This window comes from Bufo gargarizans, chromosome 1 (genome assembly GCF_014858855.1).
Source record: "Bufo gargarizans isolate SCDJY-AF-19 chromosome 1, ASM1485885v1, whole genome shotgun sequence".
In the NCBI taxonomy this organism is placed as follows: Eukaryota; Metazoa; Chordata; class Amphibia; order Anura; family Bufonidae; genus Bufo; species Bufo gargarizans.
Genome location: NC_058080.1, coordinates 646,463,474 through 646,535,562, shown reverse-complemented (window position 1 = coordinate 646,535,562; position 72,089 = coordinate 646,463,474). Strand labels below are relative to the sequence as shown.

General features: G+C 43.1%; 1 protein-coding gene across 2 annotated transcripts; it reads right to left on the bottom strand.

Annotated features, from left to right (window-relative positions):
- Positions 1–18,508: 18,508 nt before the first annotated feature.
- TMEM161B (transmembrane protein 161B) lies at positions 18,509–60,224 on the bottom strand. Of its 2 annotated transcripts, none has more exons than XM_044276011.1 (13): positions 60,095–60,224; positions 55,668–55,741; positions 39,643–39,746; positions 37,083–37,169; positions 35,635–35,732; positions 32,898–33,054; positions 30,980–31,131; positions 29,143–29,203; positions 28,150–28,290; positions 26,437–26,550; positions 23,931–24,105; positions 20,144–20,240; positions 18,509–20,033 (listed from the first exon to the last, which is right to left on the bottom strand). In XM_044276011.1, the coding sequence occupies exons 2-13, from the start codon at positions 55,668–55,670 to the stop codon at positions 19,765–19,767; spliced, it is 1,458 nt and encodes a 485-aa protein (XP_044131946.1). In that variant the 5' UTR covers positions 55,671–55,741; positions 60,095–60,224; the 3' UTR covers positions 18,509–19,764. The 2 variants fall into 2 exon arrangements, with proteins under 2 accessions (XP_044131946.1, XP_044131945.1); XM_044276010.1 differs by having other exon boundaries at positions 59,978–60,113.
- Positions 60,225–72,089: the final 11,865 nt, after the last annotated feature.

Sequence of the window (72,089 nt, the reverse complement as noted above, 5' to 3'; positions counted from 1 at the left end):
TTCCCATTGTGTCACTAGCAATAAAGCTATATTAATTGCTTTTTAGCTTTACGTTTTCTGGACTTTAGTATATATTTTTGCATTTTAATGTTAATACACCAGGTGACGATAGTAAAGAAATATCTGTGTAGCATATATAGCATATCAATCTGTGCCTTCCCTTTTTCTGTAAGTTTGTATAGCTCAAAATCTGTTGGCAACAATATACAGTGCAGACCTTTTCTGCAATTGTGAAATAGATCAATATGTCAGTTGGAATGACAGCAGTCTACATGTAGTAGAAAATCAAGGAGGGCAAAGGGGACTATTACCCTTAAGGTGTCAGCACAGAATCTGATAGTTCAAGCCCTGCGTCACAAGAGCTGTCTTATCACCATGGTTTTCCTTCACAGTCTATGCTGAAGCATCTCTTTGACAACCTGCATAAAACACCGTATTGTATAACTGCAACAATATCACTCAGAACAGGCCAAAAAAACTGAGACAAAACTACAAAGATAAAAAAATATCACAATACTTTCATGATACTTTATAATAGGAGAAAGCCTAACTCAGAATTATTTCTGAAAATAATGTGTCCATGGACATTAATGGGTGTCTTTTGGCATATGTTCAGCCTTGATACATCTGAATCATGCAGCCCCAACAGAATTGTTTGCACATTTCAGTACAAATAAACCTGTTAACAGCAGTATATCTTCATTGACATGGTATAGCCAATACTAATGGCCAAACACATAATGCAAAAGACGCACGTCACAGTACAGGGTCTACCCGAGTGTCGTAACACCTTCACAGTCAAACGAAATAATGACACTGGTTAATACCCACCGTGCACTTAACCTCCTTTTATCTATAGCCAACATGGTTATGCTAAGATTTCTTAGTGTTGGGGGTTCTGTTAAGCACCTCCATCACAGATACCATACTAAATGGTGGATAATCTATTGTACCATATATTACTGTGCAAACTTTTAGGTAGGTGTGGATGAAATGCTGCAAAGTAAAAATGTTTTTTTAAAAACAGATGTGTTAATAGTTTATTTTACCAATTAACAAACAGCAAAGTGAATGAACAAAAGAGAAATCTAAATCCAACTAATATTTGGTGTGACAACCCCTTGCCTTCATAACAGCATCACTTCTTCTAGATACACTTTTACACAGTTTCTGGAGGAACTCAGCAGGGTGGTTGTTCCAAACATCTTTGAGAACCAACTACACATCTTCTGTGGATGTAGGCTTGTTCAAATCCTTCTTTCTCTTCATGTAATCCAAGAGTTGATGATATTGAGATCAGGGTTCTGTGGGGACTATATCATCACTTCCAGGACTTCTTGTTCTTCTGTATGCTGAAAATTGTTCTTAATGACATTGGCTGTGTTTGGTGTCATTGTTTTGCTACAAAATACATTTTTAAACTATTACTATTTCAATTTTTTTTTAAACGTTCCTTCTTTGCACCATTTTTTCCACACTTGCTTAAAACTTTTGCAGAATATGTGCATTACTATGTTGTCTGGGAAAACGATGGACATCATAAGGGAAATGCAATGGATCCCACTGGGTGTTGTTAGCATCTGTCATGTGACTGATTCAGTGCTACCATCATTTGTGTTTTGCTGCTCGTAGACAACAAGAAAAACTATGCAGATGTGAACCGAGTTGTAGTTGTACCCATGGTGGGCTTCTGAACACCAGCTTCACATACCTGATCAGCTATACCTTGATAAGATTTCATAACGACAAAAATCATGACTCTGGTAAGAGTTCTTTAATAGTTTGCTATAAGAAAACGCTTCTGATAGTGGGAGGGGGGTTTGTAATATTGAGCATTGGTGTGGGCTCACATACTGTATTTGATGGGCTTGGCATGTCATTAAGTCTATCTAGTGCGGGATCCAACATCATATTCAGGTCTCCCATGCAGATTACTTTAGCATGTGAGTAAGCGGCTGCAAAGGTGGCTGCTAGGTGTAGGATCTACATGGAACCAGGGGGAGGGTTATAGACGCCTAGTAAAACATACTGTACATTGTCAATAAGAGCATGTATAAATACATATCTGCCTTCTGTATCGGTGACCAGATCTTTTGCCTCACATCTTAGTTGTTTGTGTATTAGTAGAGATACCCCCCTTGAGCAAGAAGAATGGCAGGAGTGCGTGGACCATTGTACAAAAGACTTCTGTAGGGCCATATATGTAGTAGGTGTAAGATGTGTCTCTTGTAGACAAAGTATTTGTGGGTTGGAGTTTCTAATAAAGGCAAGCACCATTGACATTTTTTGTGGAGTGCCTAAACCCCTAACATTCCATGAAAGAATTTTCAACTCTGCCATGTAATCCGGGGCATGAATGTAGTATCAGGAGCTGAACATACTCCAGTGGCTGTAATGGAATATAGCAAATTTGTTTGTTTAACCTTAAAACAAATAAACATTAGAAAACTGGATATATAAACTGTACTCCTTAACCATATAATACTCGTGAAAGGTGTGGTATGTCTGGTGTACTACTTTTATACCAGACTCTGGGCCAGTGAAATCGGGATGCCTCCATTATTGGTGATGTTATGACAGAGGCATGCAGGCTGCAGCAACTATTGTGATGCCTCTATTTAAGTACATAGGTATGGTAAAGGTGGCCCTTAGTAAGTAGCTAAAACATGTAAGGCTAGCCACTCAGCAACTTCTGCGGGAGAGCTGAAGAAAACAACTTTATCTCTGTCTACCACTCTAAATTTCGCAGGATATGCCATGGAATAGGGTATGTTTGCCTCTCTCAGCCGCCGTTTTACATCCATGAAGGTGGCGCATTGTTTTTCCAGCTCCATGGAAAAACCTGGAAAGATGGAGACTCTGGTATTGTCGGATTTGATTTCTTGTGGTCTTCTGGCTAGAGCCAATAAATTTTCTCTATCTTTGCAATTAAGAAATCTTGCCAGCATGGGTCAAGGTGGAGCTCCAGGTGGTAGAGGTCTAGCTGGTACTCTTGTTTTGGATCTGGTCAAGGTACCAGGTAGGATGATGTACTGCTCCAAATTAGTAGAAAATTATCTTAACGTGCACAGAGAAATCAAACTCTGATGCTTACATTGGAGCCAAAGTAAAATCTCTAGTTTAATTGCAAGTGTTCACACAGAATATACCCTCCCAGTGGGAGGTGACTAAATGTGGTGCATTTTTATTGGTTACTGGGAAGCAATAGCAAGCATTCAATGGATTAATCTTACACTTCTTTTTCATCAGGCTGACTTACGAAATCATCTAACAGCGCAGCTCCGCAGCCCTCTCATTGACATGTACCTTGGGCTTTGGAATGCGCTCCTTCCCCCCTCCCATCTTCAAGATAGTGGGAAAGCTGTGTGCGCCTGGTGCTACATCCCGGAAGCAGGATTTTTCTACTAAGCAGTGTCTGAGCAGTGTAACGCAAGTCTATAAAACAAGAAAGTATCCATACTGTTTTAATAGTCCATAACAGTCCCCCCTTGGAAACTTGATTGTAGGCTATCCCTAAAGCTTAGCGAATCCACTGGGCATACCCTTCGTATCCTCTGGTGCAGTGGTGACAACTTTAATAGTTAAGCTCCTGGTTTCAGGGCTTATGGTAGTATCCTGGGATTCATCTTACCCTATCGCTGCACGGCATCATAGCTGGGAGGGGGAACCGTGTTGAATGGCGTTTGCTTTTGTTCTTCCTCATGGTTTATTGTTCCAGGGTCATCAGGACGGCCTTGACTCTTTTACAATGTGAGGCGTGGATCCAGGTGGGTCTCCCTTCGAGTTTTACGGAAGTTGAGGTAGTCAACAGCACTTGGTAGAATCCCACGTATCGTGGTTCGAGGGTGCTTCTGACGTGTTTCTTGACTACCACCCACTCTCCAGGTGTGGCTTCCTTCTAGGAAGTCTGGATCTGGCATGGAAGAGAGAACTTGTGCATGTATGTTAGACAATTGTTTGCTCAATGCTATCACATATTTTGCAACAGATTCATAATGCATTTGTAGCTGCTGCAGAAAATACTGTCCCATTCTTGGCCCTGTCTCAAATAGAATCTGGTATGGGGTCAGTTTGTATTGGGGCCTTGGTGTGTGCCTAACTGAAAAGAGTGTTATAGGCAAGCACTGAACCCAATTAAGCCCTGTCTCCCTGGTCATCTTCAGCATTTTTTATTTTAACACCCCGTTCAGTCTTTCAACTTTGCCGCTGCTTTGGGGTCGGTAAGGGGTGTAAAAACGCTAGGTGTAACCCTACCATCTTCCAGACCTCTTGGGTTAGACTTGCAGTGAATGCTGGGCCCTGATCACTCTCAATGACCTCAGGTACCCTGAACCTACAAACAGTTTCCTGCATTAGTTTCTTAGCAGTGGTGGTTGCTGTCTGGTTTCGGACGGGGTAGGCTTCTGGCCACCCAGAGAACAAGTCTATCACTACTAGCACATATTGAAACCCTTGGCACATTGGCATCTGGATGTGGTCGATTTGGATCCTTTGCAATGGGTACAGAGCTCTGGAAAGGCACTTGGTGGGCATGTGTTTAGTCCTGCCTGGGTTGCATTCGGCACAAATGAGGCAAGACTGGGTATGTCTTACCAGGACCGTGGTGATTCCTGGGGCCACCCATATTTTGTCAATTAGTTCTTTCATGGTGGTTTTGGATTGGTGGGTGGGCCCATGGACCACTGAGGCTAAGGGATGGAGGACTCTAGGTAGGCACACTCTCTTTCCTTGTGTCCAGAGTCCAGATTCTTCTTCGAGGGCTGACTCTTTCAACCAGGTTTCATTGTTTCTGCATTTGTTTCAGTAGGTCCAATGTGACTTCTTTTTGTTCCAGGTCTTCCTGTGCTACCATAATCTGGTCTGACTGGACTCTTTTCTCTTCCACTGCTGCTTTCTTGGCTGCTTGGTCAGCTAGAGCGTTTCATCTGGCCTCAGAGGAGTCAGCTTGAGTATGGGCCTTTACCTTGATCACTGCCACTTGGGTGGGCAGGAGTACTGATGCCATTAGAGCCGCTACTGCTGAAGCATTCTTGATTGGGGTTCCTGCGGCTGTAAAGTAATCCCGGGCTTTCCATATTACTCCAAAGTCATGAACCACTCCAAAGGCATATCTAGAGTCTGTGTAGATATTGGCGGTAAAGTATTTTGCCATGAGGCAGGCTTCAGCAAGGCTATGCCTGTATGGAACTTCCCTTTGTCATCGGCATACCTTGAGCTGTCCACAAAAAGAGTCCAATACGGGTTTGTCAGAGGAGTGTCTTGTACTTATGGTGGTGTCCCTACTTCAGCTTCCATCATTGTGATGCAATCATGATCTTGTTCCTTGTAAAGAGACTTGGTTGAGGCCCATAGTTAATCTTTCTGAAGATCCTCTTCAGCATGTAGTTCAATAAAATGTCCAGAATCTACAGTATACTCCCCCTTGGAAGAGGAAAGAGTGCAGCAGGGTTGAGTATGTGGCATCTCTGAATGCCACATACTCACTGGAGTCTGAGGTGGCACTCTGCAGTGAGGTGTTTAGGTTCAGTCTGCTGGAGGATGGCAGAAATGTCATGGGGAGCCAGAATAGTGAGGAGGTGACCAAGCACAATGTCAGATGTGACGTCCAGAAGAGAGCTGGCAGCATGGACAGCTCTGACACAGGAAGGGGCGGCACATGCTATGGGGTCAAGGCACTTAAAATAGTAACCATGGGGTCTATTGCGGCCACAATGAGTTTGAGTAAGGACTCCAGTCGCGTGGCCCTGACGTTCCATGATATACAGACGGAAAGGTATGTTGTAGTTGGGGATGCCAAGAGCAGGAGCAGATGCAATGGCGGCCTTTAATGACTGAAAGGCTTTTCCTGCCTCCATTGTCATCTGGAAAGGAGTAATAGCATTGCAGGGTATACAGTCATAAAGGGGCTGCATTAATACTGAAGCATCAGGGATCCAGGGTCTGCAGTAGGAGATGAGTCCCAGAAAGGTTTGCAGCTGATGAAGGGTGTCCGGGAGTTGGATGTCAGAAATTGCCTTTTTCCTGGCATCAGTGAGGCGATGAGTGAAAGCAAACAGGAATTGACAGTCCTCATGTAAGGGAACAGAAAAGAATGCATTGGCCAGATCAATGACGGTGAAAGTAGTGGTGGTGGGTGGGTTGCCAGCGAGGAGGGTGTGCGGGTCGGGGACAATAGGTGTCTCGAGGACAGTGGCTTCGTTGACAGCTCGGAGATCCTGAACCATGCGGTAAATAGGAGCTTGTCCCTTATCCCTCTTCTTCCGGACAGGGTAAAGGGGGGAGTTACAGGGAGAGGTAGTGATTTTGATTGCCCCTTTCTGCAGGAAGGCCTGCACTTGGATTGTAATAGCATCCTGTTGTGAGACAGAAAGCAGATATTGCACTTTGTATGGCAGGACCTTGGGGTCCTTCAGGGTCACAGTGACTGGTGGGACATTAAGGCGTCTGATAACCTCTGGGCCAAAGGACCCCAGGCTATCAGCGATGAGGTACAAAATGGTTTGCAGCAAATCCCCTTGCTCATATGAATCAGTGACCTGAAGAGTTGTTAATGCCATGAGGAGGCAAGTTTCTTCCGGGTATAGGGCTGTACCGAGGGTGACCGTCCCATCCTCTCTGAACTGTATGTTGGCTTGGATTTTCTGAAGAAGATCTGAGCCTAACAGATTGAAGGAGCATGTTTGGCCGACAACAAATTGCGACATGGCTCCTGCTGGAAGGTGGAGCCAAGGGGTTTTGGTCCAGGAGAATCCAGGGAAAGTGCACAACCCCTTCTAGTCCAGAACAGGGTAATTGAATGTCAGGGGGCCAGGACGGAGGTACAGCAGTTTCACATAAAATACTGCGGGCTGCACTAGTGTCTACAAGTAAAGAGAGTTCCTTCTCTGCCACCTCGGGGGTTGAAGATCAGACCCCTTAGGATAGGGGTGGGGATATGGTCCATTATTAGTGAAAAATACTCCCGTCTTGTTTTCCACAATACTCTGTTGGTCTGACCCTGTACATCTATACGTTTGATTTACCTGTGACAGTTTCCTGAAAAAGGGCATGGGATGGGTTTCAGGCTCTGGCAGCAGGTTCACTACGGTGAATAACTGCTGCGGGGTAAAAGACACATATTTTGGAGGTCCTTGTGGTCGGGTAAGAGCTAGGGCTTCCTTTGCAACTTCGAAATAGCCCCCTTCTAAAGCTTGCATATTTCTTTGTAATTCATTAATCTGTTCCTGGAGCAGAGTTGGTCTGGGCAGGCTTAAGGGTTGGGTGCCGGAGCCACTATAGTCTATTGGGGGTGGTCACTAAGGGGTCTGTATGTTTGAATCTACAGGATCAATAACACTGTCCGGATTCTCGTGTTCAGGTACTTCTGACTGTCCTCCTATCATGATTGAGGCAGGAGGTGGATTACTAGGGGCAATAAACATGATGTCTGGATTTCTCATGGGATATAACGGAGCCTTTGGTGAGACTACAGGGGCGACGGGAGGATCAGGGCTGAAGGAGTTTAACGGTCCAGCCATGGGAGTCAGCTGTGAATAAGATGGCGCCGTAGCACGGACTGGGAGGACATGCTTGGGGCTTACAGAGGTGTGACTATGTGGGCGTGGAGCACCACAGGCAAAACACTTCTCTCGGGAGGTGGGATTTTGCTGACCACATACATTACAGACCCACCCACTTATTTTCTTCTCTGCGCCATTATAGGGTGCCCCAGCCCAACAAGATTACAAGGTTTATAATAATATCTGCCAGTAGCTTCATCAAGATTTTGCTCTCCTCCTGCATGTTCAAATTCCTTGCTACAGTTCAGCCACACTCGGACTGTATCCACTAACTTCTCATCTTCTAATCTACCTTTATTTTCTGTCAGCAAAGTTTGCCATTTTGTACAGCACAAAGTACCACCTTTCCATATACCATATCCTCTCTCTAGCTTGCTCAGACTTTTCACAAATCATTTTCCTCTCCTATCCACCACGTACTGCTCAGGTGAGCAGTAACCCTTTGGGACACTTGCATTATGTCCCATTGTCTCTCGCACCTACTGGAGCCATCTAGAGACCTCTGTATAGAGTAATCACTGGACCCGATGATGCTTTGAGTCCCAGACAAGCACACTCTGGGCTGCTGTGGACCGCTTTCCCCCCTTCTGTGATCGAGTCAGACAATCGGGCTGCACTCCGATACAAGCAAATAGGAGAACTCTCTGTGTGAACAGAGTCTTCACAGTTTTTAAACACAGTACATCAAGACTTTAAAACACATAGGGTTCTTACTTCCATGCTCTCGAGGACGCCCCAAGCTGACACGCCCCCCCCTTCCTCAGACAGGAACAGATTGACTACACCAAAGGACACATGGAGGTAAGGTAACTCCTACCTCTTATCACGGGATGCAGTCCCGGTGTCCGTTAGTGAGGTCCTCCTCGTCTTGTCATCGAGGGTACTGGATCAGGGGGTCATGTCCTTAGAACCCCACGTTGGGTAGCCAACTGTTTTGGATCTGGTCAAGGTACCAGGCAGGTTGATGAAGCTCCAAATTAGTAGAAAATCATCTTAACGTGCACGGAGAAATCAAACGCTGATGCACTAATTGGAGTCAAAGTAAAATCCCTAGTTTAAAGGGGTTGTCCGGGTTCAGAGCTGAACTCGGACATACATCCATTTTCACCCAGGCAGCCCCCCTGACTTGAGCATCGGAGCAGTTCATGCTCTTTTGTTTACAATCACACACTGCCGAGCAGAAGCTTCTGACCGGCAGGGTGTTTGGTGACGTCACTGGCTCTGATGGGCGTGCTTTAGCGCTGTCCCAGCAGTTTTACTGGCTAGGGCAGCGCTAAAGCCCGCCCATCAGTGCCGGTGACATCACAGGGCTTCCTGGTAGCCCCATGGACGGTACATCACCAGATCTCCAAAAAAATGCCTTTGCCCTGCGCGATTTAGCGCAGGGAAAAGGAGAGCATCGGAGCATGAACTATTCCAATGCTCAAGTAAGGGGGGCTGCCTGGGTAAAATTTTAGGTATGTCTGGGTTCAGCTCTGAACCCAGACAACCCCTTTAATTGCAAGTGTTCACACAGAATATAGGTAATGAAAAGAGTATGGTGGCTCTCTGTCACCTGAGACTATGAACGGGTGCTACTAAGCCTAATGACTCACCCAGTCAAAAGGAGGTTATAATGAATATAGAGAGGCTGAGCACTCTCCCAATGGACCACACAGAGACTATTCAAAAATGATTATATTTATTACACCAATATATAGATATATACATAAAAGTAAAACTATTCAGATTAAAAGTCTAATTAAGTGGCAGTGGTATACAAAAGATTACTATATGCAACTTGGAAGAAAAAAGTATGTCCTGATTAGAGGAGAAGGAGATCGATAACACCTCAGTACTTTTATCTTCGACAATATGCAGGAAAATTTTCGACAATGTAAAAATAAGTTTTATGAAGAAGTTTTATTTTCGACAATGTTCGAGGTGTTATCGATCTCCTTCTCCTCTAATCAGGACATACTTTTTTCTTCCAAGTTGCATATAGTATGTCCTGATTAGAGGAGAAGGAGATCGATAACACCTCGAACATTGTCGAAAAGAAAACTTCTTCATAAAACTTCTTTTTACATTGTCGAAAATTTTCCTGCATATTGTCGAAGATAAAAGTACTGAGGTGTTATCGATCTCCTTCTCCTCTAATCAGGACATACTTTTTTCTTCCAAGTTGCATATAGTAATCTTTTGTATACCACCGCCACTTAATTAGACTTTTAATCTGAATAGTTTTACTTTTATGTATATTTTTAATAGAATATATTTTTATTGTGCATTTTGTTCATTATATATTTTTTATCTATATATTGGTGTAATAAATATAATCATTTTTGAATAGTCTCTGTGTGGTCCATTGGGAGAGTGCTCAGCCTCTCTATATTCACACAGAATATACCCTCGCAGTGGAGGTGACTAAACGTGGTGCATTTTTATTGGTTACTGGGAAGCAATAGCAAGCATTCAATGGGTTAATCTTACACTTTTTCATCAGGCTGTCTTAAGAAATCAATCACTGCCTGCATTAGATGGTTAAAAAAAAATAATAATAACACCTTTATTTATCTGTTATTAAAAAGCATCAACAAAGTCATCCCATGAAAGGGAACAAAACAGGCAAAGAAATGGAGGAATAGTTTGCAGAGTACGCTTAGTGAGTGCTTGTTCTGTCTAGGCAAGCTCAGTGATAGGGAACTATAACATCAATATTTGCTATTAGTTCATATTGTCACTGGACTTTTGTCCCTAAGGCTACTTTCACACTTGAGGCAGAGTGATCCGGCAAGCAGTTCCGGCAAAACGTATGCCAACTGAATGCATTTTAAGACTGATCAGGATCCTGATCCGTCTTACAAATGCATTGCAAGAATGGATCCGGCATTCACGATTTTTTAAAAATTTCTACCGGAAGGACTGATCCGGCATTCCAAATGCCGGATCTGGCACTAATACATTCCTGTGGAAAAAAATGCTGGGTCCGGCGTTCAGGCAAGTCTTCAGTTTTTTGGGCCGGAGATAAAACCGTAGCATGCTGCGGTTTTATCTTTGGCCTGATCAGTCAAAAAGACTGACCTGAAGACATCCTGAATGGAATGCTCTCCATTCAGAATGCATGGGGATAAAACTGATCAGTTCTTTTCCAGTATAGAGCCCCTAGGACGGGGTTCTGCTTTAGTATTAAGCTCGGATATGGAAACAGTGGCCGTCACATCTTCTATGCGTGATATACGTTCTTCAGTATGTTGAACTCTTTCACGCAAGTTATGCATGTCACGCAGGAGGCCGAGATCAATCTTAACTTCATCCAATTTCCCTGTAAGAGACATCTTGCAGGCCGTGATGGCCTCTAAGACTTGTGCTGTTACTTGTTTGAGGGTAGGTTCATCGCGAGCTTCCTCTGGAGATGTTGCAGGGACTGCAGTATCTGATACAGTGTTAGCCCTAGTATGCATATTCCGCTGCAGTAAAGGAGACCGTGGCACCTTGTCTGGTTGTCTTGCAAACTCTGTTTATCTGCAGCACTTTGTGCTTTTTGTGGCCCTGTTATTATATTGATTCAAAAGGTTGATATATCTAAAGCAGGGCTGTTGTGAACACTTATATAGTGCGATTATTATCTTACTTGTAGGATTATGGTGCCTGCCAGGGAAGTGTGCAGGATATCTGGAGGCTGCCCTGCCCTCCTATATTAAAAGTATCGTCCCGACAGATGGGGTAGAGGGCTTTTTATGGCACTGACCACTTTGTGGTGGAGCTGGATTCTCTGCTGTGCGGTTCAGGGTCCCCTGCTCCCTCCAGATGCCGCTAGGGAAGCTGGTAATATGGCCGACTGGCAGCCCCCTTGACGTGAACATAGCAATCGGTCTCACAAAGTCTGGCATGTTGAAATACAATACACCTGATCATGATTCTCCCCAATATTTACTGTCAGAGGAGAGTCGGTGACCTCACACAAATTAGATCGCTGGCTCAGTTTCATTAATGTGTACAAGTACTTTTCTGGAAGACGTAAAAGCAGGTGGAAATAGTGCAAATGTCTACAGGACAAGGATCGCTTCTAAGGTTTTTGTTAGCAATGTGAACATAAACACAACACTCCCGTTTGATCTATAATTAAGAGACTTATGGAGAAGATCCAGTATATGCTTAGAAATGCAGACGCACTATTTGCTGAGAATACTATATACTACATTATTGTAGTCCCAATATGACTTGGATACATTTCTTTTTCTCAGGTCCTCGTGTCAAAAAGACTTTGTTAAAGTGTATTCTGGTTTCGATGTGAGGAAAGGAAACAGATCAAAGAGAATTCCAGCAACCATTTTAAGCTGAACACAATAAAGACTTTTCTGACAGTATGGATGCCTAACAGGACAAGCCCACCACATAGCTAGCGTTAAGCAAATCTGTCTGCGACCCCTCTACAAAGGTATAATTGGAAAGGATTATTTGAGTTAGTCGCTCAGGTGTAATGTGGCGCTTTCAAGCTGTTATAGCTGCCAACTTCCACTGGTTTAGTTGCTTGGTTTTATGATATCTTTACCGATAAGAAAAGTTTTCACTTATTCACACCCACCAATCTAAAGCAGTGCAAACAGTATTGTCACAGAAAAGTTCTATAATACAATAACAGCACATACACACTGGATGCATAAGAGGCAGTTTAGTACATCTGCTAATATGTCAGTCTCCTTTTTAACCAGTTCAAGATTAGGCCATTTGCACCCCTTCCTGACTAGGCGACTATCCCGTTATTTTTTAGCACATGCTTCTTTGAAAGGCAAATTTTTTTCCTGTTCAGTTATGTCAATAATTTTTGCACCTTTTCACATTTTTTTTTTCATTTTTGTAAGTCAACCCCTAAGGCAAGGGCTACACTGGTCATGGGGAGGATCGCTGAGTAGCAATGATCCCTTAGAAATGAATTGGATCGCCGCGGCAGTCTCAAGAACTCCAACATGGCTGGATTTCTTGCAACTGCTGCGGCGATCCCATTAATTTCTATGAGATCACAGCTACTCCACTATCCTGGCTGCGACCCGTCGCCGTAATAGGACATAGGACAGCCTATTTTCATTTTTGCATTTAAAATTTTTCCTTCCCACATACCACACATGCCTATAACTTTATTTTCCTGTTCATGAGGGCTTATTTTCTGCGGGACAAAATGCATTTTTAATGGCACCATTTAATTTACATGTACCATGCCCTGTCTAGGAAAATAAATAGTTGTGGGATAAAATTGAAAAAGACCCAGATTTCTGCAAAGACTTTTGGGGTTTTGAAATTATGGCGTTCATTGTCTGCTAAAAATGACATGACGTCCTTATTCTGTGGCTCAATACGAATATGGAAATATCAAATTCGTAGTTTTTGTTTTATTACTTTTAAACAAATAAAAAACTTTGAAATAAATATAATTTTTTCTTTGCATAGCCATTTTAAGATAGTCATAACTTTGTTGTACTGTAGCTATGACTGTCTGCTATGAGGGCTCTCGATCAGGTGATTAATGGCTTCTACATCTAAGACTTAAATTTCCTTTTCATATGGTGTTCTCTTGCCTAAGTGTCTGGGTAATCCTTTACAAGGTCTTAAAGATAAATAGGGAGGAAGACGTGGATCCTATTTCTGATACTCAATTTGCATCAGGCATATAGAAAACCCAATCTACTTCAAACCGGATATAAGACCTGATGCCAAATGTTCTAGATGTGTACACTTAGAGGTCAATATTGTACATATGTTCTGGATCTTGCCCGGTTTTGGAAGAATTATGGTCTGCTGTGTTTACTTTTCTGGAAGGCGTCTATGTTCAGTTGTCAAGAGTACCTAGGGTAGGACTTTTAGGTCATGTGGCAGATATCCCTACACATGGCATATCTCACCTAGCCATTACTGAGATTTTCTATTTAACAAGGAAACTCATTGCCAAATATTCGTTACAACTAGGGATAAGCGAATCGACTTTGCTTCATCTGAAGTTGATTCGTATAAAACTTTGTTGTAATACTGTATGGAGCCGGAACGCCGTACAATATTAGAATGTATTGACTCTGTTGAGACAAAGTTATTACGTTGCAAAGTCGTGCGAGGCTTTGTGTAATAACTTTGGGAATTATTACAGTAAAAAACCTTGGTACCGAACTCTGGTCCGTTCCCAGTGGTACCGTGGAACCACTTGTCAAATGGACCGCCTTAGAAACTAAGCCAGGATTAGCTTCTACTGCGAACACAGTTGTCATTGTGCTGATGACAGATTACTAGGGTTCAGGAGACCTGTCGATTTGTTCAGTATTTTAGATGATGGTCCTGTAGAAATCATGGGGTTGATTGACTATGAATAATTTGGAATAATACTGACAATGGAACTTTTCTGATTCTGGAACCGGATTTTGGTCTCCTAAGAGAAGTATTTTTTTTAAACTTTTCCTGAAGCTTGGATTGTAAGTCAACTACTTGGAAGTGAGTTATCTGGAATTTCAGCAGAAAAAAAAGTTATATTCTGTTCTGTACCAGGATTCTATTATTTTAAGTACACGTTGGGTTCTGAGTGATTTCTCCCCATTTGTATCTGAAATGAGTCTTCCTCCCAGTCCAGGAATCACCATTTCCTGAGGTTATTGTTTGGGTTGAGCAAGTAGTTCCATCATTCTCTTCCTTTTTTTGTCTGCCATCTTCTCCAGGATGTGTCAAGAATCAGACCAAAAATATACATGTCAAAGAAGGAAATGGAACATAGCTTATTCTTGGAGACAATGTCCTGCATTCAAATCTTGAGCCAGAGGGCACACTGTGCACAATTAGAAAATCACCATTTATTGGTATTTATCTCATGGATTCAGCTGAAGTATCTGCGGAAATCCTGTGGCCATTTTGAGTAGCGACAAAAAGTCTAGGACACCTTCCCTAGGCGTTTTCCTCTTAAGGTTGTTTTTTTTTAGCTGGCTAAGCCACAGAAACATTAATCTGGTGACCAATGTGGCTACAAGATTCAAGTTTTTTTTATATTTTTTTCCAGAAGCGCATTTGTCTCTTGATCCTTAGGGTGTTTTAATTTTGGAGGAATTTTCAAAAGGGGCTCTTTTTGACAATTTTCAGCACAAGGACATCAATTTTTGGAACTTCATACCATGATTTGGCATCTTCTCAACGGAAAAGGAGACTCTATTTAAAATCCCTGGGAACAACGAGCCTTTCTCCTGCACCTTGCCATTCCTACATTATCAATTCTTAATGCTTAAATCTGATAGAGAGCATGCCCAGAAGAATTCAAGCAGTGTTGAAAGCCAAAGATGGATTTCCAAAATAATAACAAAATAATAAAACATTTCAATTTAGAATTTTAGGAGCAAAACAGTAACAATGCAATTGCATGACAAGAATCTGCATAAATAATCATATGCTAAATAATTGCAAGTCTAATTAATGAGATACCAATATGATTGTGTATAAAATTATTGTAGTCTCACATTTGAAGCTGTAGTGGATGGTGATATATGGAGCCTTAAAGTCAAAAGTTCAAAACATTGTTATGTTTTGTTCATCAGTGTATTTTCATTTTTTACATCAATCATTGCATAACCCCTTTAACGAATGCCCTTACTAAATCTCAGAAACTATGAATGCATAAGGAACTACCCCTTGAATACCAGGCTATTTTTTTGTTTCAGGGACCCACATACATTTTTAGTTTTTGTCTTCCTTTATTCAAGCAATCAGCTTTTCTAAATTTATGACAACATACAGTACTTGTATGAGACCTTTTTTTTTTTTTTTTTGGGGAGACTTGTTCTTTCAGTATTCTTTTTGGGGTACATATACATTAGTCATGATAAGGTTATAGTGATACCTAATATCTGTATATTGTTTCTGTAACCATTATATAAAAAAATACATTTTTTTGGCATTTTTACCCAGATATTTGTAATTTAATTTCTATAACATTTGTAAATTATTTGATTTCACATAATAAAGTTGTTTCTGAATATATAGTACATTAGTCTGTGAAGCTATAACTGCAGAGGCTGTTAGGGCATACCCAAGTACACACTAACAAAAGGCATTTGAATAGACAGCATACAGTGCTCTGTCAAACAGGGTCTGGGCAACATTTCATAATCAGCAGATGGGACGGGAATGTTTGGCATAACTAGGGAGTTATTTGCGTTATGAGGATACCAACAATGATCTTAACTGACTGCACAAGCCCTTTAGATTTCTAGTTTTTTTTCCCAAATCTTTAGCTAATAAATGCGTGAAAGGTGGGGCCCAGCCAAGTCATAGGTTTTAAAGGGGTTGTGCAGCCAATACATATTGATGACCTATCCTCAGGATAGGTCAGTGGTGGCAAAACTATGGCACGGGTGCCAGAGGCGGCACTCAGAGCCCTCTTTATGGGCATCTGCACCCTGGAAAAAGTCTATGATGTACCACTATGCCTTAGACTTTTCCTGCCATTCATCAGAGCAGGCGGCACACTGAATGTAGGCAGACTATTATAGCTAAATGATATAGTACATGGAAGATATACTATATTGGGCTGTAGTATTCAGGTTTTGGGTTGCAGTTTGGGCACTGTGTCTTTAAAAGGTTCGCCATCACCGAGATAGGTCATTAATATCTGATCTGTTTGTCCAGACACACAAGCAAGTTCAGTGAACGAAACTCGCGTGTGTCAGTTCGAGGTCCATTTCTGAGCTCCTCTCCTCTGACAGGATTGCACAGCATTATAATGATTTATAATGCTGTGTAACCCTTAAAGTCCTGAAATCTACTAAATTAGTGCTGAATCACACGACTGTATGGTCACCATGCCTGTACTGTGGACCACAAATAGCAGTCCTCAATGCATGGGTCCGTGATCCGCAAAATACAGAAAAAGATAGGACATGTCCTATCTCTTGCGGTGCGGAGGCACAGACCCGAAAGCGCTTCTGTGGGCTTGTCATATCTTTTGCCGTATCTTGCGGATGGAGGACCCATTTAAGTCAATGGGTCCACATCCGCAGCATGGAGTTCATGCATTGCGGACCGTAATACAGGCAACACGGCCATACGGTTGTGCCAATGGATCAGTTGAATGCTGTGTGATCCTGTCAGAGGAGGTTAGAATGGGACATCACACTGATACACACTGCAAGTTCCTCTCATTGAACTCACTCGTCTGTGTCTGGCTTTTTACAGCTAGATACAGGACAATACAGAGGGAAACGGAGGACATTGATGAGGCAAAATAGAAAAAAGGAAAAGAAAATGTATTATTTTTATTTTTTAATTTCTTATGGACTTTCTGTGTATAGTGTTTTAGTACTTCCGTTTTCTTTAAGGTACCATATGGCTTCTTGGATTTGTAGGTTCATGCAGTAGGCAGTTCTTACAAGATGTAATGTCTTCTTATGCCTGGCCACAATGAAAGGGTATAAAGGGAGTGATATCGCACTGAATGACTGATACAGCACGAGTGGACTAGAATTAAAAAACCCTTGCGTATTCGCACAACTATTTTCTTTTACCGAATTCTGGCATCAGTGGAATATCCATTTAGCAGCATGCTGAAGGTTAAAATTAAACTATACATATAGTACAAATCAATTTGGGGGCCACTGACTATATACATCTATAACACAAACAATTTTTCTTCCATATAAAACCAGAGGCATACTTTAATGGTCCCCATACATTAAAAATATTTTATTGTAAAAGCTGACTTAACCAAATTATTGTTAATATGCACCAGTCAAGTTAACCCTTTAATGCATAGAATTGTAACATTTGTCAACAATCATGCGACAGACAACACATTTTCTTCTGTATCGCAGCCAAACTTTGTGTCTTCTACAGTGCAGAGCACTTACCGTGAACATTTTTAAAACTATTTTAAATCGCTGTATAAAGTTAAGCCATTCATTGTGAAATCCAGAATCTACCTCAATTAATAAAAGCTTTCGTGACTTCGAGAGGTTTATTAGAAACAGAAAACATAAGGAATATCTTTACACACTGTCCCTATCGGACAGTGGGGTGACACACCCTATTGAGGGGTATGGTAACACCCAGTTATTAATTTATTCATATATTTCCAAGAAGAAAAACGGGGTCATCACAATGCAGAGTTTCATAAAAGGAAGCTGCAGAGAATATAGGGAATACAAGTTTTTAGTAAACTGGACATATCATATTAGCTCACAACATGCCTTTTTAATGGGGTTCAAATAGGATTTTAAGAATACAGCTTACAAGTGGGTAATAGTATAAAGTAAAAGAAATACCCAGTACTTGCCAAATAAATCCCCCACCACTCTGATGCTGTCATGTGCATCATTAATGTAGCTACTGCAGCCAATCAACGGCCTCAGTGGTCATGCTTGGATATACAGCAAGTGACTGCTGAGACCACTGTTTGGTTTGAGTTGTCACAGCATGAAGTATGTGAAGCCACTACTTTTTTAATTTTATTTTTTATTTCTGGCTTGTATGCCACTTCCTTAAAAATCCTGGAAAACCCACAATTAATGTTACTGGTAGCCAAATGAAAATGATACAATGTGCAGAAAATATTATATTCCCATAGTGTCACTGCAGACCGATCAGCAGACAACCACCTTCAGACTACTGACATTTCTAGAGGCAATTAGGGGAATTTAAAATTCCTGCACTGCCACTGATCACAACATTGAGCAAATTCTGTTTAAAGGGGTTGTCCCACAAAAAATATTCTACAGTTTTTAAACCAGCACCTGGATCTGAATACTTTTATAATTGTATGTAATTTTAAATTTATTATAGCTACTAGTTATTCAATGAAATCTATCTGTATAGCGCCACCTGCTGTTTGCTCTTTTTCTAATTTCTCAGTCCTGCTCACTGAGACAGAAGTACATGCTCAGTTCCATCCTTCAACTGCCGCCAGCTGCTGCAGAAAGAACACACCCCTGAGAGAGTGCACAACCCCTGAGCTGCTGCAGAAAGAACACACCCCTGAGCTGCCAGCTTGAAGTAAATCTAGCAGAGCAATAAATGGGGAGATCCCTGGATCCATGTGAGGTGCTGGGCTGGTTCAAGCTTTGTTAGAAATAGGTTGTCATGTAATATAGGATGTCTGATTATCATGTTTTACATTAATCATGGGATAACCCATTTAAGGAGTGCCCTTGTTCGACAGATAGCTGGGCAGAAAGTAAGACCAAAGAGCGATTAGAACTTTGAGAAAAGGATTAGAGCGAGAATTTATAAATTACATAAAGACTTTCAATTAAACCATTGCATATAAATATGTTTGATCTGAAATATATATTTCTATGTTTATAGCAGGGTGCAAACCATATTTAGCATTAAACCCGATCAAAAAAATAAATAGAGAACACAAATTTATACACCTTTTCTGCATCCATTTCATATAATATACATCTAAGGCTATAATCTCTCTTTTATATGTGATTTTGGAGTGATGTTTCGATTAAGCTTTAGTATAAATGACGCATACAATTTGCAAATATAACCGAACCTCCTAGCCATATACACGCACACAGTCCTATATCTGTCAGCACTAGCACCAACACTTGTTAAGTGTTTTAAGTGATCAATGAATGAAAATCTAATTGTACACAACAGGATTATATTTCGTTACCTGCCCATAGAAAAGTCACCAGATACCACACAGTCATTCACATACATTTACTGTAATATACAGTAGCAATACATTCCGTCCTGCTGGAACTTGCGTCACCAAAAATGGACAGATCCAGCAGAAATAAAATTTGTCATCTTCAAGCCTCAACTTTCTTTGTATGGCTCAGATCTCTACATAAAAGATGCAGTGAAAATATTCTCATATGCACCGTTGAGATGACACCTCCGGGTTTGGGGGGGTAGCGGCGGAGACGACACTAAGGATTATGCGAGTGTAATACCAGCTAAACAAAGATGATGAGGTTATCTTACATCAGTCCAATTACAGTAATAAAAAGCAAAAAAATAAAATAAAAAAATATTAGCAAAACTAATCCTAGGTACGTGAATCAGCAGTTAAGTCTTCTTCGTCCTCTGAGGTAATGAAGATTAAGCTCACAACAGTGATCTGATACAATATTTACCCTGAGAATACAGAGGAAACATTGATACAAGACATGAGGCTGCTGATATCTATGTGCTCTTGCATGTGCAGCTTCCTGTCTTATACTTGGTCCTTTTAGTACAAACGCTATCGAGTTGATCACGCCACTATTAAATACTGATGATAAAACAAACCAAAGAGGCTTGTCGAGAAAAGACAAGCTGCAATCCACCAGGTAAGAAAGGATAAGAGTCCCCGGAGGAGAAGAGGGGTGAAAATGTTCCTTAACCCCCCAAGTGCCATTGTAATTTGTGTTACTGTTGCCTTCATTTTTTCTTCCGGACATGGCACTTCGGAGAAAGCTGGGCTAGATCCTTGCGCTGCTTCTAGTGGAGAACTTGAGTCATAGATGCCCCAAGAATGATTACCTAAAAGTACAAAGAAGCAGAAGCTAAAAATATTAGCCCACACAAAGCATTAACATGTGCATGGTGTATTTACTGCTGAAGTAGTATTCAAGTGCCATATTCAGGACTACCTAATGTCTTCAGAAGCAGGGTTGTGTGCAGGAGCATCACCATAGGTGCCACATACTGAAGAGCAATAACACAAAGGTAATAAAATACTCGAGCCACCTAAAAAGAAAAAAAAAGACAGAATCCGTCAATGTGCTGCTGCGTGAGCAATACAAAATACTTTCCAGACCACTCAAGCACTCACTTCTGAAAGGATTTTTATAAAAGACGCAAGGCTTTGTGCATTGAAAGGCCGCTCATACAAACTGCATTATCTTTTAGCAGGAAACAACAGGCAACAAACAGAAAGTCAAGGACACATTTTGTCATGCACAATTGTCAACCAATCGTCATTTGTATGGAAAAAACAAAAAAATGGATAAAAAGGTTTCATCCCCTCGAACTAAGAGGGTAATAACTGCATACTGGTGCAGGCGAATGTGCAGAAGATCCACATGAATTTCTGTGCGGATTTTTGTGGGTTTCCGCACCAGAAAACTCAATTGATAACCGTGGTTTTCACAGCAGATTTGCTGCAGTTTTGCTGAAGATCTCACCATATCTTTGAAAAGGGTGAAATCTGCACCTAAAACCGCAAACATAATTGACATGCTGTGGAAACAGATGAAAGACTAAAAGAGTAGATGATATTTGTTTATTCTCATTCACTTTGCTGGTACTAAATTCCGCTGTGGTTTTTCCGTGCGTAATTAAAAATAAGTATACAGTTGTGTTCAAAATAATAGCAGTGTGTTTAAAAAAGTTAACAAAGCTCAAAATCCTTCTAAGCTTTTATTTCCATACACACAAATGCATTGGGAACGCCACACATTAAAGAAATATATATATCAAATTTGTATTGTTCCTCTAAAAAAAAAAATGAAGAAAGGTGAATATTAGACTGTTCAAAAAAATAGCAGTGTTTGTATTCTTCTTTAGAACATTCACTATATAAAATGAGAAATGTTTGAAGATTTTGCTTTCCTTTGAATCACTTAACTAATATATAGTTGTATAACCGCTGTTTCTGAGAACTGCTGTACATCTGTGTTGCATGGAGTCAACCAACTTCTGGCCCCTGGCATTACAGCCCAGGATGATTTGATTACATTCCACAGTTCTTCTCTATTTCTTGGTTTTGCTGCATTTTTTATGTCACCCCACAAGTTTTCTATTGGATTAAGATCCGGGGATTGGGCTGGCCACTCCATAACATCAATGTTGTTGGTCTGGAACCAAGATGTTGCACCTTTACTGGTGTTTTTGGGGTCGTTGTCTTGTTGGAACACCCATTTCAAGGGCATTTCCTCTTCAGCATCAGGCAGCATGACCTCTTAAAGTATTATGATGTATTCAAACTGATCCATGATCCCTGGTATGTGATAAAAAGGCCCAACACCTTAGTATGAGAAACATCCCCATATCATGATGCTTGCGCCACTATGCTTCACTGTATTCACGGTGTACTGTGGCTTGAATTCAGTGTTTGGGGGTCCTCTGACAAACTGTCTCCTGCCACTAGACCCAAAAAAGAACAATCTTACTTTCATCAGTCCACAAAATGTTGCGCCATGTCTCTTTAGGCCAGTCAATGTGCTCTTTGGCAAATTGTAACCTCTTCAGCACATGTCTTTTTTTTCCCCAACAGTGGGACTTTGCGGGGGCTTCTTGCAGATAGCTTGGCTTCACATAGGCGTCCTCTAATTGTAACAGTACTCACAGGTAATTTTAGACCTTCTTTGATCTTCCTGGAGCTGACTGTTGGCCATTTGGGCTATTCTTCTATCCATTTGAATGGTAGTTTTTTGCTTTATTCCACGTCTATCAGGTTTTGGTTTCCATTTCAAAGCATTTGCGATCATTTTAGCTGAGCAGCCTATAATTTTCTGCACTTCTTTATATGTTTTCCCCTCTCCAATCAACTTTTTAATCAAGGTACACTGTTCTTCTGAATAATGTCTGGAATGACCCATTTTCCTCAGAATATTAGAGAGAAATGCACTGTAACCAGCATGTACAACATTTGCTGCCTTCCTTACTTACATAAGGGCAATAATTGCCACCTGTTTTTTAACGAATGAATGACCTCACTCATTGATCTCCACACTTATTATTTTGAACATGTCCCTTTCAATAAGTGATTTAATTACAGAGAATCAGCAGCATGCATGTCATAACTGCTGGATCTGTTGGATTTCTATTACTCTACTACACCTGCTAGTAAATTATTTGCCATGTAGAATTATCATTTCTACCAAAAACGGTGATTGATCAGGTCAGTGATGTCTGACTGCTATTATTTCGAACACAACTGTATGATACACAAGCAAAGCGCACCGCAGGACTAGACAGCGTGCTCAAGAGCGTTCCCACGTGCCACTCGATTGACAACATAAAAAAAAAAAAAGCACATTACAGCACAGTTTCTTATGTTTTACAGCGACAGCTGTAATGACTGCCATGGAATACCACATATTCCATGGCGGTGGCTTCCTCTGGCAAAATCAGCTGTTTTCTGTGAGTGGGACTAATTGCCTTGGCGGACACATTTTGAAAGGGGTTGCCTCTTATGAGACAACCCCTTTAAGCTAGCATATGTAGACCGCTTCTGTGGTCAGGAGAGGACTGATAACACAACTTAAGTATTCACCTTTCTGACTGTACTTAACCAACATGCCCAAAACATATCAACAATTTTCATATGAATCTTTTTAGTCATGATAACTTTTTGCTACATCATAAACTGTACTACTAGGGTTTTCTTGCAGGGATAAAAGGAGGGGTCTAATTAGTTATGTTTGTTAGAGGATGGGAGAAATTATCAGAGATTTTCCTTTTAGGAAATTTTACTGCAAAGATCAGGTTCAATAAATCTCAAACAAAGTTCTGTAAAAAGATAACGGATGATATACATTATTTTGTTAAGGGCCTTTTGGCAGAATCATCATTTCTGGGCAGCATATTGTCCTGTGTAAACCCAGAAAACAATGAAACTTCATGAGGAAGTCTCCACACAGAGTGATACTGCATGTAAACGAAGCTCTCGCCACTGCTCACCATCAGGCAATTATCAGGAATGTTTGGATGATTCCCGATTATTGCCTGTGCATCAGCCATTTAAAAGGACCTTAATTTTTCCATCACATTATACACTGCTCGTTTCCATGGTTACGACCACCCGGCAATCCAGCAGCGGTGGCCGTGCTTGCACACTATGGGAAAAAAGTGCTGGACTATGCACCCTCCCACAGTCTTTGCCACCAGAGAGGCCAGCGCTTGTTCCTATACTGTGCAACCACAGCCACGGTTTCTGGATTACAGGGTGGTAGTAACTAGGGATGAGCGAATCGACTTTGCATAAAACTTTGTTAGAATACTGTATGGAGCGAGCACCCCATACAGTATTAGAATGTATTGGCTAAGATGAGCCAAAGTTATTACTATGCGAAGTCTCGCAAGACTTCGGGTAATAACTTCACAAAATTAATATCTACTGCGCCGTACAGTATTCTAACAAAGTTCTATGCGAAACGACTTCGGACGTTTTATCTGAGGTTGATTCGCTCATCCCTAGTACTAACCATGGATACAAACAGTGTATAATGTGATGGAAAAATGAATCCAGCCAGCAAAAGAGGCAATATGGATAATAACAATACATTAGTAAGTGCCTTATATTAAATTTCTCTACATTACAAATGCCATATGCTTAAGTGAGACAGCCCCCTTTTAAGTGTCTGAACCTGTAACGTCCTGATGACTGGTTAAAAGAAAATAATACATAATAAAGATTAAACCAAGTATATTTACCATTTTCTGCAGTTCCATAGTACTTATCCTCCCAGCTTCTTTCTTCATTTGATCCACACATTTCTGAGCCAAATTTAAGTAGGCCTGTAGATGGTATCTCATCATAATTAACCTTAAGCCACACAGGAAAATGATGATCCAAAGTCGAAGGGTATCGAAGGCATCCTCGGTCATTCTGCCATCATAAAGAGTTCCATATTAAATGCAAGCAAAAAAAGAAATCTTAGCGTAGGATATGCCATAAATACACTGCCTGTCCCAAAAAAAAGTTGCCACCTGGATTTAACTAAGCAAATAGTTATGAGCCTCCTATTGGATAATTACTGCATGGGTGATTATCTTTCAGCTGGCAATAAGTTATTTAACCCCAACTGGTGCAATGAGTTGCTTCTCATTTCTTAAACAACCATGTCAAAAGACACATCTCTAAAAAGATGTTAGTCTGTTTGAGAAGGGTCAAATCATTGGCATGCATCAAGCAGAGAAAACATCTAAGGAGATTGCAGAAACGACTAAAATTTGGTTAAGAAGTGTCCAACGCATTATTAAAAACTGGAAAGATAGTAGGGACCCATCGTATTCGAGGAAGAAATGTAGAGAGAAAAAAAATCCTGAATGATCGGCGATCACTTAAGCGTTTGTTGAAATCAAATTGAAGATAAACAGTAGAACTCATTGCTATGTTTAATAGTGAAAGTAAGAGCATTTCCACACGCACAATGCAAAGGGAACTCAAGGGATTGGGACTGAACCGCTGTGTAGCCGTAAGAAAACCACTAATCAGTGAGGCAAACCAGAAACAAAGGCTTCAATTTGCTAGGGAGCCTAAGGCGTTTTACGCACGTTTTTGTCGCGCATTTTTATGCGCGTTTTTTGTAATAGTAAACGCGCGTTTGACGCGCGTTTGTGTGATTGACTACAGTGTCCTATGGCCACAAACGCGCGTCAAAACGCCCCAAAGTCGCTCATGTACTTTTTTGAGCGTCGGGCGTTTTACAGCGCGATCGTCCCCGCTCAAACACGCCCAGGTGTGAACCATTCCCATAGGGAATCATTGGTTTCTCCTTGTTGAGCGTTTTACAGCGCGTAGGAACGCGCTGTAAAACGCTCAGGTGTGAACCCAGCCTAAAGGTTGGACTCTGGAGCAATGGAAGAAGGTCATGTGGTCTGATGAGTCAAGATTTACCCTGTTCCAGGGTAACATTTACCCTGTTCCAGAGTGATGGGCGCATCAGGGTAAGAAGAGAGGCAGATGAAGTGATGCACCCATCAGGCCTAGTGCCTACTGTACAAGCCTGGGGGGGCAGTGATATCATCTGGGGTTGCTGCAGTTGGTCAGGTCTAGGTTCAGCAATAGTATGTGCTCCAAGAAAGAGGTCAGCTGACTACCTGAACATACTGAATGACCAGGTTATTCCATCAATGGATTTTTTCATCCCTGACGGCACTGGCATATTCCAAGATGACAAAGCCAGGATTCATCTGGCTCAAATTGTGAAAGAGTGGTTCAGGGAGCATGAGACATCATTTTCACACATGGATTGGCCACCACAGAGTCCAGACCTTAACCCCATTGAGAATCTTTGGGATGTGCTGGAGAAGGCTTTGCGCAGCAGTCAGACTCTACCATCATCAGATGCCAGATATTGGTGAAAAATGTATGCAACACTGGATGGAAATAAATCTTGTGACATTGCAGAAGCTTATCGAAACAATGCCATAATCAGTGCCGTAGTCAAAGCTAAAGGCTTTTTTTTGGTGGTGACTTTTTGGGGGGGACAGGCAGTGTATCTTATAGGTGGGATCTTGACCCACTGACAGAACAGGGGTCCTGTGTCCTCTACTGGGTCTAGCTATAAGGCCCAAGAGAAGGGGTGATTTTGTTCTGCAGCACATTCCTATTCCACACATTCCATTAGCTATACCATATTCCTAATTTTTCATTTTTTAACCTCGTTATATTGGAAGAAAGAGTTGCACAGCAGCAATGCGGGAGTGCAAAGCACCCTACTGTGGCTGTACTGGACATTCATAGGAAGATGTGTACAGTACGTGTCCGTAGCACAAGAATCAGTGTGTTCAACCAGCAGCAATGATCGCAAGATAAACGCTTCTGGATTCATCATTATTAGAAAGGATGATCACATCTAGTATGCTTTAAAGGGGTTTTCTCATCTCAGACAATGGGGGCATATCGCTAGGATATTAGCTATTTCTGTCAGGGCCCATAGAAGTGAATGGGAGCGGTGGCAGGTCATGCGTGGTGCGCTCCCATTCACATCTATAGGGCGAGCGCTTGGTAGTGGCCGGACCGGAGTCCTCCAGCCACCGCTTTTCAGGGCTTCGTTTCAGATATAGGTGTGGGGCCCGCATCTATAAAACAATGGGGGCATATACTAGTGATATGCCCCATTGTCGGAAATGAGACAACCCCCTTAAATAACAACCATTTGTTAGGAAATACACATTTTAAACTCTATTTAGAACAGTCAGATAATACACTTACAGAGGTACAGTTTCCTTGCCTAGTGGTGGATTCAGAATGTAATCCTTGGTTATGGGCTTCACCCACAGCAGCACCATCAAGAGAGGCGATAAAAAATTAATATGAAGAAAAAGCCTGTAAGTCAAATAAAACAAATGAGTTAAAAATCCTGCTTCCAGAAACGTTACAAGGTCGATAATGTAAAAAATACCTCTGATTAGAGACAACCAATATACCTTACTAGGGAAAAATACCCTTTTCCCCACTTATCCAACCACCATTATAAAAGTACCATCTCCAGAGAGCAGATACTTCTCAGGTTCACTGAAAGACAGTTTATATACTGCCCATATAAGTCTATAGAGAGATGTGTGTAGGGGCAGGAGACTAGCTACATTGATGTCTCCCTGTTCCCTTATCTATTTGAAGCATACCCTCAGAAGCAGTAGCATGAAGAACATTATAAAGCAATACTGAGCAGTGTGGCTGTGAATCCAGCATTGGGATGAGATGGCTAAACTTCAATGCACAGCATGTAACCTGATCGCTGAGTGAAGCTGAAAGACGTCCCCATTCTAGTGATGGATTTGATCAGTGAATATTTGAAATAGTTAGAAACTGCATTTATCCCCTATCCTCAGCATTGCTAAGGGTCTGACCATTGGGAACCCCAGAACTCCTCCCCAAGCTGTAGACTGAATGAACAGGTGGTAGCATATGCGTTAGGGTTAATTCCCACTGAATGCAGAGAGCAATGTGCGTCAATTAGTCTGTGGCTGCATGTGACCACCCTGCCTAGCAGAACAGGCTTTGAAATAGGTGAGGGTCCAGAATGTGAAATACCCACCTATTAAAGATTTATGGCACATCCTGTTCATAAATGTCAGATGGGAATACCCACATAAGGGGAACAGATGAAGACAAGACAATATCCTTAATAACGAGGGAGGCTTCAACTTTGGAGAACTGCTTGGAGACTGGGGAGGTATAAATGGCACAATGGTGACCATGGGGGTAGTGGTGCACTGTGCATCTCTGCTTGTAAGATCATTAGTAGAAAATTTTACTTGCAGTCTGTTCACACTTTCAGAAGGCAGAGACACTATAAAATACGTGCAATGGAACAAAGACCAAACTGCTGGGCTACAACCACTAAATGTATGTTGGCGAAGCAAAGAAAGGAAAGTTGAATCATTGTTGTGGAGTTCCATGGTGACTGGAAACATTGTAAGGATAGAGAGAAGAGATGATTCCATGAAATATCATTGAAGGGGTATTTCCATCTGAGACAGGTGCGGGTCCCACCTCTGGGATTCGCACATGCACCGAGAACAGAGCGGGGAAGATGGTGGCCGGAGGAACCTCAGCTTCCCCGGGTGCAACCACTACCAACTGCTCTCCCCGTAGTGGTGAATAGGAGCGCACCGCACTTGTGGGGCCACGACTCCCATTCATTTCCAGGGGGCCAGCGCTTGCCTATTTTCGGCTTCCCCATAGAAATGAATGGAGGGCGGCTGCGCATGCGCAGTGTGCCCTCGACAACTTTCGGCACTCTATTCTTGGTGCAGGTACGGGTCCCAGAGATCCTAGCGATATGCCCACATTGTCCAAGATTGGAATACCTCTTTAAGTCCTGGAAGCCTACATGTTGAATAGTGCAACAAAACAATGATCTAACACATATTCATCCCCAGAGAACTCAAAGGCTGGTACATGAGCAGCTATGCTCCTTACTGTGTCACTGTTTCTCTTGTTTGATTGAGGGCATCAAGATGCATCTGAGCCAAACGCAGGCCTGGGAATGTCAGGAAGGCTCCAATGAGAGAACACAGAACCGCCAGGAAGAATTTAAAAGTAAGCTTGGACACCGGACCTCTGCGGGAGAAAGAAATAAAGCCATAGTTATTCACGAGTGTTGGTCTGCAACATATTACTAAAGGTGCCCATACACATTACAGCAACGTCGGCACAGCTGGCAAAATTTTGATGGGTCTGGACCACTATCTTATATAATATCTAAAGGGAGGTAACCCGTCTCCAGTGTGTCTGGCAGTGGCAGAGAGAACAGGCATGTACGGTAAAATCAAGTCAGGAAAAATAGCTGTCAGCCGAGCAACTGACCGGCCGACAGCTATTAAAACGCATGACCAGCTTTAATTCTACTGAATGAAAAACCTGTTGGCTTCTTTAGGCATGTCCACACGGGGCTAAAAAGCAGAAATTCTCATTGCAGAAATAGTGCTGATCTGACGCAGATTTCACTTTTTGCAAAGCAAGGGGTGAAATCCGCAGCATAAACGGACATGCTGCAGATCTAAAATTGGCACCAGAGGTCAACTCTCACTGCAGCTTTTTTTGGGATGATCTCAGAATGTGTAAGGACACATACCTAACTGGTAACAGCCAGCTGTTAATTTATTCATACATTTCTAGGAAGAATAACAGAGGAATGTCACCATGCAGAGTTCTATGAAAAGATGCTCCAGAATATTATGGGGAAACTTCAGGTCCTTTTAAACGGAAAAGGTAAACTGCAGATCATTTTAAAAATGATGGCGAGCTAAACAAGTAAAAATCACTCCCATCAGAGAGAAGCCATATAACCATGTACATCTGTCCAGGAGCCTCATATTTAGGTACATTTTCCCTCCCATAATACAGCATTTATTATTTTTCACAAAGGGAGAATTATGTCTAAAAAGTCACTTTAATGCTGAAAATACTCACTGAGACTCCAAGCCTTGTTTTTGAAGAAATTTTACAGCACTTTCTGAAAAATTTGTAAAGCCTAAGAACAAACGACATAAAAAAAATATATTAGATAAGAAACATTTAAAAGGCATTGTGCCATCTGTGGATATGCCATAAGCGTCCAGATGCCCATTTACAGTGTTTTTTCTAACCTGGTGTGTGTGTAAATATATTATATATATATATATATATATATATATATATATACACACACACATATACATACATATATATATATATATATATATATATATATATCACACATCACAGACACTGAAGCATCTTATTTTATTCCCACTAGAAATTTCTGAATAAATTAACAACTGGGTGTGTCCTGCACTGGGTGATGTATGGACACAAAACTTTTACAAGGAGAATGGTAATGCCCAGTTTGCAATTTAATCATGAATTTCTAGTAGGAACAACAGAGGACATCGCAAAGCTACTATTTACACCAGCTCCTCTTATCTCAGTTTTCCAGACAAATATTAAATATTGGGGTCACCTGCAAACTGAGCTGTCATGGTCTGAGTACAACCATTAATGCTTTTTTAAATATTGAAGATTATTTTCAGTTTGGCATCATTTCTGTCTGAATAGAGCATATAACTAATAGGCGACTGAGTAGGTAAAGTGGTGTAGGAAGCCACCTTGTCGCTGGTAGATGGGCCCGCCACAATTTTGAGAAAAATGTGCACAAAAAGCTTCTAAGTATAGCAGTAATGGGATTCAGATTTTTCCATGTTTCTAGGGTTTGCCTGTTTCCGATTCGCGGAATACTATATGGATATATTATGGAGTGCGCCTAGTCGGCATGGGGAGCCTTCTAGGCCATGCCACGCTCCTCTGGGATTCGGGGAAGGGGGTATGCAAATGAGCTCTTAGCAAGCTCGGCCTCTAATGCCAGCAGAGTGCATGTGTCTTTGCGCATGGCAGTGTGCTGTTGCATATAGCGTTTGTTTGCTTTTGCATCAGAAGGGGCATAGATGCCCGTGATAAGAACATAGTCCTACCACTTTACAAATCACTGGTCAGACCACACATGGAGTACTGTGTACAGTTCTGGGCTCCTGTAAACAAGGCAGACATAGCAGAGCTGGAGAAGGTCCAGAGGAGGGCAACTAAAGTAATAACTGGAATGGGGCAACTACAGTACCCTGAAAGATTAATAAAATTAGGGTTATTCACTTTAGAAAAAAGATGACTGAGGGGAGATCTAATTAATATGTATAAATATATCAGGGACAGTACAGAGATCTCTCCCATCATCTATTTATCCCCAGGACTGTGACGAGGGGACATCCTCTGCGTCTGGAGGAAAGAAGGTTTGTACACAAACATAGAGGAGGATTCTTTACGGTAAGAGCAGTGAGACTATGGAACTCTCTGCCTGAGGAGGTGGTGATGGTGAGTACAATAAAGGAATTCAAGAGGGGCCTGGACGTATTTCTGAAGCTTAATAATATTACAGGCTATAGTTACTAGAGATGGGTCGTTGATCCAGGGAGTTATTCTGATTGCCTGATTGGAGTCGGGAAGGAATTTTTTATTCCCCTAAAGTGAGGAAAATTGGCTTCTACCTCACAGGTTTTTTTTTTTTTTGCCTTCCTCTGGATCAACTTGTAGGATAACAGGCCGAACTGGATGGACAAATGTCTTTTTTCGGCCTTTTGTACTATGTTACTAGCATGGTACCGTTCACCTGCGCATTTATTGCATAGTGTTTTTTTGAGCTTGTAGTTGCACATGTAGACAGGACTATACCATTTACACACTCAACATTCCTTTTGCAGTTTTCAAAAAGATTTCTCACCAGTCTCTAATCCGAACTCCAAGTAGTTTTCTGTCACGATAAGGATTGCCATGGCTTTGACAAAGAAAAAGAATCCAAAAGTAACACAGACAGATCTCTCCCCGCCATCTTCAACTTTAAAGTAATGGGCTGTCAGCGAGAACAGCACTTTGCTGGACACGAGCAGTCAAGGAAAGCTCTGATTTTATACTGTAGCTTGAAGCTTAGCCGTCACCATTTGAGTGCGGAACTGTTGAGGAGCGCAGCTTTTTATAACTTCTGCCAAATTTAGAAAGAAAATCACAAACTGATATGTGAGGATTACGCAAGATTAGATCGATAGGAGAAGGAGATCTGTGCTGACCACAGGGCGTGATCCGATGGGGACAGGGCAATAAGGATCTGTTCACACCTGCAATATGCCGTGTCTGTTTTCAGCAAAGTTAACGCAGTTTGCAGTATTGTTTGATCAAAAATACTGAAAACTTTGACAAACCTGGAGAACGCCCTTAGGCCTCCTTCACACAAAATTTAAATACCCGAGTTTCAGGTATTTTTGGTGTTTTTTTTATTTTGTAGTATTTAAACCATGCACTCTTCTGGCACTGTCCCAAGTCCTATAGGAAAGCCCATAGGGAGGAAAAGAAAAAAAATTTTTTTACAATACTCAACCGCAGGAAAAAAAATATGGATTCATAAAACAGCTAAAATGCTGGATGTGTGGATGTGAATGCAGCCAAATAAATTCATGGGGTCGTTCTAAATTCATCGGGATCTTCTGAAAACAGATAAAGAAGAGCTGTCAAAGCTCCTATATTAATGAAAGCCCTGACGGTAATGTAAACAGAGCCTACTATTCGATACACCCAAGATTTGCCAACGTTTCAAGCATTAGATGCTTGGAAAAAAATTATTTTTTCTTTAAAAACACAGAAACTAGAATATTAAAGGGATTTGCAAACAAAAATAATTTGTCACAAAAAACTAAATCTCAGGGGTCTAACTGCTGGGGCTCCCAGCGTTCCTAAAAATGAGGGATCCCTTAGCCACCTTCTCTGAATGAAGAGGTAGTGTACATGTCGGTCTACCGCTCCAGTCACTTCTATGGGAGCTCTATGTCAGTCCCAAAGCAGTGAATGGATAGAAGGAGCGACATGCACACTACTGCTCCATTCAGAAAGGGGACTCGGGGAACCCTCCGTTTTAGGGATAAATACTTTTCGTGACATAACTCCTTAAATTATGTTTTTTTAAAATAAATTTTAGGCTAGGCCTACATAACGATTTGTGTTCATTTGACGTAAGATCACAATGTCGCACTAAAAAATTGCAACTAATGATAACGTGGTTGCGCTACGACCTGCAGGTTACTGTAACATGACAAACCTGTTGGATTTCTGGACAACCACATTCACCATCTGTAATGGCGTTCAGCTGAGTGACTTTGGCATTCTTAAAGAGAGTCTGTCAGCTACTTTGCCCAGGCTCCTCTCTGATGTGCTCAAATAACTGCTCCCCTTGGATTCCTTTGGCCCCTCCGCTACTCCTCTGGTTTAGATCTCATGCGAGCACTGGTCACTGCTCTGCCCACTATGGGCAAAGGAACTGATATTTACAGTGTGCATGTGCAGGCCCAGCAGTGACCACCACTCGCATGAGAACTAAACCAGAGGGGAGGGGCCAAAGGAATCCAAGGGGAGTAGTTATTTGGGCACATCAGAGAGGGGCCTGGGCACTTGCGGCCATAACGCAGACCCTGGGCACTTTCAGGCCCTAATTTTCATGTCGTTATAGAGTGTTCTCCCCGTTTGTGGACAAGTGAAAGTAACGATACAGGTACCATTTTTATGTTAGGCAACTGTGCTAAATCATAATATGACCTAGAATTTAAAAAAATAATAAACTGGATTGTGTGATTATTGATAATTAAAAAGGATACATTGCAAATGCCAGAACGAGCATGCACCACACTATGCCGATATTCATCTCCTGGGATGGATCCACTAAGCTGTAATAAGCCTCAGTTATCAGATACACAACAGTAGCAGCAACGGTGAAGTCTACCAGCCACTGGTATTCGGGGAAATAATGGAGTGCTGGAAGAAAAGAAACACTTTAGAATCATGGAATAAGTTATCAGTATAATAAAGGCACATTACAATAGTTCCCAGTAACCTGGGATCCTTCATACAACTGTCACAACCTGGTTTAAAAGGGGTTTTCCACGATTTTGATACTGCTGGCCTATTCAGGTCATCAGTATCAAAATCTCGAAAAAATAAATAAATTTAACCCGAGGTTACACAGATCAATGAAACCACAAAAGCTATGCTCTCGAAACATGGATACTATGTAACGCAAGTCATGTATATATAATTGAAGACAACCCTTTTTTCTATGAAAGAAGACAAATGGGTGCATTTTGAGAGCACATACAGTCAGGTCCATAATTATTAGGACATCGACACAATTCTAAAATTTTGGGCTCTATACACCACAATGGATTTGAAATGAAACGAACAAGATGTGCTTTACCTGCAGACTGTCAGCTTTAATTTGAGGGTATTTACATCCAAAATCAGGTGAACGTTCTAGGAATTACAACAGTTTGCACATGTGCCTCCCACTTGTTAAGGGACCAAAAGTAATGGGACATAATAATAATCATAAATCAAACTTCCGCTTTTTAATACTTGGTTGCAAATCCTTTGCAGTCAATTACAGCCTGAAGTCTGGAACGTATAGACATCACCAGACGCTGGGTTTTATCCCTGGTGATGCTCTGCCAGGCCTCTACTGCAACTGTCTTCAGTTCCTGCTCGTTCTTGGGGCATTTCCCCTTCAGTTTTGTCTTCAGCAAGTGAAATGCATGCTCAATCGGATTCAGGTCAGGTGATTGACTTGGCCATTACATAACATTCCACTTCTTTGCCTTAAAAAACTCTTTGGTTACTTTTGCAGTATGCTTTGGGTCATTGTCCATCTGCACTGTGAAGCGCCGTCTAATGAGTTCTGAAGCATTTGGCTGAATATGAGCAGATAATATTGCCCAAAACACTTCAGAATTCATCCTGAAGCATTTGTCAGCAGTCACATCATCCATAAATACAAGAGAACCAGTTACATTGGCAGCCATACATGCCCACGCCATGACACTACCACCACCATGCTTCACTGATGAGGTGGTATGCTTAGGATCATGAGCAGTTCCTTTCCTTCTCCATACTCTTCTCTTCCTATCACTCTGGTACAAGTTGACCTTGGTCTCATCTGTCCATAGGATGTTGTTCCAGAACTGTGAAGGCTTTTTTAGATGTCGTTTGGCAAACTCTAATCTGGCCTTTCTGTTTTTGAAGCTCACCAATGGTTTACATCTTGTGGTGAACCCTCTGTATTCATTCTGGTGAAGTATTCTCTTGATTGTTGACTTTGACACAAATACACCTACCTTCTGGAGAGTGTTATTGATCCGGCCAACTGTTGTGAAGGGTTTTCTTCACCAGGTAAAGGATTATTCGGTCATCCACCACAGTTGTTTTCTGTGGTCTTCTGGGTCTTTTGGTGTTGCTGAGCTCATCGGTGCGCTCCTTCTTTTTAAGAATGTTCCAAACAGTTGTTTTGGCCTTGCCTAATGTCTTTGCTATCTCTCTGATGGGTTTGTTTTGTTTTTTCAGCCTAATGATGGCTTGCTTCACTGATAGGGACAGCTCTTTGGATCTCAACTTGAGAGTTGACAGATTCCAAATGCAAATAGCACACTTGAAATTAACTCTGGACCTTTTATCTGCTCATTGTAATTGGGATAATGAGGGAATAACACACACCTGGCCAGGGAACAGCTGAGAAGCCAATTGTCCCATTATTTTTGGTCCTTTAACAAGCAGAAGGCCCATATGCAAAGTGTTGTAATTCCTACACCGTTCACCTGATTTCAATGTAAAGACCCTCAAATTAAAGCTGACAGTCTGAAGTTAAAGCACATCTTGTTTGCTTCATTTCAAATCCATTGTGGTGGTGTATAGAGCCAAAAAATTTAGAATTGCGTTGATGTCCCAATATTTATGGACCTGACTGTATGTCTGCTGCTACTCCATTCAACTGTACGGCACTGCAAAGTGCTTGGCTTTCTTTGTCAGCACCATAGAGTTGAATAGAGCAGTAGCAGACATGCACGACCACTGCTACATTCAAACTGGGCCTTCTAGTGATCAGCGAGTTCTCCAGAGGTCACTACTTCTGCCAATTGGACACTTATCTCCTGTCCTGTGGATAGGATATAGGTGTTTTCTGTAGGATTTCCTCTTTAGGGAGGTGTTACACACAGCATTTAGTGGCAGCTTTTAATGTAGTTTTTTTGAGCCAAAAGTGAATAAAGGAGGAAGGAAAAGGAGAAGTCCTTCCTTTATATTTATCATTCCCTCCCAACCCAATTCTGATTTTGGTTAAAAAAAAAACTGCCACAAAAAGCTTTGTGTGCCCTTAAAAGGGGTTTTTCACCCCTGGGAACCTTTCCTGCAAGCAGCAGGGAACAGGGAAGTATGATTCCCACTGTGGGTCTGCAGAAAAGGTCCCCAGGAGTGAAAAACCCCTTTAAGCAGTTAAAGTACAAAGCTTGTATAAATAGAAATAAAAGCAGAAATATGTATTGGTTGCTAGAGAGAAAAAATAAACCTCACCTAAAGTGTCTACTTCTGTAACAGTCTTTGTTTCTAAATGAAGGTCAATATCTTTGGGAATGGTAAGAGGTTTGTTATCGATATGGCCATTATATTTTCTGCAATAGAAAAAAAAATAATACAGATCACACATCAGTGCAGCAGCCAGACGGGACTGTAACCTTGCTGGCTGAATAGCAGTTATCTATAGGGAACTCCCATCTCCTCAGTGCGGTCATCATGTGGATTTCCAGGACATGTCACAGGATGTGAGTTCAGCCAACACAAAGCAGAAAAACACCAGGACCCCCTTTTTATTATAGGCCTCATGTACAAGACTGTATCCATTTTAAGGTACGGAAATCAAAGATCTGCAAAATACGGATACCGTCCGTGTGCATTCCACAGTTTTCTCTCCCCATCGATAGAAATGGCTATTCTTGTCCGCAAAATTTGTGGAATGGCCACATAGATGTGGACAGCACACGAGCCCGTAGAAATAAGCAAGTCTGTGTGCAATCCGCAAAAAAAAGGTGCATCGGACATGGACCCTTAATATGGTCGTGTCCATGAGGCCTTATGGATGAGATCCCCTCAGACTTTTCAGTGGTATTTAACTTTGCAATGCTAAAGCGAATCTGTCAGCAATTCTGACCATGCTAAACTGCTGACAGCATTAGGTAGGGGCTGGGGAGAGTAGCACACAAATATCTTTTGTGGAGCTTTTTTAGCCGTAGTGTGAATATAAACTTTTATTCTGCCCGATTCAGTCTTAAAGGGAACCTGTCACCTGGATTTTGAGTATAAAGGTGAGGTCATGGGTTGCTAGATCGCTGCTAGCACATCCGCAATACCCAGTCCCCATAGCTCTGTGTGCTTTTATTGTGTAAATAAAACGATTTTATACATATGCAAATTAACCTGAGATGAGTCAGAGCTTGAAAATATGACTCTTCTCTGGTCACACTAGTAAGATATGACTCTTTTATGTTAATTTGCATATGCATCAAATCAGTTTTTTTACACAATAAAAGCACACAGAGCTATGGGGACTGGGTATTGCGGATGTGCTAGTGGCGATCTAGCAACCCATGTCCTCAGCTCTATACCCAAAATCCAGGTGACAGGTTCCCTTTAAGAGCACTGGAGGTGGGCCTTCAGTGTAAAGTGCACTCTACTTCACAGCCCCCTCTGCTGCTCACAGCGGAACAGCTGAGAGGCCCCTCAATGCAGAGACAACATCACAATGAAGCCCCACTTCCAATGCACTTAAAGATCAGAATCTGGCAGAATAAAACATCATATTCTCACTACTCCTGATAATAAAACCTGCTCTCTGTGGCTCCTACCTACTGCTGTCAGCAGTTTAGCATGGTGAAAACTGCTGACAGATTTGCTTTAACATATGTATCCTTATAAATTCAAAGCACAGTTGATAAAAGGTAGACAAGCACAGATGAAAACATTACCTATCTTTTTTGCTCTTTCCTCTTAGTTGTTGCTTTCCAGCGAGTGCTCGTAACTCGTCTTCTGTAGGATGCTGGTACCAATATAAGCTGGGTGATAAAAAAAACATAGTGGGAACATTAGTAAAAACAATCAGCTTCTGTGCAGTGCAAATGGGTTCAGACAGTGGGGGCGACCAAACTAGTGGGTGAACCTGGCCTGACAGCGATAACAAATCGGGACAAGCTGAGCAGTTAAGGGGGTATTCTGCTATTCTTTGTATATTACCAAGTTTATCCAATACACCTTCTGTATCAGCTCCTATGATTAGATAAGATTAATAGATCTTACATTACATTAGCAGGACTATAATTTACGGATTAATAGTGTAAGCTGTCACCTTAGTAGAGGACAGAGAAAGTCAGGAGCAAGCAGAAATGTATCAGGCGTCCTGATCACATCTGTCCTTGTGAATGGTGCTGCTGGTTTACCATTAGGCCCAGGTCACACTCAGGCAGTTTGGTTCCTTTTGGCTTGTTTTTGACAAAAGGTGGACAGGTTGACAGGACAGACCTGCAGAACAGCATACAAGGGGCTAATCTCCAAAGACGACCTCTGGAGTATGTAAGTGTGTGTATATATAGGGCGAGTCAAAAGTAGCAGGACACCCTTTTTATTTCTGAAACAAAAGGGAAAATTAAATATCTGAATACCCGAGCAAGTAACGGGCGAGGGGGCCCATCTTTAACACCGAAAGTTACAACAACAACTGGGAACGTTCCCTGTGATGCACAGCTATTTGACGTGTTCAATCTGTTGTCCCTGGTGCTGAACACAGAACTTTTAAGTTTTGAAATTTCTGTGTTGACAAGAGATATTGCAAATCTGATCGTGGTAATCGAATTCTGAGAAAATTCGGGTCTTTCTTGATATGCAACATGACCTCCTTCCCACTGAAAAAAATTTCCCTTGATCCAATATTGCGGCTTTCAAGAAGGCAGCCATATTCTAGACATAGCCTAAAAGATAGATCCGCCCCACTTGCTGGGGTATTCAAATATTTCATTTTCCCTTTAATTTCTGAAATGAAATTGTGTCCTGCAACTTTTGTATATTATATAAACACACATACACACACACACAGAGAGACACTTGCCAACAGGTGGAGGGGGTAAAAGAAAGACTAGAATCCTTTAAAGGGAACCTGTCATCAACGTTATCCTGACCTCATTTAGGGCCACATAAATTAGTGACAGAAATGCTGATGTCAGCGGTGTGTCACTCATGAGCTAAATGTAAGTGGTTGCTGAGAACCAGCCTCATAATCATTACAGCCCAGGCCTTGAGAAGAGTCAAATCTACTTGGTTATTCCTAATCTCCTGCTCTCCTCGCCCTTCTGCTGATGATTGGCAGTTCTCTCCTAGAGAGAAAGGGAGAAAACTAGGTAGAAGACGGTCAGTCACCAGCAGGTGGGCAGGAGAGCAGGAATTCATGAGTAACCAGGACTCTTCTCAGGTGGCTGTGACTCTTTTCCAGGCCCAGTCTGCAATGATTGTGATGTTGGTTCTCGGCAACCACTTACTTGTAACTTATAAATGACAGACAGCTGAAACAAACTTACCTGTCTCTACTTTATTCTGCCGTTAGTATGGGCTGCATAAAGTTGATGACAGGTTCCCTTTAAGGCCAAGGCAATTCTATGACTTCAGCAGTGTCACAAGCCATAAGTGAATGGTTATAGGCACACAACAGCACTCCGACATCCTGATTCACCTCTGTACCTGCATGTTACTTATACTTTAACTATTATTCCTACTTGGGGGCTGTTGGTGCACCACTCAGGTATTTATTGTAGGGCTTTGTTGCGGACATCTCAGTCTGAATCATTTATATATTTATACATTTTGCTATTCTTGCACTATGCACTTTATATTGTATGATATCTTCACTTTCTTCTGATAGTCCTGCCCAATTATATGTATTTCACATCATGTTTGGCCTATATGCATAATATATGCTTGTACTAATTTGCCATAACGGGATGAGCCTCTAGTGGTGCTTCATGTTATCCGGTGTGCTCTCCATCCACCATCATATTGTGTTCTGTGTATATTTTATCGCTTTTGTCTCGATTGGAGACGTCTAATAAAGTTTATATATAATATTATTGTGTGCTGGCCCTTTTCTTCCTTTGGTGTTTTATTATTCCTACTAGTTTAATGAATGAATTGACAGCAAACTGCAATAAAAGTCAATCTAGGTGTTTCCAGTGGGAGGTGGATCCCTGCATAGTCCGACACTGGCAGCACTGATTGGATAGTGTCAGACTGTGTAGGGACAACCATCCCCCAATTTGGACCTGCACTGCAAAATTCTAGCAATTCAGTCATTTATTTTTAGTAGGGATAATAGAGGAATGGCACAACATAGTGTCATAAAAATCGATGCTCCAGAATTGTCATAGCAGAGGAATGCAAGTACTTATTAAAGGAGTTACCCTCTGGGACCCACACCTACAGTAACTCTACAAAGTGGATGAGTGGGCACCTTCACTGTGCTAGAATAGTACATTTCTACATTACCTGCCATTGCAAAGGAGCCAGCGAGCCAAAGAGTAGTGTGGTAGGATCTTCTGCAGGATGCTGGCCATCACCATAGTGACAACCAGCTGCACGCCTATCACACCCTGCGGAGAAAAGTGTAGACGGTGTGAGATGAGAACACAGACCTCGCTATACAACCAGGTGTGATCAGCAGTCCTGTAACACAGTCTGAACATGTAGCATACTGCAAAGGAGTTGTAACAAAGCTAAAGGGGTTTTCCAGGCTCTCCATATTGGATAGGTTCACTTCCATGGGAGTTGAGCTGCAGTAACCCGGCATGGCCACTACACTTTGCACGGCGCTGTACTTCCTGCTCCACTGAAGAGCTAGTTCGGCGCTGGGGGCTGCAGGGAACAGCCGATTGGTGGAGATGCATGTGTCGGATGCTCATCGATTCAATATTAACCTCTTCACACATTATCACGTACGCAATAAATTGTAAGCAGTCTTATGGAGCAGGCTTATGCGCTGAGCCTGCTCTGTACATGGCGGATGTTGGCTTTATAATACAGCAGATACCCAGCCGTAATGACTGGGATATAACCCCTCAGAGGCTCCGGTCAATAGAGATAGTAGCATTCCGACCTGAGCCCCCGCAGTAAAAATCAGGGCACAGCTAAGCAGGCAGAGTGTAAGAATCCCATACACCAAAATAGTTCTCCATTATGGTGTATGGGACATGCGGTCAAAAAGATCCCAGAGGCTTAATGTTATTATATAAAAAGTAAAAAAAAAAAAAAAAAAAAAAACACAAACCACAAAAATATTAAAATTTCAAATCATCCCCTTTCCCAAATTTTCATATTAAAAAAACACAATAAAAAAAAAACATAACGGGTATCGCCACGTCCGTAAATGTATTAAATAAAAAATATTTTTCCTGAGCAGTGTACCAGTGTTTCATTCACCTTGCCCCCCCCCCCCAAAATAAATAAGTGCTCAAGAAGTCACATGTACCGCAAAAACGGTACCAAAACTACAGATCGTTCCACAAAAATAAAACAAGTCCTCATACGGCTCTGTACACAGAACTTTTAACAAGTCAGAAAACTATACAAATCTGTAGAACACGGGGTGGGGGGGTTGCAAAAAACGAAAATGGGCTTCGCTTTAAAGGGGTTAATGACCTATCCTGAAGACAGGTCATCAATATCAAGAGCCCTGGAAAACTCCTTCAGAAAAAACCGGGCACAAGGCTAATGGAGTAATAGGTACATAATGGGATAGGGGCAAGAAGGTGGTGGTAGCAGTAAGGTAGGAACCCCGGCAAGACAGAAGGCCTGTCCTGAGGATAGCTCATTAATATGAAATACCTGGAAATAAACATCTGAAATGTATGGCCACCCGTAGGCATTTGTTTGAGGTGTATTCCAGGAAATGACTCCGATACCTTTGACAGAGGCAACCAAATGCAAACATCACCCATAGACACGTTCCTCATATAGACGGGGAGTATTTCTGTGGATAGACCCTTACAAGGAGACACAGAAGGCCGGCTCATGCCACCTACAGACTTGAAGATTGCACTACTGAAAGATGCCATTAAATCCAACAACTGAAAGAAGCCCTGTAAATGTCACACAAGCCACAACATATTTTCTCATGAGGCCACTTCAATTCTGTATACTATTCACGGCATCTTAGGATACTTTCACACTCGCGTTTTGGGCGGATCCGTCATAGATCTGCAAAAACGGATCAGTTACAATAATACAACCGCATGCATCCGTCATGAACGGATCCGTTTAAATTATCTGTAACATAGCTAAGACAGATCCGTCATGAACTCCATTCAAAGTCAATGAGAGACGGATCCGTTTTCTATTGTGCGATATTGTGTCATAGAAAATCCCCATTGACTTACATTGTGTGCCAGGACCGATCTGTTTGGCTCAGTTTCGTCAAGCGGACAACAAAACGCAGCAGGCAGCGTTTTGGTGTCCGCCTCCAGAGCGGAATGGAGACGGAACTGATGCAAACTGATGCATTCTGAGCAGATCCTTTTCCATTCAGAATGCATTAGGGCACAACTGATCCGTTTTGGACCGCTTGTGAGAGCCCATGACGGATCTCACAAACGGAAAGACAAAACGCCAGTGTGTAAGTAGCCTAAAAGGGAATGTGTCATCAGCAAATGGCCTGTTCTTTAAAATCCCATTTAAAAAAACATTTTGTTTTTAGAATTTTTGGCGAGTTTTTCTAATTTTTCCATGTCACTATCTATATTTAATAAAAATGTACCGGTACATAATCCTGCAATTTTCACATAGGCCTCTAGGTCTAATAATAGGTTATGATTTCATGTTCAGTACAGGTAACGTTTTAATAGCCATCAAATTATTGCCACAGGCAGGATTACAATGACAGATATCACCTCTACATAGATAACACAGGATCCACCACTCACGGGTGATATCACAGCTTAGCCTACTTTCACATCTGCTTTTTCCTTTCCGCTAATGAGAGCCGTCATAGGGTCTCAAAACCGGAGGAAAACGCTTCAGTTTTGTCCCCATTCATTGTCAATGTGGCAAAACTGAACGGAACAGAACAGAGTGCGCCAGATTGCATACCGTTCCTATGCCGGACAAAAAATACTTGAAAGCAGCGTTTTTTTGTGTGTCATGGGATGCGTAGCAAGACTGTTCCGGCATGAAACACAATGTAACCCCAATGAGTTAAATACAGGGGAGGGAGGGGGGCCGCACTGGCCACCATTGAGTTAAATGCAGGGGGGGCCGGACTGGCCATGGCTATAATACGCACAATTAACCCTGCAGGTGCGGCACCTGAGGGGTTAATTGTGCTGATCACTGCCCCCTGTAAGAGATCGGATGCTGCCAGGCAGCAGGGGGCAGTCATGTACACAGTTCTTAGTATATTCTAACTTGAAGCGTCCCCATCACTATGGGAACGCCTCTGTGTTAGAATATACTGTCAGATCTGAGTTTTGACGATCTAACTCAAATCCGATGGTATATTCTAACATAGAGGCGTTCCCATGGTGATGGGGACGCTTCAAGCTAAAATTAACCATCGGATTGGAGAAAACCTACCATTGGTATATTAATAGGAACTCCTGACTTTCCATTGAAAGTCAATAGGGGACGGATCCGTTTGCAATTGCACCATATTGTGTCAACGTCAAACGGATCCGTCCCCATTGACTTGCATTGTAAGTCAGGACGGATCCGTTTGGCTCCGCACGGCCAGGCGGACACCAAAACGACTTTTTCCTTCATGTCAGTGGATCCTCCAAAAAGCAAGGAAGACCCACGGAAGAAAAAACGGACACAGATCACGGAACCCGTTTTTGCGGACTGCAAAAAAAAAAAAAAACTGTTGTGTGCATGAGGCCTAAGGCTACTTTCATACCTGCGTTAGGTGCGGATCCGTCTGGTATCTGCACAGACGGATCCGCTCCTATAAATGTAAACAATGGTATCCGTTCAGTACGGATCCGTCTGCATACACTTAGTCTAAAAATGTCTAAGAGTAAGTCAAAAGGATCCGTCCTGACTTTACATTGAAAGTCAATATGGGACTGATCAGTTTACAATTACACCAATATTGTGTCAATGTAGATGGATCCGTCCCCATTGACTTACATTGTAAGTCAGGACGGAACCGAATGGCTATGCACTGCCAGGCGAACACCAAAACGCTGGTGTCCACCTCCAGAGCGGAAGGGAGGCAGAACGGAGCCAAACTGATGCATTCTGAACAGATCCGCATCCATTCAGAATGCATTGGGGCTAAACTGATCCATATGGGGCCGCTTGCGAGAGCCTTGAAACGGATCTCACAGGCGGACCCTGAAACGGCAGTGTGAAAGTAGCCTTACATATGTGGGGGTGGGCTTTAGCAATATTTTTCTCCTACTGCAAAGAGAGAGGCTCCTGCCACAGTCAACTGTCTTATCACTGGAAGCAGGATTCTGAGGAAGAGGAACAGGATTTAATTGTATTCAGGAGGCAAAATAGGATCATGGAGGAAGAATAGGAAAGGAGGAAGAAGTGCTGGAATATTTTTTTTTATTTCAGTCACATTTTATATAGCTAGTGTTTCTTAAAAAAAAAAAAAAAAAAAAAAAAAAAACACATGCCCTCTAAATCCTCCCAACTGGGGCATCAACAGATGTTCCACAAAGTTTTGGGAATTGTAATAAATGTCTAAGGTGTCTGAAACCTAGAACCCCTGAAGATTGGGGAGCAGGGTCCTATATCTGTAATTGCTGTGAAACGAACCCAAATGGACAACACTGTCACATCCATCAAGTTTTTTTTATTTATTTTTTAGGGGGGAAATCCACACCTAACACCACAATCTCTAATTTTCATAGAAGGAGCATTTTCATTAAAGGGGTTGTCCAAGTTGTGAAATAAAAATATTAAGTTCTAAAAATCTAATGTTGGCAATATATACATAAGCTAAGCAATTTTTAGGCATAAGCAAAGCTAGCTATGTTCTGGCCCCTTTGTTGACATGCAGTTGCAGTTCTGTGGGCGGTGTAACAACAATCTCTGAGCTCTGAGTGTGTTTTTCCTCATGAATATTTGTGGGTGTCAAGAAAGACTGCCTTTCCTCTCCCCCTGCTCCGCAAAGGGAGTGAATAAAACTGCTGCTCTGCCTGCTGGAATACTCATGTTGTATGTGTAGCACTACAAGTTCCAGCTGTTCAGTACAATGACATTGCTGATAAACACTGGATCTTCCCCCTACCTGTTCTTGTGCAATGCTCTGCAGACACTTCCTCACAGCCAGCAGAAGAGTACAGAGGAGAGAACTCTTCCGGTCTTTGTCAGCTTTGTGTCTGCAGGGTGAGAAAGGAGGGAAGATCCTGTGCACAGCATTTATCTCCTCAGTGCCTGGAGAAGAGGAAACCCAGCAGCTGCTCAGTATCTGAGGCAGGGCCTCCAACCCCGAGTCTGTGCTGCTGATGGTAGAAGGGGTAAAACTTTGTTGAAGAATCCAGTGGGAGGGGAGACACAGGGCAGTCAGCTAAGCCAGGAGACCGGCAGTGCAGGGGCCGGCAGATTGGGTAGTACAGGGGGCGTGGCTTGTCTCTCCAACCAACACAGCCTTCACAGTGACTGTGCACAGTAGCAGACCTGCACTAAACGTTATCATCAGAGCAGGGAAAGAAGCAGACATCACAGGTCATGTGACCTCAGCTACCTAGGAGAAAGGGGCCACTGGAAATGAAGGAAGTGAATTTAAAACCCTTTACATTTGCCAAGAAACATACAAAGAGCAAAAAAACAACTTTGACAACTCCTTTAATTCAAACATAAAAACACACACATATATTTACAGGTGGATTTTCCTACAAATTTTCAGCTGCACCATTACTGGAAATTGTAAACGTAACCCATGATAAGTCATGCCTGGTGCACACACAGACCCAACTGCACCGAGGTGGCCAATGAAATCAAAACAACACATCTGACAGGCCTAATAAAAAAAAAAAACACCACAATAGGATATATATATATATATATATATATATATATATATATATATATATATACATACACACACACACACACACACACACAAGTATATATGAACAGAAGTTTAAGTATACAATTACTCCCCCTAAAATGCACCATTCATTGACATGGTGTAAATGCAGCAAATGCCGTAGCTTCAAATGTGATACAAACAGTAACAAAGTAATAAATGAGTAACGCCTCTATGTGGGAGCGCAGTCAATACAAATCCACGGCGTCACCAGGAGTTACATACTTCACGTGGAGCCTATGGAAGGAGAGCCCGCAGTGAAGTGCGTCTCCTACAATAATGAGGACTGATGAAGGGCGAGATTACCTGAACCAACACAAGGGCTGACGGAGAAGTTTATCAGCAAGGAGAAAGAAAGGAGGCGGCAAGGTCAAGCAAAACTGATTTTCTTGTTTGTCTTTGGCATACCACCAATGAGGGAGGCAGAAACAAACCACTTGCAATCTGCATAGTGTTTCCATTCACTTCTGTACTAGGTTTTGCAATATATAAATTCTAATGATTTATCCACATTATATAATCAGATCTAATAAGTATTTTGTAGGTCTGGGGAGTAGTGAAAATCCCAAACGCTCATACATTAGAATTAGGTGTATGATAATCATCAGTATCTCTATAATAATAGGCCAGGCCCCGACCGATCCCTCCCAGAGGCCAAGCCCCAACCGATCCCTCCTAGCGCTCGGTCCCCTATTATTTAACTTATTTATTAAAGGGAGTCTGTCACCTCCATATGGCCATATACAGTGCTTACATGGCTCTGTAGCACACCTATACAGGATTGTAACAGTACCTTTGTTCTTTTCTTTAGACTTGCACCAGCAGGAAAAACGAAGTTTAATTCATATGCAAATGAGCACTCGCAAGTGCCCAGGGGCGGCGTTCAGTGTGTAGGTGCCCAGGCTGCTCTGCCTTCTTTTCACTTTACTCCTCCCCCAGCCTCTGCCTTTGCCCGCCCTCCAAGTCTCTTGCCTCATCGATAGGGCAAAGGCAGAGACTGGGGAGGAGTCAAGTGAAAAGAAGGCAGAGCAGCCTGGGCTGGGCACCTACACACTGAACGCCGCCCCTGGGCCATTGCGAGTGCTCATTTGCATGTGAATTAAACTTCGTTTTTCCTGCTGGTGCAAGTCTAAAGAAAAGAAGAAAGGTACCGTTACAATCCTGTATAGGTGTGCTACAGAGCCATGTAAGCACTGTATATGGCCATATGGAGGTGACAGACTCCCTTTAAGGATATCAAGGATGGGATTAATAGCACCATCTCTATTTTTGCAGATGACACTAAGCTATGTAGTATTGTGCAGTCTATGGAAGATGGCCATAAACTACAAGCTGACTTGGACATCAACTTGGCCAATGAGGGTCAATGTGGATAAATGTGAAGTTATGCATCTGGGTAGTAATAATCTCCATGCATCATATGTTCTAGCACAGGGATAAGCAAGCTCCGGGACTCCAGCTGTTCTGAAACTACAACTCCCAGATGTGCAAAGAGGACATGCTTTTTGGATAGACCGGCTGAATGGATACAATCAGTTCATGCACCAGAAGCTTTTCTGCCATGTAAAACGAACACAGGGATAGAGCTATCAAGGCTGGCGCTCCCATACACCAGTCTAGAGCTCCCTGCACCTAATTTATTTGGAGCTCGGTGCACCAGAAGCTCAACGTCTACGCCAGGTAGGAGCTGGGCGGACTTGAGCTATAATTTACACCAGTTCTGGAGTAAGTTATAGTTAATCTGGCTGGCCCTGTGAAGCTCCACCCACTTCCAATTAAGCCTCACCCCTTTTTCACACCACTTTCGAAAGTGGCAGAAACATCTAAAAGTTGCTGATGATGGTGCGTGCCGTAATCGGTGGCGTAAAACCTTTGATTAATTCCCTAGGTTCTTTTACCAGGGACAATTTAGCAGGCGATTGCGTACCTTTGGGGCAGGCGGCTGCTCTTCAGTGAAGGAGACCACCGCATTTACATGCTGCAATCTCCTCCACAGTATGGGAAGGAGTGATTGCTAATGCTATTGCTTGTCCCCAGACAGAATCATAGTTTGCCGGCAAACGATGAATTAGGTGTCCACACCAACGATCAAATTACCTGGGTAATCGGCGGTACCTTTACACTGCCAGATGATTGCTAACGAGCGTTCCTATGGACGCTTGTTAGCGATTATCTGGCCATTTCTCGGCCTACGTAAGGGTACTTTCACACTTGCGGCAGAGAATTCCGGCAGGCAGTTCCGTCGCCGGAAACTGCCTACCGGATACGTCAAAACACATGCAAACTGATGACATTCATCAGACGGATCAGGATCCTGGTCCGTATGACAAATGCATTGAAATGCCGGATCCGTCTCTCCGGTGCCGGATCCGTTTTGCCGGAACACTTGGGTCTGGATCCGGCATTAATGCATGTCAATAGGAAAAAATGCAAGTGTTCCGGAATTTTGGATGGAGATGAAACTGTAGCATGCTGTGGTATTATCTCCGTCCTGAACAGTCAAAACAACTGAACTGAGGACATCCTGATGCATCCTGAAGGATTGCTCTCCATTTAGAATGCATGGGGATAAAACTGATCAGTTCTTTTCTGGTATTGAGCCCCTAGGACGGAACTCTATGCCAGAAAAGAATAACGCTAGTGTGAAAGTACCCTAAAGCACCGTTAGTCCGTTAGCATGCAGCTTCCTGCAGGGCACTTAGTTGAAGCGCGCCGCTCTAATAACCATGCTACTATAACTACTGCGAAAGGGGACACACCTCAAGTGACATGAAAATCCAGATATACCGTGGTTTATCCAGAGAGGATATCCTAGGAACTGAAATAAATCTGTAAATGCAACCGCAATGTGTCTGCCTGCCTTACTCAATGTAGGAACCCACAGTGGAGCTCGTCTATTACACCAGCGCCGGCTGCCCAACCACGGATGCCCTATGTTCTAGCAGGAGGGATGCAGTCACATGTAAGAATCCCCAATCACTCCCCTAGAGATGATTTTGCCAGTGTAGGGTGAGTCAAATAATTCCACTACAGCTAAAAAAGAAGAAAAAAGGAAATGGATTGGGATTGTCACTGCAATAAACCTTCTGCAAAATTGGCATATTTTAAAAGTGGATTTTGCCACAGATTTCCCAGGTGCACGTCATCGCAGTGGCTGCAGCATTGTCAAACCGGAAGTCGACAGCGAGGGACCCGAGCTCGGGGAGTGATGGAGACGGGACCCAGCTACAGGGAGCAGGTCTGCCCAGGAGGGTTTTGCTAAAAACCCACAAAAATATGGCCAACCCCTTTAAGCGGTGAGTGGTTGCAGGCTGAAGGGCCTATTAGACGTTGCGAATATTGTTTGAATTTTCATATAATTGTTCAAAGTTGAGCAGGAATCGTTGCATGCAATAGCGTGGATGGAACGACGAGTGACAAATCCTTCATTTTCCGTGGATCAGACGAAACTGCCAGACTGAGAGATTGTTAGTTACTGCCACATCCCCTATCGGAAACCCACCAGTCGCCTTCGCCAGCAGTGTCATTGCTCTAGGTGAGGCATGCTCAACCTGCGGCCCTCCAGCTGTCGTAAAACTACAACTCCCACCATGCCCTGCTGTAGGCTGATAGCTGTAGGCTGTCCGGGCATGCTGGGAGCTGTAGTTTTGCTGTAGGGCAGTGATGGCTAACCTCCGACACGCCAGCTGTGGTGAAACTACGGCTCCCAGCATGCTCCATTCATTTCTATGGCGTTGTGAGAACAGCCAAGCAAGTGTACATGTTGGGAGTCATAGTTTTACCACAGCTGGAGGGCGGGAGGTTAGCCATCACTGGACAAACAGCAAAAAATACTTAGAAATACTTGTTCTGTGAAAGTGAACATCCTTTGAATGCAGACAACTTGGTAAATGATTGCCTGCCGCTCTGCCCGTCTGAGGCTACTTCACATCTGTGGCATGGATCACTATGGGAACAGCCTGCCGGATGCAACTAGAATGCCCACCTCCCCAATTATCTATAATGGAGTCTGGTGGAGATCCGATACACATGCCGAAAATCGGCTGGACAGAAACTGCTGCACTCTGTCCGGCCGATTCCCGGCATTCTCTGCTGGCTGGATCGCAATGCCGCAGATGTGAAAGTAGCTTAAGGCCTCGTCCACTTTTCCGTTTTTCACTGACGTGCTATTGGTTTGTATGGGGTGGAGTATTCCAGCCTTGGGCCACTTTAGGGGCCATGGCACTTGTATAAGAACTGCACCCTCTTCCTAGTTTACATTGGTCTGGACACCGGCTCATACTGCAGACCCCTATACTATTCATAGCGGCGGTGAAGGATATAGAAAAAAAAAAACTGCAATTTTTGCTGCTATTACAGCATCATGGGTTATCCATGTTTTTAAAGGGTCTCTGTCATGAGAAATTACGTTATGTAGCTGACTGACATTAGCGATGTGCTGGTGTCAGCTCTACATAACGGTATGTTTTGTAACTCTCTGCCTGCCGCCGTTCTCTTAACAAAGACTTTTAAAATATGCTATTAGGGCGTTGCTTCAGCACCTAGAGGCTCGGTCTACGCACCCTTTGGCACGCCCAGGTCCAGTTGATTGACCTTCGAGTTCTCCTCAGTGTCCCGTAAATCCCGCTCCTGCGCCGTCCAGTTTAGTATTCGGCGCAGGCGCAGTGAGTAAAGGACGCGCTCCTGCTGCCGGCTTCCTTCCTTCGGCACAGGCAGGAAGGCAGCAGCAGGAGCGCATCCTTCACTCACAATACTAAAGGGGACTGCGCAGGCGTGGGATTTACGGGACGATGAGGAGAACTCGAAAGTCAATCCACTGGACCTGGGCGTGCCAAAAGGTGAGTAGACCGAGCCTCTAGGTCAGTGATGGCGGCACTCAGAGCCCTCTCTGTGGGCACCCGCGCCTTGGAAAAAGTCTATGGCGTACCAATATGCTTTAGACTTTTCCTGCCATTCATCAGCACAGGACGCGCTATGAACAGCACAGGCAGCGCATTGTATGTAGTCTATTAAGCTATTATAGCTAAATGATAAAGTACATGAAAGATATACTATATTTTATTCAAGTTAAATTGCCGTGTTGGCACTTTGCGATAAATAAGTGGGTATTTGGTTGCAGTTTGGGCACTCTGTCTCTAAAAGGTTCACCATCACTGCTCTAGGTGCTGAAGCAACGCCCTAATAGCACCTAGAGGCTCATTCGCCAATTTTAAAAGTCTTTATGTTAAGAGAACTGCTGACATTAGCACATCGCTAATGTCAGTCAGCTACATAACGTTATTTCTCATGACAGAGACCCTTTAAATCTAGATAATTCCCTGTTACTTTACCATTCAATGACAATCAATACATTTCATCTAAAAGGTGCCATAAAAACAGCCTACAGAGTTCAATGTGTAAAATCAACCTAAAATGGTTACATTTGTCACCGTACAGTTTCATTGTTACTATAGCGATATTTGGGATCCAAATCCTGCAGATCAGGATCATGCATACCCCATATCAATATACAATAGTATACACAGATTGAAGAGCAAAACTGGGAGCAACAGACACAGAACGCAGTGGCGGGAACCAGGTAAGTACACTCGCCAGCGCAGGTCGGCCACTCTGGGAGGTCGGTATTAGTCATGGATAGTCCCTTTTATGGTTGGTACGATGCCCAAATTTTGATTCAATTTCGATACCATAAAAAGTATTGCGATACTCGATACCACGTGAAAAAAATAAAGACACAAAAAAAGCTGTGTGCATTCCACATTTTATGGAAAGTCCAGCCCATAATAGAACAGTCCTATCCTATTTTTGGGGGGCACAAGGTGGCTTAAAAGATCCATTAGGACTTTACATTCTCCCTGCTGCCCTGTGCTTTGTGCACACGGCAGCAGGGAACTTACCATGGCAGCCAGGGCATCAGTAGCGTCCTGGCTGCCATGGTAACCGATCAGAGCCCCGTGATTTCACTGCTGGGGCTCTGATCGGAACTCCCACGGCACCACCAAAGAGGAGGAGGGGAGGGGACCCAGTGGCCACCACCACCAATGATTTTAATACTGCTTATAATTTATAATACTGGGGTTTTGGAAAGGAGGGGGGGGGGGGGGGAGCGCCACCAATGAAGATAACTAACCTTTTAATACAAATATAGGCACCCAATCTCTATGACAAGGCACTGCGATCCGTGGCAGTTAACCCCCTAGCTGCCGCCGGCACCCACCGCCTATATTTGTATTAAAAGGATTAATTATCTTCATTGGTGGTGCAGTGGCCACAGCCCCGCCCCTCTCATTGGCAGTAGCGGCACGGGGGGGGGGGGGGGGGGGGGGGGGAACTGCCTCCTTCTCCACTGTGCTGCTGAGGGAACATGGAGCACTCTGAGAGCAGCACACACTATGCAGTAGTGCAGCCCAGTATCAGTAAATGGCAATTCCCAGTATCTAATCAATCCGGGTACAAAAGTATCAATTTGGTATAGATAATTCGATACCCAGTGCAACCCTAGTCCCTTTAAAAGTCTGAAGCCGTGGATTGGACAAGCTTTCCTCGAGAAGCACCCAGTCTGTGAAATGGTGCTAAGCAGTAATGTTCTGTATTGTGTGCTGTATTATGGCCCATCTAAAAGTGCATTCACATACAGTGCTGTGCAAAAGTTTTAGGCAGATGTGGAAAAACTGCTGCGAAGTAAGAATGAACTCAAAAATAGAAGTGTTAATAGTTTCCATTTCCACCATCGAGTCTCTCTGGGATTACATGAAGAGACAGAAGGATATGAGAAAGCCTAACCACAGATCTTCTCTGGATCTAGTTCTCCAAAATTTTTGAGACAACCTCCCCATTTTGGTTGTTTCACCTCAGACACTGGTGGTAAATCAAGAAGATCTGTGACCAATGTCATATAGGAGGCAAAGCTGGGACCTGCACCTAGGGTTGGGCAAAATGAAAAATATTCTAACAATATTAAGAAATTTATTCCAATAACTATATATGTCACAATGAAAAAACACTCAAAACATGTACCCGTGTTTCCTGGTTGCCCCCATACATTATAATGTCTCCTTGATGCACCCATAAACTAATACCTCCTTGTTGCCCCACCAAGAACAGGGTTCAAGTTCCCCCAATCTGATGGAGTGGACGGTCGGACATGCGCCCTGCTGCTCCATTCATTCTCTGAGGCAGGGCTGGAGATAGCAGCGATCAGCCACCTTCGGCGCTGCTGTAGAAAATGGGACATGCTAGTGGAAAACACTGATAAATGGGTTGTTCGAGGTGTGCCCATCATAGGTGCCCGTTGTTAAAAAGGGCACCTTGGCATCATAAACATGCCTTTCAGTCAAATAAAACATTGGGGGTCATTTACTTAAGACAGGCCCTTTACATATCGGTCTTGTGCCACTGGTGGAAGATCCAATACATTTATTAAGAGGCTCATGCACGCCTCTTAATAAATTTGTTACATCCTCCGCTGTGCTTGCGCGCCAGAAGTGAAATCTCTTGTTTAAAACATTCTCATTTACAAAAAAATAAAAAAAATAATACTAGTCAAGAGCGACTGACCCTATGGCGTCACTAAAATACCATATTCATTTAAATATTGAGATATTGCCACATCGCCGTTTCTTAATATCGCCAAACACTACCTGCACTTGTCTCCAGAACAGGATCCCGAAGTGAACACCGGGCGTTCGCCCTCCATTCATTTCTGTAGAGGCTCAGAAAATAGCCAAGAGCTGGCTTGGCCATTTCCGGTGGTCCCATAGAGGTGAATGCAGCGGTGGGTGCGGTCTCTATTCATTTCTATAGGACCTCTGGAAATAGCCGTGTGTGCTCGCTCCGCTATTTTCAGAACACCCCTAGAAATTAATGGAGAGCAGGTTGCAGGTTGCCACCAAGGTGCCAGATGCTAAAACGCCTTTAATTGATCAAAATAAACTATTGACTCTTCCACTTTCGAAAGACTTTGCACAGTAATGTATTTCAGTAGCATTTAATTGCCTTGACTGATCACAACACATAGCCAGGCTATGAGCTGTGCGCTGCGATTGGCCAGCAGTGCAGCAAGGGACACGCCTCCTACAAGAAATCAGTCAGAGGGAGCGCAGACACCGGAGCCTATACCGGGCGAACGGAGCGGCGCCCAGACTTACTAGTAAGTGCAGGGGGACCCCTGGGCGCCGCTCTGCCCACAGGTATAGTTAGTTTTTCGTTTGTAGAGTAGTGAAAGGTCCTCTTTAAAACTGTGTCCTCTTGTGGTAGTTTTTCTTCTTTTAAATATGCTCTCCTCCTTTACCGAGTTGATTCCCTTTATGTATTTAAAAGTTTCTATCATATCCCTTCTGTCTCGTCTTTCTTCCAAGCTATACATGTTAAGGTCCTTTAATCTTTCCTGATAAGTTTTATCCTGCAATCCATGTACTAGTTTAGTTTTATCCTGCAATCCATGTACAGTTCATGCGACATAACCACTCCTACAGAAAACTATGGGTTCGGTTTTACAATCAGACTCGTTGCAATATTTTTATACTTAAAGGGAACCTGTCATCTGGATTTTGGCCATAGAGCTGGGAATATGGGCTGCTAGATGGCCGCTAGCACATCCACAATACCCAGTCCCTATAGCTCTGTGTGCTTTTATGGTGTCAAAAAAACGATATATATATATATATATATATATATATATGTATGTAAATGAGGCTACTAACGTTTCCGGAGCCCAGCCACGCCCACTGTGAAGGAGCCAAGCACCGCCCGCCTCCTCCGAATCTCCTCTTTGCTCCCCGACGTCACAAAGCTAGAGCGCCGTAATCTCGCGATGTGCGAGCTAGCGCATGTGCAGTGTTTGCATAGTGTTCATTCCCTGTGCTGGCATCAGCCTCAGGGAACAAACTGTGCATCGTGAGATTACGGCGCTTTAGCTTTGTGACGTCGGGGAGCAAGGGGGAAATTCAGAGGATGCGGGGCGGTGCTGGGCTCAGAGTCAGAGAACGCTGGACTCCTCTCTGAAGCATGGAGGAGACAGGACTCATCTAAGGTTAATTTACGTATCTTTAAAATCTTTTTTTTTTTTTTTTCACACAATAAAAGCACACTGAGCTATGGGGACTGGGTATTGCGGATGTGCTAGCGGCGATCTAGCAGCCCATGTCCTCAGCTCTATACACAAAATCCAGGTGAAAGGTTCCCTTTAATTTCCCCATCTCTTAAAAGGGGTTTTCTCACTTCAGCAAGTGGCATTTATCATGTAGAGAAAGTTAATACAAAGCACTTACTGATGTTTTGTTATGACCCATATTGCTTCCATTGGTTGGATTCATTTTTCCATCACATTATAAACTGCTCGTTTCCATGGTTACGACCACCCTGTAATCTGACAGCAGTGGTCGTGCTTGCACACTATAGGAAAAAGCACTAGCCTTTGTGTGCTCCCACGGTCCCGGCCACTAGAGAGACCAGTGCTTTTTCCAATAGTGTGCAAACACGACCACCGCTGATGGATTGCAGGGTGGTCGTAATCATAAATACGAGCAGTGTATAATGCGACGGAAAAAAAAAAATCAAGCCAGCAAAGGAGGCAATATGGACAATCGCAATACATTAGTAAGTGCCTTGTATTAACTTTCTCTACATGATAAATGCCATTTGCTGAAGTGAGACAACCCCTTTAAGTAATGACCTATTGCTATGATATGTCATCAGCCTATAAATCGGTGGGGGTCTGAGCTCTGGGACCCCCACTGATCCTGGGAAGCGGAAGCATTTTAGCACTGCTTCCCCTTCTGGGCTTTCCACGCGCTACAGCAGGTCATATATCCTTTAAACGGGGCATCACTTGAACAGCTGGCTGGATGGGGGCCACTGTGTCGGGGAAAAACAGTGGTGGGGAAGCAACGCCTCTCCCGAGGTCACGCCGCCACCAATCAAAAAGCAACAGTCAGCTGGGGAAATGTATCAAAAGTGCTACAAAGAAAAGGTAGAGCAGTTGCCCATAGCAACCAATTAACTTTAAGCCCTCATTTTTCAGAAGACGGGATCTGACTGCTATGGGCAACTACTCCACTCTCCCTTCCTCCACTGACTCTAATGATTCACATGATGGTGAAGCAGAGAACAGCTGGGTGCTGCGATGGTACACAGCATTTATCCATCTGTCTCATGCGCTAATATACCATGATACGGACTACGGGAAAGCAGCGTCTAATGCGGAAGAAACAATAAAAAAATAATAATAAATATATATATATATATATATATATACACACACACACACACACACACACAAGCCGGAGCTTTTACAATCAAGCTGCCAATACTGATCAGTATCAGGACGTGGGAAAATATTTCCTACTAAACCAAATGTAAAACACCTTCAGCCACTACAGCGACCAGAGTTTTCATCAGATCATTGGGATTGACCATCTGAACGTCAGACACTACAACGCCACCATACATTCACAGACATGGGACATGAAGGGCACTTTACCATCTTTGTGCTGAAGGCTTGTTCCTCAAGATCCTAGAGAACGAGGAGCTTTCTTCGGATATCATATATAGGCGCTGGAACAGAAAGAAGGAAGAGTTACATTCTGGACTTGGTGACAATCACTCCTCACAGACGGAGGCGGGCAGTCTCTGAAGGGCACCTGAGGAAGAAGCTAGGAGTCGCCCCCCCCCCCCTGCTGGGACAGGAGTCAAGGTGTGTGAGAGAACAATGGGGGGAGGGGACGGTCTACACAGTGTAAGGTATTATCCGTGTACAGGGGTATGCTGAGGATATACACACAATACACACTGCAGACTGTAAAACGGGGAACCCTCCATCCCCCCAATCCAACCGTCGCCCCTTTGCAGGGACCAGTGGATTCGGTTTGTGTCCAGCCGATTCTCCGCTTGTCTGCTGGAACAGCCATGAGAGGTGAGAAATTAAACACAAGAAATAAAGAAGCCTATAGGATAAACGCCATCCCACAGACCTACACGCTTGTATGTGGCGTGTTTTATATCTCAATATAGACTTTACAGTGACATATGACCAACGCGTTTTTTTTTTTGTCATCAGTTACTGAATCGTAACTTGTGGCCCTACGGTTACTTTCACACTTGGGGCAAAGTGATCCGGCAAGCAGTTCCGTCGCCGGAACTGCCTGCCGGATCAGGCAATCTGCATGCAACCGGACAGCATTTATAGACTGATCCGGATCCGTCTCACAAATGCATTGCAAGAACCGATCAGTCAATCCGTTTGTCATAAGGACAGATTTTTTTTCACATTTTTACAGATCTGCGCATGCGGAGACCAGAAGGACGAATCCTGCATTCCGGTATTTTTAATGCATTTCAATGTAAATTAATGCAACTGATCCGGAATTTTAGACGGAGAGAATACCGCAGCATGCTACAGTATTTACTCCGTCCAAAATGCCGTTCAGTGACTGAACTGAAGACATCCTGATGCATCCTGAACAGATTTCTCTCCATTCAGAATGCATGTTCTTTTCCGGTATTGAGCCCCCGTGACGGAACTCAGTGCCGGAAAATAAAAAACGCTAGTGTGAAAGTACCTTAAGCTTAATGGGATTTTTCAGAAATGGGAGCTGCCCAAAAACTTACCTGGTAGTCACAGCCCCCGCTTCTCTATACGAGATAGGGCTTATGCACACAGCCGTTCCATGCATTGGGTACCGCAATTTGCAGCCCCCAATGCACGGGCAACATCTGTGAGGCTGCTGCAGACGGATCCAGACCCTTTCAACTTGAATGGGTCCGTGATCCGTCCGCATCCCCCAAAAAATAGAACATGTTAAAGTGAATGGGTCCACATCAGTGAAGCGGTTCAAAACCGGCCGCAATAGGGGCCCGGGGCATGTGCATGAGCCCTTAGGCCCCTTTCACACAAGCGAGTTTTCTGCGCGGGTGAGATGCGTGACGTGGACGCTTAGCACCCGCACTGAGTCCTGACCCATTCATTTCAATGGGTCTGTGTATATGAGCCTTTTTGTTTCACGCATCAGTTCTGAGTTGCATGAAAAATGCAGCATGTTCTATATTCAGCATTTTTCACACAGTCCTGGCCCCATTGAAGTGAATAGTGCTTCAGTGAAAAACGCATTGCATCCGGAAACAAGTGCGGATGCAATACGTTTTTCACCGATGGTTAGTAGAAGATGCTGTTTGTAAACCTTCAGTTTTTTATCACGCTCGTGAAAAATGCATCAAAACGCAGTGCACCCGCGCGGAAAAAACTAAACAACTAAACACAATTACAGACAAAACTGATTGAACTTGCTTGCAAAATGGTGCGGGTTACACCGAACGCATCCGGACCTAATCCGTCATGGTCGTGTGAAAGAGGCCTTGGGGTACGGCTACATGACGTAATTTGTCGTGCTACAAAAGGGTACAACTACACTGACATGTGTCGCACAACAATTTTTCTAGTGATAGTCTATGGCAGTGATGGCTAACCTTGGCACTCCAGCTGTGGTGAAACTACGACTCCCAGCATGCTCCATTTATTTCTACAGAGTTCTGAGAGCAGCCAAGCAAGGGGGGCATCTTGGGAGTTGTAGTTTTACCACAGCTGGAGTGCCAAGGTTAGCCATCACTGGTCTATGGTGTCGCACAAAAATCCAACTTGGATGCATCTTTGAGCAACTGTTGTGTCGCATGTCACGGAGCGACAATACACTGTCACTATAAAAAAAGTTGCGCAACATTACTGTGACAAATGTCGTTGTGTAGCCTTGGATGGTCGCATCGGGTGAATTAAGGGACCGCTACACTAGGGCGTTTCATTTTGAAATGGAAAAAAATTTAATGTAAAATCTTTGCAGACTTTGCTTACGTCTCAGTGATGTAAAAGATATATATGCCAAATGTCAAGAAGATTGGATAATATTTAGGGGTTTGTAAAAGTAGGCAAAAAATAAAAATTTTCAAAAACTTAAAATAATACAAAAACTAGACACTAAGATTAATAGGTAGTATGATCGGCAAAACATGTGTTATATTAATCAACTTTGAACGATGCAATCCCTTCTTTTGTTAGCGTGGCAACGACTTTTCTGTGATGCTCGACGACCCTCAACAAGAATTGTTTTTGTTGTTCGTCCCTGACCGATTCGTCACATTTTTTTTATCAGAGCAATTCCTCTTTCTGCGGTATCATTGACAACCTTAAAGGGGTCCTTTAGATAGATCATCTGCATCTGGTCGGCGGGGGTTCGACACCTGGGACCCCCGCCGATCAGCTGTTTGAGAAGGCAGCGACGCGGCCTTCTCACTGTTTACCGCAGGCCCAGTGACATCACGACTAGGATCAACTAGCCTGGGCGCGGCCAAACTCCATTCAAGTGAACAGAGCTTAGCCCCGCCCAGGAAGTTGATACTAGTCGTGACATCACTGGGCCTGCGGTAAAAAATTAGAAGGCCGCGGCGCTCCTGGAGCGTCGCTGCCTTCTCAAACAGCTGATCGGCGGCGGTCTCGGGTGTCGGACCCCCGCCGGTCAGATGCTGATGATCTATCCAGAGGATAGATCATCAGTTTAAACCATGGATGCCCAACCTGCGGCCCTCCAGCTGTTGCAAAACTACAACTTGGTGTACAGCAGGGCATTGTGGGAGCTGTAGTTTTACAACAGCTGGAGGGCCGCAGGTTGGGCACCACTGACTGCAGAACCCCTTTAAGAGCGTTCACATGGCTTCTTAGAGAATCACTGCAGTATTCTGTCACGTCGTGGATCCCAAACAATTCAAAGAACGTCTTTGTTTTATTAGTAACGAAATGGCTCAGGTCTTTTCCTTCAAAAACTAGGTTTTCACCCTCTAATCGTTTCATTTCCTTTTTCTTTGCAGGTTTGGTTTCTACATTTTTAGTCATATTTTCCTTAACAGCCTGAGTAATACATTCGTCCAAAAAAGCCAATCCTACATTTGTTTCTGACAGATACCAAAAGGTGTCTCTTAGCAACTGTGAGAGCACTTTTTTTTACGTCTGCATCTGGGTAAGTGCTCAGAAGCTGTAGCATATCCAATTCATTCTTTGGAGCCCATCGACTTACAATTGCCTCGTGCAAAAAGCGAACATATACGAGGCTGACAAAATGTGCAACCCGTTTCATTCCGAGGACACATTTAAGTGCATACATTGCCTTTGCCATCCACCTTGCTTGATGCAGAGCCCCTGGGATCCTGAAACTGAAGGCGTTCTTAGACCAACCTCCTGGGTACAGGAGTGAGAGTAGTAATAAAAGTGATCAATGTGTGCAACCCCTAAATATTATCCAATCTTCTTGGCATATAGATCCTTTACATCACTGAGACTCGGGGCGTAAGCAAAGTCCTATGGAAATCACATCTTTGGATAAATGAAACACCCAGATTTTTTGTAACTCTCGTTGTGATCCCTTTTACTTCTATGGGATCACCACTAATCTGCGGTCCTAGCGGCGACTGCTGTCACGTGACCAGTGTCGCCGTACCCTTACTGAGAATGAACATAAAACCTTCCCAACGCACTCAATGCGCCATATGCCTTTTCAGGGTAGACGGGAGATGTGCCACCTTGTACAATACTGAACACACACTAGAAGTGGACGGTGAATCCCCAGCAGCTTTCATAGTGACGCCATATACATACAGGGCACATGTACAGTCTTATGACAGCACAGCACTGGGCACATCTGCAGAATACCCAGAGGATGACAGTGGCAGGGCTGTGCACCCAGTGCATGCCAGCCTCTGTGTGGCGCTCCCCCAGTGCTGCCCCCCACACGCATCCTCCCCGGTACACACCGTTCTCTCCAGTCACCGGCACCACAACACTTCTTCCTTGCTGGAGGTCATGCTAGGACCCCATCTTACAGCAACATGGCGGCGCACTGGCCTCCACCGTGGCTCTGGGAAGCTCACCTGGCACGTTGTCCGTGATGCTGGCCCCGCTCTGTACAATCGGAAAACATAAAAGAACTTGCGGGATATTCTGACTACAAATCTGTATCCCTCAGAAATAAAGTGTCGCGCTGACTACAGGCAGGCAGTCTCTAGACAGCACAAAACTAAAAGGACCCCGTTATGCTCTGAGCATGCGCACTGAGTAAATCAAGCCGTCGCGTTAGGTAGTGACTAGAATAGAGTCGCTCCTGGCGGGTATGATGTCATAGGAAGAGGCGGGCCTAGTCATCCATGGGGCGGGGCCTCGGGATTTTGCAGGAGATCCTGCAGAACAGGTTGATGGAGAGGGGAGCAGATGCTGCAGATCGCTGTGTGGATGAGAGCGATGGTTGTCAGTTTTACATGAGGGGCTGAAGGGAGGAGGGGAAGTGATCTTTGTACTGGAGACTGTATGTTAGAGGGGGGGTGATGTATTTTACATGGGACTGTATGGTGAAGGGGCTGAAGGCAGGGGGGTGATGTATTTTACATGGGACTGTATGGTTGAGGGACTGAAGGCAGGGGGGTGATGTATTTTACATGGGACTGTATGGTTGAGGGACTGAAGGCAGGGGGGGTGATGTATTTTACATGGGACTGTATGGTTGAGGGACTGAAGGCAGGGGGGTGATGTATTTTACATGGGACTGTATGGTTGAGGGACTGAAGGCAGGGGGGTGATGTATTTTACATGGGACTGTATGGTGGAGGGGCTGAAGGCGGGGGTGATGTATTTTACATGGGACTGTATGGTGGAGGGGTTGAAGTCAGGGGGGGTGATGTATTTTACATGGGACTGTATGGTGGAGGGGCTGAAGTCAGGGGGGGTGATGTATTTTACATGGGACTGTATGGTAGAGGGGCTGAAGTCAGGGGGGGTGATGTATTTTACATGGGACTGTATGGTAGAGGGGCTGAAGTCAGGGGGGTGATGTATTTTACATGGGACTGTATGGTGGAGGGGCTGAAGTCAGGGGGGTGATGTATTTTACATGGGACTGTATGGTAGAGGGGCTGAAGTCAGGGGGGGTGATGTATTTTACATGGGACTATATAGTGGAGGGGCTGAAGTCAGGAGGGGTGATGTATTATTTATGGGACTGTATACTGGAGGGGCTGAAGTCAGGGGGGGTGATGTATTTTACATGGGACTGTATACTGGAGGAGCTGAAGGCAGGGGGGTGATGTATTTTACATGGGACTGTATACTGGAGGGGCTGAAGGCAGGGGGGGGTGATGTATTTTACATGGGACTGTATACTGGAGGAGCTGAAGGCAGGTTAGTGGTGAAGGTAGGGGTGGGCGATAAGCCGGTATCTAGGATATACCGCGGTATTATGAAACGGCGATAACACATTTCTTAATTACCAGAGTATTTTGGTGACGTCAGCTCCACTTCTGCCATAAGAAGGCCTGAAGCCCATGAGGCAGCAGAGCGGCGCAGGTGGTCGTGATAACATCATCACGTCCTCCTCCACCAGGTCATGGGCGACACAACGCATCATCAATATCGGACGAGAAGGCGGTGCTCCATGCGAACGCTGCTTCCTGCTCATTACACTGCTCTCCGTCTCAGAAGTGCAGACAAGTACTGGCGTCATTCACTGGAATGGAGCGAATACTTGTAACTACGCTGCGCCGCTGCTCCAGAGGAGACGACGTGTATTGTAAAGACCATGAAGCAACGCTCGCATGGAGTGCCACCTCCTCTTCTAACAGCTGGTTAGTCGGGGTGTTGGTGTTGGTCTCCCGCCAATCAGATATTGATGACCTATATGGAGGATAGATCATCAATATAAACTGCTGCACACCCCCTTTAAGGCTGTATTTCCGGTCCACGTCCGACTCACATTGCGAACCCATTCATTGTTAAACCCGTGTGCTGTCTGCATCCGGACAAGAATAGGCATTTCTAGCGTGGGACGCACGCAGACTGTATTTTGCAGTTCCATGATTTGCAGACAGCAAAACGGATATAGTTGTCTGCAGGAGGCCTAACAGTAGGGTTGGGGGGGGGGCATTTATATTTTTGCCTCGGGCAACAGAAAGGCTAGAATTTTCCCCCGAGTGACATCATAGGGGCAGTCATAGTCTCTGAACGCTTTTAAAACGGGCGCTGTGACACAGTGAGGGGTTGTGTCTGGCAAGGCAGGTATTTTTCAGTTCCATGCGGCGCTCATGGACCGCCAGCCTCTTTTAACAGCTGATTGGCAGAGTCTCGGGTGTCGGACCCCCACGAATCTGATATTAATGACCTATTCAGATGATAGGTCACCAATATAAATTCCCAGATAAACCCTTTAATTCACGATGACCAATTCTACCAGGCAGTATCAATGCTTTAGTACGGAGATCACGGTGACACATGATTGTTACGTTTATATGTAAACATAGTTCTATCTCTGTGGTTTATGGTTATACATTTTAATGAAACGGATGAGAAAGTTTAGATTTTTATTTTATTTTTACATTACAACAATAAAGCTGGAATTGGGCTATACATCTGTGGAACAAATGCAGACAGGCACTGCCAGATGCTACCGGAATGCCCGCCAGCCCCATTCATTATAATAGGGTCAGGTGGAGATCTGGCTGCAATCTGGCAAAGATGAAGATAATTGGCCAGACAGAAACCGAAGATTGTAGCGCACAGGTGAAAGTAGCCTTAAAGGGGTTAAGTCTTCAGTATTAAACATTTGGACAACCCCTTTAATGCTGTCAAACAGGCAAGAGGATCTAGTCCTGATGGCCAGGTTCTCAAGTGCCAAGACAAATAGGGATGGAGATGAGTAACATCCCTCGGTAGTTTCCTGTTGCGGGAAGGAGAAGGACAGAATCATAATTTTTTTACAAAGACACTGCAACTTGGGTGGACGTATATTGAAGTAATTCTTAGAGTTATTAAAACATTCAACCTTAAAATATCCCATGTCACAGCTTCAGTGACCATCACTCTGATTCCTGTTGGACCTGTACTGCTGACATCACATTCATTGGTCCAGTGACCATAACAGCCAACCACTGGCCTCAGTAGGCTTGTCATTGCTGGTGTTTGGCTATAGCGCCCCTTGACCGATGAACATAACATGAGTGCTGCAGCCCAGCAGTAATTGGAGTGGTAGCGCGGGACGTTTCAAAGGGAATATGTCACCTTTTGCAAGTGGTATTAAAGGCTATGTACACCTTTTTTTACTATTGCATTGTACTCCTTATGAGGTAAAAATCTTTTTTTCATTTGGTCTTCATAAAAAAAAAAAAATAGAGTCCTTTTCTCTGTACAGAACTGAGATGCTCTACTAGCAGGATCTGAATTTTCTCTCTGCTCATACACATGAACGTATTTTGTTTCCGTGTCCGTTATGCTTATTTTGCAGCCTGTATTCGGAACCATTCACTTCAACGGGGCTGCAAAAAACCTAAATGACTCTGTGTGCATTCCGGTTCCGCAAAAAAAAGTAGAACACGTTGTATTCTTGTCCGTTTTGTTACAATAGATCCCCCCCCCCCCCCCCAAAAAAAAACTGATGCAATATGGATGTCATAAAAAAAATTTGCCCACCACAAAATACATACGGTTGTGTGCGTGAGCCCTAAATCTCAATCTTTATCTTACTGATATGACCTCTTAGAGATAAGTGTTATTAGATGACCAGCACAAAGTGGAAGTGAAAATACCAGTCACACAGCTAGACCATTAACCCTTTGTGACAGAACTGTTGATTATTTTTTTTAATAAAGACCAATTGAAAAAATGATTTTAAGTCCAAAATGAGTAAAATGTAATCCTAAAAAAATAAATAAAAATTGCGCCTGAATGTGTACATAGCTTTTAAGTATAGTAGCATGCATGCTTAATTGAAAGGACTCCTGAACGGGCACGCTTAATGGAGAGGACTCCTGAGCTGGCACGCTTAATGGAGAGGACTGATTTCAGGAGGAAGCCAGATAACTCAGGGGATCCAGATCCAGCCAATCACTAGCTCCAGAGGTGCACTGAAGAGGTCAATTATTGGCTGCAGTGGTCATTTGTTATGGACGTGACAGCACCTCTGCAGCTGGGAGAACTGGAGAGGGATCTGCCAGGTAAGTAATCATCTACCCTTTATTATAGATCCGTCTTCTGAGTTGACTGGTTTCCCCTCAAAACCAAACAACCCCTTTAAATATGTTTAGTTGGCTACACCCATTTGGCAGACCCATTCACTTCAATGGGACGGCAAAAGATGCGGACAGCACACCCATGTTCTGCATCCATATATCTGTTCCGTGGTCCCTTAACAAAATAGAATATATCCTACGGACAAAGATAGGACACTTATACTGAGGGCCGGACCTTCCGTTACGCAGATTGCGAAATGCACATGGGCAGTATTTGTATTTTGCGGATCCGCAATTTGCGAACCACAAAAACTGCAACGGCCATGTGCAAACAGAGGATTCGCAATTTATGGGCACCCAGCCGTGTCTACATCATATCACAGATGCGGACCCATTCACTTGAATGAGTTGGCAATCTGGAAGATACAGTGGGTTGCGCAACAGAGGCATGGATAGGAAACCCACAGAAACTTTACGGAGAGCGTATATGGGATTACTGTCCGTGCCTCCACAAAGCGTTGTGGATGGCAGACCCCATTCAAATGGATAGGTCAGCATCCGCACAGTGCCCGTGCATTGCGGACCACACTTTGCAGTCCACAACATGGACACAGCCGACACACGTTTGTGTGAATGTGGCCTCAACTTGAGACACAGCTTCATCCGCAGCCTGTCACAATCCTATAGACTGCGGTAGTAATTTTTCTGTCTATAGTACCAGAGATCTGAAAATTGCAGTACAGGTCCCCTTTCCTAATTTTACATATAAGAAACATAATGCGTATGTTCAAATCAAACAATGTCTGAACTATCAAATTGAAAAAGAAAAAAAAAAATTACAATGTGCTGTTAAATAATACAACTTGTCGCTCAAGAATAAAACATAATAGGGCTGTGTGAAAAGTTAAAAGTTATGGATCAGGGGGGAAGAAAACTAAAAAAAATTAAAGTTAGGCCTCATGCACACGACCGTTTTTTTTGCGGTCTGCAAAAACGGGGTCCGTAGGTTCGTTATCCATGTCCGTTTTTCCTTCCGTGGGTCTTCCTTGATTTTTGGAGGATCCACGGACATGAAGGAAAAAGTCGTTTTGGTGTCCGCCTGGCCGTGCGGATCCAAACGGATCCATCCTGACTTGCAATGCAAGTCAATGGGGACGGATCTGTTTGACGTTGACACAATATGGTGCAATTACAAACGGATCCGTCCCCCATTGACTTTCAATGTAAAGTCAGGAGTCCCTATTATACTATCTGATCTGAGTTTTCTCCAATCCGATGATTTATTTTAAACTTGAAGCGTCCCCATCACCATGGGAACGCCTCTATGTTAGAATATACCATCAGATTTGAGTTACATTGTGAAAACTCATATCCGACAGTATATTCTAACACAGAGGCGTTCCCATGGTGATGGGGACGCTTCAAGTTAGAATATACTACGAACTGTGTACATGACTGCTGCCTGGCAGCACCTGATCTCTTACAGGGGGCTGTGATCCACACAATTAACCCCTCAGGTGCCGCACCCGAGGGGTTAATTGTGCGTATCATAGCCCCCTGTAAGAGAGCAGGGGGCAGACCTCCCCCTCCCTCCCCAGTTTGAATATCATTGGTGGCCAGTGTGCGCCCCTGGCCCCCCCTCCCTCTATTGTATTAATATCATTGGTGGCCAGTGCGGCCCCCCCTCCCTCCCTTTATTGTATTATCATTGGTGGCCAGTGTGCGGGCCCCCCCTCCCTCCCTCTATTGTATTATCATTGGTGGCTAGTGTGCGGCCGCCTCCCTCCCTCTATTGTATTAATATTATTGGTGGCCAGTGGCCAGTTTATTCGTTGTTTTCATTAAATTGAATGCTCAAAAAATGTTTTGTCTCACTCCCATTTCTTCTTGTTGCATGTTGAAGCTCTACTTGGAACCTTGTTAAGATCCAGCCATGCTAAATATGATTTTTTTTGCCATTTTGCAAGTGGTCTTAAACTTTTGATCAGGACTGTATCTCCCTAATAACACACTGGGTAAATGCAGTGGCGGCTGGGCCTGAGGCGGACAGCAGTTTGGTGCATGTCCTTCCACCACTGAGGATAGCAGGGCGGTTCAGTTTGCCTCCTGTTGCTTCCTCCACCTACTCCGCTTCCTCATCCTCTACTGCCTCCTCATCCGGTCAGCGTAACACCTTCACCACCAACTTCAGCACAGCCAGGGGTAAATGACAGCAGGCAGTTTTAAAACGTATCTGTTTGGGGGACAAACCCCACACCGAGCAGGAGCTGTGGACGGGCATGGAACAACAGACCGATGAGTGGTTGGTGCCAGTGAGCCTAAACTTTTGATCAGCTGAAAAACAGCCTGTTTCAGTTTATTCATTGTTTTCAATAAATTTTTTTTTTTTCATGAGTATATTTAAAAATGTCATTTAATGTTTGTGTGTCGTTAAAAGATATCAACACTATCCACTATAACAGACATCTACAGCACCCCACCCCCTTAACAGTGACCTCCACCCCTTAAACACTTGCCATCTGGGCCATTTGCCCCCTTCCTGACCAGGCCTAATTTTGCAAAACTGACATATCTCACTTTATGTGGTAATAACTTTGGAACGCCTTTACTTATCCAAGTCATTCAGAGATTGTTTTCTCGTGACATATTGTACTTTATGATAGTCATAAATTTGAGTCAATATGTTTCACCTTTATTTATGAAAAAATCCTAAATTTACCAAACATTTTGAAAAATTCGCAATTTTCTAAATTTCAATTTCTCTGCTTTTAAAACAGAAAGTGATACCTCATAAAATATTTATTACTTAACATTCCCCATATGTCTACTTTATGTTGGCATCATTTTAGAAATATCATTTTATTTTTTTAGGACGTTAGAAATTTAGAAGCAATTCTTTAAATTTTTAAGAAAATTGCCAATACCCACTTTTTAAGGGCCAGTTCGGGTCTAAAGTCTCTTTGTGGGGCCTACATAGTGGATACCCCCATAAATGACCCCATTGTAGAAACTACACCCCTCAAGTTTTTTTACAAAACTCTGTTAACCCTTTAGGCGTTCCATAAGAATTAACGGAAAATGGAGATCAAATTTTAAAATGTAACTTTTTTGGCAGATTTTACAGATTCTACGGTTTACAGAAACACCCCACATGTGGTCATAAACTGCTGTATAGGCACACGGCAGGGCGCAGAAGAAAAGGAACTCCACGTGGTTTTTAGATGCCATGTCCCATTTGAAGCCCCCTGATGCACCCTTACAGTAGAAACTCCCAAGAAGTGATCCCATTTTGGAAACTAGGGGATAAGGTGCCAGTTTAATTGCTACTATTTTTGGGTACATATGATTTTTTTTGTCATTCATTATAACACTTTATGGGGCAAGGTCACCAAAAAATGGGTTGTTTTAGCACGGTTTCTATTTATTTATTTTTACAGCATTCACCTGAGGGGTTCAGTCAAGTGACATTTTTATAGAGCAGATTGTTACGGACGTGGCGATACCTAATATATATACTTTTTCTTATTTATTAAAGTTTTACACAATAATAGCATTTTTGAAACAAAAAAAAATATGTTTTAATGTGTCCATGTTCTGAGAGCTATAGTTTTTTATTTTTTGAGAGATTTTCTTATGTAGGAGCTCATTTTTTGCGGGATGAGGTGACGATTTTATTGGTACCATTTTGTGGGACATATGCATTTTTGATCACTTGGTGTTGCACTTTTTGTGATGTAAGGTGACAAAAATTGGTCGTTTTGACACAGTTTTTTTTTTTTACGGTGTTCACCCGAGGGGTTAGGTCATGTGATATTTTTATAGAGCTGGTTAACATTTTCTTTTTATTCCTTACTTGGGGATTTTTTTTACATGTGAAAACTTATTTATTTTTTATTTTTTTTCATTTTTTTTTTCAACACTTTATTTTTTTATTTTACACTTTTCGTCCCCCATAAGGTCATACAAGACCTCTGGGGGACATTTACTTCACTTTTTCAATATTTTTTTCACTGTTGATTTCTCCTGTAACTGGGGCTGACATAGTAGCCCCAGTTACAGGAAAAATACACCCACCAGAGAGGCTGTACAGCGCTGTACAGCCTCAATGCAGGGCTGATCGAGGTCTGTGAAATGTGTATGCAGCGATCTAGAAGGCAGGGACACCTGGGCACTGTCCCTGCCTTCTCTTAGGGTTGCCCTGCTGTCACTGACAGCGGGCAATCCGATCAGCAGCTGCACGATTAGTGTGCAGCTGCAGTTTCTTAACGGATGTTTTAAAACGTCCATTCAGAAATAGAGATCTACCTCCCGGACGTTTATATCCTATGGGCGGACGGGAGGTGGTTAACACTGACCCCCCACAGTGCCCCGTCCCTCAAAATTGGACCTGCACAGTAGCCCACCCCCTTAACTTTTACCTTTACAGCAGCCTTCCTCTTTAACAGTGAGTTTCATGGCACACCACCCCCTTGACAGTGACCCCCACAGTGGCCTTTACAGCAATCTGACCCTTAACACTGACCTCCATAGCGGACCATCACCTTAGCTGTGACCTCCACAGCAGCCTAACCCTAGGGTTGGCTTAGTGGGACCTGGGGGTTTTAAGTTTGTCTTTTGAGGGTGGAGACATTGCGGCAGGGGGCGTGTCTGGGGTTCTTCCTGCAAGAGTGACGCCCCTCTGGGCACCTTACTGGCTAATTTGCATACTAAATAAACTGGATTTTCAGAGGATAAAAACATCTATTGCCGGAACAAAGGCACATCTTGAAATAAGGTACTAAGTGCTATTAGGTCATGACTTTACTTCGATAGCAGTTATCCTGGTGACAGATTTCCTTTAAAGCTCTCCTACAGCAGAGAAGAAAAATGGCTTGGTTGTTATGGAAACCTGGAGTAAAACTATGTGGAGGCTAACGGCCTGCGAGCTTCTATTGGCTGATAAGGGTCATGTGACCAAGCTTCTATTTGCTCATGCATTTTTTGGGAATATCTCAGGAACGGTACGTCTTAGAGAGGTGAGACTTGGTCTAAAACCTTCCCGGACACCTGATGTACCTGTGTGCCAAATTTTGCAATTGTAAATGCGACAGTGCAGATTCCTTTAGCGGACATACATACACACACATACACTCAGCTTTATATATTATATATACAGGTCCTTCTAAAAAAAATTGCATATTGTGATAAAGTTCATTATTTTCTGTAATGTACTGATAAACATTAGACTTTCATATATTTTAGATTCATTACACACAACTGAAGTAGTTCAAGCCTTTTATTGTTTTAATATTGATGATTTTGGCATACAGCTCATGAAAACCCAAATTTCCTATCTAAAAAAATTAGCATATTTCATCCGACCAATAAAAGAAAAGTATTTTTAATACAAAAAAAGTCAACCTTCAAATAATTATGTTCAGTTATGCACTCAATACTTGGTCGGGAATCCTTTTGCAGAAATGACTGCTTCAATGCGGCGTGGCATGGAGGCAATCAGCCTGTGGCACTGCTGAGGTGTTATGGAGGCCCAGGATACTTCGATAGCGGCCTTAAGCTCATCCAGAGTGTTGGGTCTTGCGTCTCTCAACTTTCTCTTCCCAATATCCCACAGATTCTCTATGGGGTTCAGGTCAGGAGAGTTGGCAGGCCAATTGAGCACAGTAATACCATGGTCAGTAAACCATTTACCAGTGGTATTGGCACTGTGAGCAGGTGCCAGGTCGTGCTGAAAAATGAAATCTTTATCTCCATAAAGCTTTTCAGCAGATGGAAACATGAAGTGCTCCAAAATCTCCTGATAGCTAGCTGTATTGACCCTGCCCTTGATAAAACACAGTGGACCAACACCAGCAGCTGACATGGCACCCCAGACCATCACTGACTGAGGGTACTTGACACTGGACTTCAGGCATTTTGGCATTTCCCTCTCCCCAGTCTTCCTCCAGACTCTGGCACCTTGATTTCCGAATGACATGCAAAATTTGCTTTCATCCGAAAAAAGTACTTTGGACCACTGAGCAACAGTCCAGTGCTGCTTCTCTGTAGCCCAGGTCAGGCGCTTCTGCCGCTGTTTCTGGTTCAAAAGTGGCTTGACCTGGGGAATGCGGCACCTGTAGCCCATTTCCTGTACACGGTGGCTCTGGATGTTTCTACTCCAGACTCAGTCCACTGCTTCCGCAGGTCCCCCAAGGTCTGGAATCGGTCCTTCTCCACAATCTTCCTCAGGGTCCGGTCACCTCTTCTCGTTGTGCAGCGTTTTCTGCCACACTTTTTCCTTCCCACAGACTTCCCACTGAGGTGCCTTGATACAGCACTCTGGGAACAGCCTATTCGTTCAGAAATTTCTTTCTGTGTCTTACCCTCTTGCTTGAGGGTGTCAATGATGGCCTTTTGGACAGCAGTCAGGTTGGCAGTCTTACCCATGATTGCGGTTTTGAGTAATGAACCAGGCTGGGAGTTTTTAAAAGCCTCAGGAATCTTTTGCAGGTGTTTAGCGTTAATTAGTTGATTCAGATGATTAGGTTAATAGCTCGTTTAGAGAACCTTTTCATGATATGCTAATTTTTTTTGGAATTTTGGGTTTTCATGAGCTGTATGCCAAAATCATCAATATTAAAACAATAAAAGGCTTGAACTACTTGAGTTGGTGTGTAATGAATCTAAAATATATGAAAGTCTAATGTTTATCAGTACATTACAGAAAATAATGAACTTTATCACAATATGCAAATTTTTTGAGAAGGACCTGTATATATATATATAAAGCTGAGTGTATGTGTGTGTATGCCACGCCCCCAATTCAGTTAGGACACGCCCCCTCCCACTAGCACTCCAAGATAGCATCTCTTAGAAAACCTTTAAACAGTTTACCCACGACAGATGTTAAACTTAACGGCCTATAGTTTCCGGGCTCTGTTTTTGGACCCTTTTTAAATACTGGCACTACATTTGCTATGCGCCAATCCTGTGGAACACTTCCTGTCAGTATAGAGCCCTTACATTTCAGAAATAAGGGTCTGGCTATGACATTACTTAATTTTCTTAGGATACGGGGGTGTATGCCATCTGGTCCTGGCGATTTGTTTATTTTAATCTTTTTAAGATGCTGCTGTACTTCTTCCTGGGTCAGACAGGGCACTTTTAATGGGGAATTAACTTTTAAATTCTGCATTTCATCTGACAGTTTATTTTCTTCAGTGACTAGAGTGGAGAAAAAAAATATTTAATAACTTTGCTTTCTCCTCATCGCTCTCTGCAACTCCCCCCTCATTACTCTGTAGAGGGCCGACACCTTCAGATTTATTTTTAGCATTTATATAATTTTAGGGTTAGTTTTGCTCTCTTTGGCAATTAATCTCTCGGTCTCTAGTTGGTCTACTTTTATTAATTTTTTACATATTAAATTTTTTTTCCTTTCCCAGTACTTCCTGTACCCTCCTGTTTTAGTGATTTAAATGCTTTCTTTTTGTCACTTATTGCTTTCTTTACAGTTCTATTTATCCACATTGGTGTTTTTCTTGTTCTTTAACCTTTTATTCCCATAAGGTATGTACCTTTCACAATTAGATTTTAGGATGCTTTTAAAAATATCCCATTTTGTGGCTGTATTTTTTTATTTTTAAGGAGTTTGTCCCAGTTAGTTAGGCCTATGGCCTCTCTTAGTTGGCTAAATTTAGCTTTTTTGAAGCTTGATATTTTTGTTCCTCCCTGAAGAAACACTTTTCTTACTGATAATTAGAAGGTTATTACTTTATGGTCACTATTTTCCAGGTGTCCCCTGACCTGCACATCTATTGTTCTGTCTGGTCTATTGGTTAACCCCTTCTACCCCGGGCCAGTTTTCACTATTCTGCCCAGGCCATTTTTTGCAATTCTG

Excerpts from the sequence above, each read along its gene's own strand:
- TMEM161B (XM_044276011.1), bottom strand. Across the intron at positions 33,055-35,634 it reads TACAGAAGTAGACACTTTAG|CACTCCATTATTTCCCCGAA; the intron begins GTGAGGTTTATT and ends CTTTTCTTCCAG. Across the intron at positions 28,291-29,142 it reads AAACAAGGCTTGGAGTCTCA|AGGTCCGGTGTCCAAGCTTA; the intron begins GTGAGTATTTTC and ends TTTCTCCCGCAG.